The sequence below is a fragment of the Juglans regia genome, chromosome 2 (assembly GCF_001411555.2).
Source record: "Juglans regia cultivar Chandler chromosome 2, Walnut 2.0, whole genome shotgun sequence".
In the NCBI taxonomy this organism is placed as follows: domain Eukaryota; kingdom Viridiplantae; phylum Streptophyta; class Magnoliopsida; order Fagales; family Juglandaceae; genus Juglans; species Juglans regia.
Window position 1 is genome coordinate 32,540,148 of NC_049902.1, and position 72,089 is coordinate 32,612,236.

Here is a 72,089-nt window from a genome sequence, read left to right on the forward strand (position 1 = left end):
TTTTCATATGCAATGCAATAACATAATAGTATACTGAACAAATAATATAATATAATAAGATAAAAGAGAAATAGGCACTAGGGCAGAAGAAGGTGTCCAAGGGGCAGGAGAAGGAAAACATAAAATGTTTTTAGGATTTTATCATTATGAAGTCGTTTTCATCCCTTTTGTTTTTCTTCACAAGCTTGGCTTTGATTTTAGAAAAGAATATTGGGCAAGGGCCCTATTGGCCAGGTCATTACATTCCTCACATCTTATAAAAATTTCATCCTTAGAAATTGCTTAGCTAACCATGGATACTCCCAAAGGGCTCATAAAGTCAATAATCTCTACATCAGTTACCCTTGCGCACTCTGATAACTTCCCCAAAATGTCTAAAACTAGGTTCCATAAATACATCATCGTTGAGTCTAATCCATTTCAGCACCTATCAAAATTACTCTTACCACACTTTGATAAAAATGGACTTCTAGTCTACAAAATCCATACACACTCACTTATACTCCTAAATAGTTATTTTCATCCTTAGCCCCAATCAATACCCTCGTATTTGATCAAAATCATGTACCAAAGTCTCTAGTATCTAAAACCTCGTATTTCATAAAAAAAATTTCCTTAAAGTCTACAAGTCCATAAAAGTCTTAGACTTCATGTTTACTCCTATGGTAAGGTTGTGCATTTGACATAAGCCATTATTTTACACCCGTGGCAAGGTCGTAGCAAAGGCACAACCATTTTAAATCCATGGCAAGGTCATAACTGAGGCCACCATTTTATATTCTTGGCAAGGTCAAAATAGAAGTCACATTATATATTCGTGGCAAGATTAGAACAGAGGCTATTATTATAACCCGTGGCAGGGACTGTAAGCAAAGAATTTAAGCCTGGTCTTTAGAGCCAAGGCCCAAGATCCTTTTATAAAACCAATACCCAAGCTTGGTATTTGGATGAACCCTAAAATATTTTTTTCTCTTCCCTCTCCCCCTTTCCTCTTTGCAAAACATCTGTAGCATCCAACGCCCCCTATCTGTTGTAGTTTCCGTCATCACCTCACCACACCGCTCCTCTTCGTCCAGCACCGATAGAGGTAAAATTTCGTTCATCTCTCTTTGTCTCTCCATTTGTGCCTCTCTCTCTCTCTCTCTCTCTCTCTCTCGTATCTCCCAGGTTTGTGTTTCAACCCATCGCCCTCGTAGCCCAAACTTTCAACCTCCACGCGCATGCCACCATCTGTAAGTCGCTCTCCATCAATATTTATTTTGCTCGGTTCCTCTCTTTCAGTTTTGCTCTTCTCTCTCACTGTCCACTCTCCCTTTGTATCTCAGTTGTTCACTACTCCACTACGCCACACTATAGCCACCGTAACCCTTCCATCGTTGGTAAGCTCCTCAACCTCCATCTCGTTCTCGTGCCCTCCTTTTGTCCCCATCAATGTCTTTCTCTCTCAATTCTCTATATTCTTGTTTTCGTCACCACCCACGTCACATTCCACACCATGTTGCCACCCGTCCCTACGTTTACCAACTCTTGACTATATTGTGCCACTGCACACCACCAAGCATGTACGTCTCCCCTCCCATCTATTTTCCTTCTTCCCTTTCTATCTTCATCCGTGTCTCTCTCACTCTCTATTGGCTCTCTCTCTCTCTCTCTCTCTCTCTCTCTCTCTCTCTCTCTCTCTCTCATCTCACTGTTTGTTTTGTAGCCACCATGTGTCGCTGTCACCCAAGCCCAACACCCCGTGACCAACTAGAACGTTGCGCAATGAGCCTCACCACACCATATGGAATGAATATACTATTTCCATTGCTATGCTCCATGTTGCCACCACCATCATCCTCCATACGCACAGGGCAAGTGTCGAGCACCACTCTGCCTACTTGGTCCATGTCTTTGATCCTCTCACTCTCTGTTTACGCTCTATGTCTGTCTTTATTTCTCTCATCTCTCTCACCTCCCCATGATAGTTCACAGACCTTGTGTGTCAAAGATCTATCTCGATAATTATCTATCTCGATAATTAGAATATTAAAAAAAATATTACAATTTATTATCATGTTTTTAATAGAAGTCATAATATTTTAGTTTTGACTGGCGGGGAGAGATCTATAAATGAAGATGAAAACCACATTTTCAAAAGGTCAAAAAAGGGTTAAGATAGAAGAACATCATGCTTATGTTATAATATTGTGAAAGCTTTTTTCTTTGTCATTGTTGCATATATAAATTCTTTGTTCGTCATGATTTGATTGTTATATTTTTTTCAATGTGCTGATGTGCTGAGACGAGACTCATGCAACGCCGCCGTGTGATAATTTTTCCATATTCCTCGCGGAATAGTTTGTCTGCCATGCATCGAAAATTCTGTCTTATACAGAAAGCTTGTTTTAATTTATAATATATATAGCAGACTAGTCTTACCAAAAAATTACACTCATGCATGCTTTTGTCACCTAGTTCCATCGTTCTTTTGTACGTTTATGATCTTTATATTATAAACATTTCTCCTCCCTGACCGTTAATACTTCTTGGTCAAGATCTTCTTAATAAATAATCCAAAAGTACATGACCTAATTTCGAGAGTCCTTGCAGAGATCCTTGTTAACTCCCCACCACTATCACAACTCAAGAAAAGTTATTTATCTTCTACATATTTAGAGAAGTTAATTAACTTCCATATGTAAACTCTTTTAAGATAAGAGGACGTACATCATTTGTGTGAGTGTAAAAAAGAGTCTTACAAGAAGACAAAAAACTATCCTCTCTCTCTCTTCATTTTTTTTCTAGAGAAACCATCTAAATCTCTTGATCTTAAAGCGTGGAACTTTTTAGGAGACTCTAATAGCCTCCTAAACGACGTAGAAGCACAAAAACAAAGTAATGTGGGTTGTAAGACGAGCAAATATCCGACCTTGTGGGAATTCCGCTTCTTGAGGTAATTCGATTTAACCCTATTTAACATTGGTATCAAAACCTATGCTGCTTGTTTTTGCTCATGTGAATAAGATTACATGATGTTTGATGCTTTGGAATGAGTTTAAAAGCATGTTATTAATGATATGCCATGGTCTATTGTGTTTCAGATTTTTCATTAAAGGCTTAGGTATGACATGTTTAAGATTGAATTATTTACATAAAAATGATCCTTATAATGTCAGAAAAATGTCTATTAAATTTGGTGAAATTTCGTTGCATATAGAAGAAGAAATCCGAAACCCTAGTTTTAAAACTTCTTGTTTGGACCGTGATTTCGAACCAAGTTTTAGCCAAAAAAATCTATCTTTTTGGTAATAATTTTTATATGGTTGGAAATATAAGTTCATTAGCTTTAATTTGATACATCATATGCTTAATTTGGACTCTGTATGAGTAAGTTATGATTGATTGAGTATAGCTTCTCGAAATCCAAAAAAACCAGTTTTTTGGCTTGAGGAAGAAGACGATGAACAGTGTTTTGTTTTCTTGTCCCACTCTCGGTAAGAAAGATTGTAGTCCACCCATCCACTTGGCTCCATTTTTTAATCACTTTATCGACACATATACACATTAAGATGACTGAATTTTGAGTTTAGAAATCTCAAAACACAGTGAGCGGAGGAGGTGATGTCCACTCTCCGTCACAACAAGTGAAATAGAGGCAAAACAGCCTCTAGAGCAAAAATGAATCCCACACGCGTTGGCGGCGCATGTGGGCTCGTGTAGAGGATTCCGATGTTATTTTTTGACACTTCCGGCACGTGTAATCATGTGTTGGTGTCTAAAGTTGATTGCTAATTTTTTTTATTGAAACAGGGAGCCGATTTTTTTTTTTAAAATGATTTGGGACCTTTTATTTTCGTCATACTTCCTCAAGTCCATTTTTTTCCTGTGTTATGTGATATTTATATACATTAGTTGTGAATTCTCTATCCATTGAACCATCATGCATACCAGTATGATTTTTTTTTTTTATAAGAAATGGATGGAGTTGACATTGGCAATTTATTGGGATCATGTATAATGTATGTTTTTTTTACATGAATGGATAAGGTGTAACTTATAAGTATATCGATGATGTGACATTTCTATTTATTTATTATTTTTCCTAGAAAATTTGTAGTAGGATTTTCTTTGGAAATGTAATATTGGGAATGTAATTTTATTATTGAGGCCATGTGAAGGGATGTATTTCACGTCCATCAATATACTTTAAGGTGATCTTAACATGATGTACCAAATTACCAATATGGCTTCGGGTAGAGCCTATACGCTATGTGTTTAGTGTAATAATTGTTGTTTTTTCTCATGAATGGACTATATGCGCATGAGTTTTGAGGACTTAAAAAAAGTCCTCCATAAATTTTATTCAAAATTGATTAGATATGACATTTGGACTTATATAGTGGGAGATGATTATTACTTTTTTGCAAAAATTTTCAATCTCACTATATAGGAAGGAATTCCATGATCTAGTTAGATTTTGGAATAAAATTAAATGTGTGCAAATGTCAATCTCGCACAATGAATGTAGTGATGACCATTAAGAATGTAGTAGCTGACCTTACTAAAGGAGAGAAATTGGATGAAACCAACTATGACATGTGGCATAGAAAAATTCAAAATCTGTTTAATGAACAAGAGGTCTTTGAAAATCTATCTCACTTGATGATACAACCTGATGAAGGGAACACTTCCCAACATCGTCGTGATATGGAAGCCTATCAGGCTTGGGCAAAGAAAGATCGGTGTGCGTGCTTTACCATGCTTAGCAGCATGCATAATGATCTTATTGGGGAGTTTGAGAACTACCCAACTGCCCAATATATGTGGAACCATCTGAAAATCACCTATGAGGGAACATCAACTACCAGGCTCCGTGCTCTCGCTTTGAGGTTTGAGCAATATGTTATGGACCCTAAACATACCATGACCAAGCATTTGAGGTCGATATCTGCCTTGATTCGTAATCTAAAGGCTCCTGGCAATAATCTCACTGATAAACAACAAGTTACCCCTGTGATACAATCTTTGCCCGAGTCAACTTGGGGGCAAATGAAGCTTGCTTTGACACACAGTGAGAATATTATGACTTTTGCTGATATATCTCGCCATTTGGAGCTAGAGGCAGAGCATATAGATGTGCACCGTAATATTCTACTTGTTGCCCAAGCTGGGAAGCGCAAGGCATTCAGGCCTAAGCGTAAGCAACATGGGAGATTTGCTAGACTGGCAACTAGTCTTAGGCCAAGGGATGGAAAAGTAGCAAAGTGCCACAGAGGCAAGCGTGCTGGCAAGGACATGTCCAAAATGAACTGTTATAACTTTGGAAAAATAGGACACTTTACTCGTGAGTGCACTAAGGCCAAGAAGGTATCCCCTAAATACAACTCTCTCATTACTTATGTTTGTTCACATATTTATGTTGCTCATTTAATCCTTGAATGGATTGTAGACATAGGAGCAACCAAACATGTAGCTCGAGATCGAGTTGGGTTCATAGATTATAGAATAATACCAATCAGTAGACAGTACATTATATTGGATAACGGAACCCGGGAGGAAGTGCTTGGAGTTGGCACTTACCAACTCATGATGTGTTTGGGGCGCTTATTACTTCTTCATGACGGACTTTTATTTGGATAGAGTTTTGTATGGACATAGATTTCTTTCAAATGGTTTTTTTATGTTGGATTTAGATAATTTTCCATTTTCTTTTATGGCTTCAAATGATGATGATATTGTTTCTAATTCATTGAAATGACATGCTAGACTAGGCCATATAGAAAAAGATAGAATGTCCAGATTAGCTAGAGAAAATCTATTGGGGTCTCTCGCTAATGTCAGCCTACCTGTATTTGAGCCTTGTTTAGCTGGTAAGGCTTGTAGGAAGCCATTTGGAAAGGCTCTTAGAGCATCTTATCATTTAGAGCTAGTCCAATCTAATATTTGTTGACCTATGAATGTGAAGGCACGCCGCCTCTTATTTTCTCACCTTTATAGACGACTACTCACGTTTTAGTCATGTCTATCTGATCTCTCATCGTTTTGAAACATTAGACTGTTTCAAGCGCTTTGTGGCTATGGTTGGGAATCAGAAAGAAAGAAATTTAAAAATTCTACGAACTAATTGTGATCGAGAGTACTTGTCTAAAGAGTTTCAGAGACTATGCGAGCAAAAAGGGATACGCAGGCAATTAACAATTCCTGACACACCACAACAAAATGGTGTTACGGAAAGGAAAAATCGTATCTTATTAGAAATGGTTCGATCAATGATGGCGCAAGCTAACCTGCCAATATCTTTTTGGGGCGATGCTCTTCTAGCTGCTGCCTACATTTTGAACTGTGTGCCTTCTAAGTCCGTTCCTTCAACCCCATATGAATTATGAAGTGGTGCAAAACCAAATTTGGAACATTTGCGGCCTTGGGATTCTGCGGGTTATGTTCACACCACTTCCCATAAATATAGAAAACTTGGCCCTAGAGCAAATAAGCATATCTTCATAAGATATTGAGAGACCTCAAAGGGCTATGTGATGTTTGGTGAACATCCTAACAGAGGGATGACAGAAATAGAGTCACATGATGTCACATTTATCGAGAATATTTTTTCCAATATTGGTGAAACATAGAATGATCTTGAACTTTTTGAGTTGCAAGAACTTGAAGGAGTTACACAATCTTTAGGCGAGGGTGGAGAATTATCACATCGTAGAATCCCAAAAGATAGTGGGAGTGACTTGCCTCCAAGTGGGAGTATACCACTAGAATGCAACTTGCAAGAGTCTCAGTTACATAGAAGTGAACGTGAAACCATTCCTCGTCGTCGTTTTGAGATTGAAGGAGAATCTTTCATGTGTGCTCTGTGTGACTTTGATGAACCTTCTTCTTACGAGGAAGCACTAAGTTCACCTGCTTCAAATAAATGGCTGGCTGCTATGAGAGATGAAATGAGTTCTATGTTGGGAGTTAGTTGATCTTCCACCTGGACGCAAATATATTGGAAACAAATGGGTTTTAAAAATTAAGCATAAAGCAGATGGATCAATTGACAAGTATAAGGCCCGACTCATGGCGAAAGGCTATACTCAAAGAGAGGGTATAGATTATGAAGAATCATTCTCCTCTGTGGTGAGATTTGCTTCTATTCACCTTATTCTAGCTATCGTTGCACATCTAGATTTGGAAAATGGATGTGAAAACTGCATTTCTCAATGGAGAACTAGACGAGGAGATTTATATGGATCAACCTGTTGGTTTTGAGGTTGAGGGACAAGAGCGTAAAGTATGCCAGCTGAAACGTTCCATTTATGGCCTTAAACAATCGTCTAAACAATGGTACTTCAAATTTCATGAGGCCATTACTTCAATTGGCTTTGAAATGCTAGAAGAAGATCATTGTGTGTATGTCAGCCGTACAGGGAAAAATGTTTTAATTTTGTCTTTGTACATCCCCAATTGGCTTAGAGTTATGCTAGGTTGCCGCCCAGCAATGTCCATTGGGCATGCCGCCTAGCACAAATTTGGTTTTTTAATTTTTTCTTTTCATATTTTTTTAATAAATTTAAATATTTTTAAAAAATAAAAAATACATCAATACACTAAAAGTCAATTCCTTAATCATTAAGTAAAAAAAATTAAAAAGAATTTAAATATATGAGCGGTCAAAATGAAGGGGCAAACTGAAGCGACATACTAGAATTTTCCTAAATCTTAGTTAATTTATATTCTAATAGTTCATGATTGAGTTTTTTTTTACTTAGTTTTTTTCCTCAAACTTCAGAATTTTGATATGCACACAACCCAACTATTAAGATATTATTATCTTTTAAATTCAAACTCATAAAAATAAAATAAAACTCAAATAACTTTAAAATAAATTAATATTTAATAACAAATTGTGTAAAAATAGTATATGCATTTTTCATTATTAAACTCTATCGCGATAACTTGATGAAAAAATAATAGGGTTAAAAAACATAGTGGAGAAATTCAATCCATCCTTCCTAGTTGAAGGGGGCCTCACAATCTGCTTGGGATGCTAAGGGGATGTGCCTCTGACTTTGGTCTTCATAAATCGTTGAGGGTTGCATGGATGTGGCTTACACGACGAGCTTGAGACAATTGGGGAGATTCTCCCTTGCTCTAATCTTCATAACTCCCTATAGGTCACGGGGACATGGCATTCGCAAACTGGGAATTTCACTTGAAGATCGATGTGAGAGCCGGCGTGATTGTTACTTAGGCCAAGGTCTGCTGATGATCTCATGGAACATCATCAAACATATGATGATCTTATAATGGTTGGTGTTTATGTCGCATCTCATTCCAATGGGTCTCAAGGTGGTCGTAATGGTTGTTCATTTGGTTATAGGTCTATTGGTCGTGGTTCTGGTCTGCCTCAAACTAGTCAAATCGCAGGAGAAGTCATGATCGAGGCCCCAATGGCTTGTCTGGTGCTCGACTTATCTATCAAGTTAAGGCAGGGCATACTGCTCTACATTACCACCATTATGATGAGTCGTACCAAAGTGACTTCTCCTCTATGCAATCCTATTGCATCAGTCCCTATTGATCAACATATTGTAATTGGTATCTTGACACTGGCGTGACACATTATTTGACTTCATATCTATCCAATCTCAATGTCAACGGTGAAGAGTATAGTGGTTCCAATCATATTCATATTGGTAACGACACTGGTTTAACCATCACTCACCATGACACATCTAAACTTTCTAGCCTTGAATATTCTTTTCTATTATATAATATTCTTCATGTCCATCAAATCACCAAAAAATTACTTTTTGTTAAAGAATTTACCATAGCTACTAATACTTCTTGTTTTTATTTTTTAACTTCATCTCTCTTGTTTTTTTTTTTTTTTTTTGTGAAGGATTGAGCAACGGGGGCCATTCTACTACACTGGCCAAGTAAGAATGGGGGGTACTCCTTTCTTGCTTCCAATAAGGATTCTCATTCCTTTGCGCTTGTTGAAGAACAAACCTTGCTTCCCTAATCACATTCCATGATTGGTCATCTAGCTTTAAAAATTGTTCGTTGAGTCTTATCTTAGTTTTCTCTCCTTGTAGTCCCTTCTAAGTCCAGGTTTTCATGTCCTATGTGTCTTAGTTCTAAAAATCATCAATTACCATTTTTCGAGTCACAGAATCATGCCTCGGCACCACTTGAATTAATTTATAGTGATGTTTGGGGGGCCCTCCATATTCTTTCACATAATGGTTTTCGCTATTACATTCCAATCGATGTACCTGGTTCTACCCTATTTCTTGCAAAAGTGATGTTCACATCACTATTTATCGCAAACTCCATCCCTATGTCAAACGATTCTTTAATTGCAAAATTAAAGTTGTTCAATCCCACTAGGGTGTTGAATGTCACCCTTTATAATCATCCTTCATGTCCTCTCTTGGGATTTCTCATAGTTGTTCCTGCCCTCACACTTATCAACAGAATGGCGCTATTGAGCGGAAACACCGCCACTTTGTTGGAACTAGTTTGACTCTTTTAAATCATAGTCACACTTCACTTTTGGGATGATTTGTTTCACATTGTCTGCTATATAGTTAATCACATGCCATCACCCATCTCTCACAATCCATCTCCATTTCAACGTCACTTTCATAGTGACCCTAATTATTCCTTCCTTCGTGTATTTGGTTGCACCTGTTTACCCAACCTACGACCATATACTTGTCACAAATTGCAGCCTCGGTCCAATCATTATAGCTTCCTTGGCTACAACCTAAACCATAAAGGGTATAAATGTCTCAAGCCTCAAATGAGCAAATAATCATTTCATGGGATGTCATTCTTGAAGGAATAGTTTTTCCATTCCAGCCCGGGCCATCCTATTCTTAGTTGACCCAAAACCAGTCCTCATTGGTCCAAGGTGAACCCCCTTCATAGTTTTTCCTTCCTAAACTCGGGTCCCTTCCTTATTGCTCAACCCATATAACTAGAAGATGAGCCCTTGTCAACCCAATCAGAATAGTCAAGCAATGGCCTGCACATCCAACAAACCGAATCATCCGCTTCCTCACTTTCAACTTCACCGGAACCCTCACCCTCAATTCAGACGTCTCCTCCTTCAATCTCGAATCCTCTTGAAACCTTTTCGTCGTCACCTGAGCCTTCCACTCAACCACCTGTAGATCCTCCGCTCTCCCTACACCCTATGGTCACTTGGTCAAAAACAATATCTCTAAACCCAAACACCACACTGATGGTACCATTCAACATCCCTTTCCCAAAGCCCTCCTTGCTAAAATTGATTCAATCATGGTTGAACTAACGTGCTATTCTACTGCAGTCAAGCACCTTGAATGGAGAGCTATAATGAATTAAAAGTTTGATGCCCTACTAAAAAATGGAACCTGGAGTCTAGTTTCACCCACTACAACTTGAAATGTCATTGGTTGATCAAAACGGGTATATAGGATAAAAATGAAAGCTAACAGTGAGGTCGAGTTCTATAAGGCACGTTTGGTTTCCAAAGGATATCTCCATCAATTTGGTATTGATTTCTCCTACACCTACAGTTCGATTATCAAACCAATAATGTAGATAAAAATTATCTCCATTGTTGTGTCTTCAGGTTGGTCGATTAGACAAATTGATGTGCGTAATTCCTTTTTACATGGTACACTATTAAAGGAGGTTTTCATGACTGAACCTCCTAGGAGGTTATTTTCATCCACACTTTCCAAATCACATTTGCAAGCTGCACAAAGCATTGTATGGACTAAAACAGGCTCTAAGCCTGGTTTTCCAATCTAAGCATTCATTTATTGGAGTTGGGCTGTCATGGCTTACGTCCAAATACTTCCCTATTCATTCAAAACTCTACTAAGTTCACTATGTATATAATAATCTATGTCGAAGACATACTGATTACCTGCTCATACAAGCATACAGTTGATGACTTATTAATACTCTACATTGTGATTTTGAAATCAACGACTTGAGCAATTTGAATTTTTTTTTCTTGGGTATTGAGGCACTCAACTCCAACGGCCAAATCCTATTATCTCAACAACACTAGTATACCATGGATATTCTAAAAAATAAAAAAATGCATGAGGCCAAGCTAATTGGCACTCCAATGGCTAGTTCCACCGATCTTAGTGCCTTTGATGGTGAGGGTTTTAGTGACATTACTCTATTTCGTATTACAATTGGCGCCTTATAATATTTATTAGTAACTCGCCCAAAGATTGATTTCACATTCAAAAAATTATCTCAATTCATGCACAAACCAAAATTGTCAAATTGGCTGGCAACAAAGCATCTTCTTCGCTGTTTAAAATAGACAATTAGCTATGGTCTCTATATATATTTGAAATCTATAAATACTATTCTACAAGCATTTTAGAATGTCGACTGGGCGGACTCCCATGATGATAGATGATCAACTAGAGGATTTTGTATTTGAAAAAAGCTATAGGCAGTCGCCTGGGGCAAGCATTGGGCAAATGCATCTGACGTGGAAAAATTAAAAATGCACCGTTTCAGTGTTTGATCCCCATTTCCCCAGATCTTCGACTTTTCCTCCTTCCATTTCTCTCCCTCTCTGTGTTTCTCTCCCTCGAAGATGAAGACCTTCCATTTCCCTTTCTATGTTTGTGATGATGTATTGAATGAATAAAGTTGATGCATATCAAGCAGATCTTCATGTGGGTCTTCAAGCAGATCTTCTTGTGGGTCGTCAAGCGGGATTAGAGGGACAAGTAATGATCTTATCTAGATATCTTGCCCATTGTATGGGTTTCTAAGGCCCTAACCAGTTGATATCACATTTGTGGGTTTATTATTTGTTTTTACCCAAGCTGGGTAGCTAGAACTTCTATGCCAATATCTTAATTTAATAATCCATCATTTCAATATTTCACCAAATTAAATAGGAACACTTTAGATCTTCTTGGCCAAGCTAGGATGTTTGATGAAGTAGAGGCCATAAGAATATGGAAATGGGACAATCTGAGGTTCTTTTCTTGAAGATTGTTCTGTTCATGGCGTGTTGAACTGGGTGAATATGTTGTAAAGCATCTCTTTGACTTGGAAAATGAAAGCTCAGGGGTTTATGTGTAGTGTTGTTACCAAAATATATATGAAGAAAGTTCCTGGATGTACTTCATATTGAGGTGGATGTTGTTGTTTATTATTATTTATAATCAATTATCAAAAAAGGAAAAGGAAAAAGCAATTACTCTCATTCGTTAATGTTTTGAATGGATCAATTTGAAATTAAATTCTTATTATGTAATGTATAATAAGAATTATGACAATTTTTTTGCCGGAAGAAAAAAAAAGCATGAATACATGATATAAAGTTTCAGTTCTATATTTCATAATCTGTTTGATGTTTATTAATATAATTCCATTCTTGCTGACTGGCATCTTGTGCTTAAAAGCATAAACTTGGCAAGCCAGTATTGAGTACAAGTGTAGAAGATTAAACCTTCACTTGATTCTGAAGACATTTATAGCAGGAGCTCACATAGATGTTTGTTTGCAGCTGATGTGCAATGTATTATCTAACTTATCCCAGTTATACATTTGCAGTGTAATTCCTGCAACACTCATTTCCAAGATTATATAGCAGCTAACATGTAATGAATGTAATTGGACACTCAAACTATTGAGGCAATGTTTGCATTTTTAATAGTTTTCTATATTTGCAAGTTATATTTAAACTTCTGTTTGTTTGAGGAAATGCAAGTGCCTATGTGTGTTTTTGGGTTTTGTTCAAGCTACAACTTTTATGATTATGGAGGTGTACTGGGAGTGCATATCAATAAAAGTACATTGGTATTGGACCTGTAATGGTGGCTGTTGGTTTGAAATGTTGGTGTTTGGAGTGGGAGAAAAAGAACAATCGAAAAGACAACTGCAGATTGAAATGGGATCAAGAATTTTTCTTTATATAAACACACTTGCAGATTGAAATGGGACCCGAGACCCGTGTCCTGCAATTATCCCTATTGCAATAACTAAGCATTCAACTAAAATACCAAAACTCAAAAAATGACATTTTCATTAATTAAAACCTGTATTCCAACTGAATGATAAGAGTACCACTTGGAGTTCTCATTCAAGAAAAAAAAAACAATGGAAACAAAACCTGGGGACTAACTCCAGCATAAATAAATGTACCTATTTGTTTTGACCATACAAAACCACAAGACTCTAACATTTTATCTTAGTGCCAAACGACACAAACTATAATAAGAGAGACTAATTGACAGTACATGGGAATAACTGCATGTCCCACTTCTATTCTTGCCAGTTCGGGAATGAAGCTAAATTATATTATACAATTAAACATAAATCCATTTGCCCAAAGTGTGGCTACTCTCCATTGCAGCTTCAACATGTCCTAAGCAGCACAGCCTCCACAAACAATACTCCTGCAGTTAAAATAAGAATATTTAATGAGAAGTCATATATAATAGATAATTTTTATGCACATACTTAAAATTCAACCATATCATTGCACTGAGTGTGATCCATCAAACCCATAAAAATAATAACGATAATTAGCAAGTACGAACTAGATAATTAGCAATTGCTTAAAAAGCTTCTACGTCATAATTTTCGCCTCAATGAAAATGCCTTCTTATCGATTATGCATGAGTTATTGGAGGTTTTGAGATAAAGAAAGAATGGCAAGTGAACATTGATGCAACTTGTATACACTCTTACCCATATCTATTCAAGGACCCCATCCAATTCAATCCTTCTAGATTTGATCTAATTACCTCTGTACCCAGTTCCTGATCATTCCTAAACTTCTTTACGATATAAACATTAGATTAATGACTTTTAGGTATAAGATTTTAATTAAGCAACCGACCCTTTTTATCCATGCAGGAAATACAAAAACCATACAATTTTGTACCTTTTGGATAAAAGATCATACGCAAAAACCCTTATTTATTAAAAGTTGCAATTAAAATGTCTTGAGAACAAAACACCTTCCATGTCTAATCATAAAGCTAAAGGGATAACCCTACAGAAATTTCTAAATCACAGCAATTTCTAGTAAAATTGGACTGCATAACATCACTGTGCATGAAAAAATCAACACAAACAATGAGAACTTTGCTCTTAGTCTGGCAGTAAATGAGGTGTTACTCACTGGGTGGTTTGCATTAGTTTGAATCATCTTCCACTCCAAGTTGTTACTCACTGGGTTGTTTGCATTAGTTTTAAAACATACTCGGCTTTAGCTTCCATGTTATGTTGTCCAGTTTTGCTAGAAATATATGGTATGTCTTGTTCTACAACATTTAGAATACATTAAATGTAACCTTAGCATAACCAACAATGAAGCATTTGAGGACTTTGGCTTTCATGTCAACATTGTATTTTACGTAAAAGTCCAAGAGGGGGGAATAATCCCCACAAGCTTCCTCCATCCTACAATAGCACTATGTATCACGTGTGTAGTAGCACTAATGGCTAAATCAAGTTGAATATGCACACTTTAGAACTAGAGCATATGTAGCTTGTTTCAGGTAATTTCTATTTCTTCTTAATGTAAACTATTGTTACCTATACCATGGAAAAATAAATAGATCTTACCAATGCCTGATGAAGCTGCCAACGGAGAAGACCAACAGGAAAAACCCACGAAAATGACGATCCACGGTTCCAGACAAACACGACGAACCAGATCAATGTGAGTATCAATGAACCAGATCAGAAGCAGGAAGACGAAGAATGAGCACCAACATGCAAGATCCAGACGAACACGATCAATAGAAAATCCACGTGAAAGCTAGATGAAACCCACTCTAAAAGCTAGACAACGAGCTTTGTTTCACTGTTTTGCAATTTTTCTATTTCGAACGCAAGGCAAGTGTTTTCTTTCCTTTGTTATTTATTTATTTGTTTTAGCTGAATTGGCGTCAGCGACTCCCCACCGTTTGTGCCAAGCGACTATACGTAGAAGTATTATTTGTATTTTATTAGGATAGATTCTGATTTTAGGTAACTTTAAAAGGCAGGCTACAGTGGCTTGGCTTAGCGCCAAGGTTGAGTAAAAGGTATTGGCCAATATAATAGCTGAAATTCATTGGCTTCAATCCTTACTCCAGGAACTTGGAATTAAACTCTCACAATCCCCTATCTTATGGTGTGACCATGCAACGTATTTGTCAACAAATCTAGTTTTCCATGCTCGTACGAAGCATGTATAAATTGATTTTCACTTTGTCAGGGACATGGTTGCCATGAAACTCATTGAGACCAAGTTTCTGTCTCCTAGCAGATATCTTTACCAAGCCCACATCTTCATCAAACTTTACAACAATCGATTCCAAGCTCAATGTAGTTTCCACTTCATTGGACTTGCGGGGGAATGTTAAGGATAAAGAATCCGATTGTGATAAGTCATCCAAGTTTAGAAGATATGTTCAAGTAGACTTTGTTATGTTTTCCACTACTAGTGCTTCCATTGTAACAGACTCTCAATAGAACTTTGTACAATTCTTATATTAATAACACTTGCCACACGTTATTCTGTGTGGATGATATTTTCTCAACAATCTCCAACATTGATTAGCTGAATATTTGGAATGTTGTAAAAGAAGTTGTTGGCAGCTAATGAAAGAAACAAATCCCTTTTTGCCAATTGCAAAATAAAATATAATTAATGAATGAAAAGAGAGCGCAGCCTGCTGACTTTGAACAGAGGTTCTGATCATAGTGAAGGTTTCCCAGCTAGTAGCCATGATAGTACTCTCTACTCTTATTGCTCTCCCTTTATACCACTAACCAAAGTTTTGGCTGTTTTGCTTTATGGTAAAAACAATTTCATTGCTAATGGTGTATATCGTAACACATGATTGGTGGTCTACACTGCACATTTTGGCATACTCATGGAAAAAAAAATCATGGAGACGCTTTATCTGTGTCAATGTTTTAGAATCGACGGAGATGATCATGCATGCAGACTTCATTTACATGATCATTATAATACAAAACGCCCAAAAAAACTTTGTTTACTATAAAACCACATCAGACTGGCAATAGAAGAAGAAAAGGAAACACCAAAGTAAGATTTTATTCATAGGCCAATAATTGCGCAAATCTAGATACAGGTGAGTGTACGTATAATAAGCCTCTTTGCAGACAAGCCAAATGGCATTATTTGGAAACCATCATTACATTGTCTATAGCACTACAGGAAGTGAAAAGCATCAAAACCTCCTAGTTATTGTGCATATAAATGCTTTATACAATAGAGTAAATTTCTCACACTGTACTATTCTATGTAGAGCTCAGACTTGGATAACCTTGGAGTTGGAATTGCAACGGTTGGATTCTTCTTCTTGGTAACAACACCGAAAGTGTCAGAAAATTCTATCTCTGAACCTTGTGGCAATTTCCACTCATAAGAATGCAAAAGTGAAGCCAGTATGTATTTGAGTGTCCTCTCCCCTAGTGCAAGCCCTGCACATATTCTTCTCCCTGACCCAAATGGAAGATACTTAAAATTGTTGCCCGAATAATCAAACCTACCATAAGCATTATTTAGAAACCTCTCAGGTTTAAATTCCAATGGATTGTCCCAATACTTTGGATCCCTTTGTATAGCCCAAATATGCAGGAAAATACTAGAACCTTTGGGTACATGGTACCCTCCAATGATGCTAGATTCACTTGGAGTATGAAGTAATAGGAAAGGACCAGGTGGGTGCAAACGTAAGGCCTTTTTAATAACCGCTTCTAAATAATGTAATTTGGGCAAATGAGATTCTTCAACTAAGTTGTCCAAACCCATGATTTCTGTTAATTCTTCAGTGACCTTTCTCATTATCTCTAGATGCTTCAACAACCTTGCCATCACCCATTCCGACATGGTCGTTGTGGTATCGGATGCTCCTATCACTATATCCTATTTAAACAAGAGTAAGATGATCAGCTCAACTGAAAATTGAAAAACAAACGAAACAAACCAAAATAAAGTTTGGATGTCTATGAATTAGTTAGAAGTTATTAATGGCAAAATCAACCCCTCATGTTCGGCTCTAAAGTACCAATCAAACACAAAAGTAAAAAAGCAGACGCGCACGAGCGCGCGCGCACACACACACACACACACATATATATATATACATATATTTATACTTACAAACACCAATGCCTTGATTTGGGTCATGATCATTGATGGTGCACCGTCGTCCTGCTCACTTAGTTCCAAGAGAACTTGCAAAAAGTCCTTTTGTTCTGTCTTTGTCGTTCCCTCTTCTTTGGCTTTGGCCAAACTCTTGATCTGTTTGTCAATGGCATAATCAAGTACTCGATCAATGGTTTCAGAAATTCTCTTTGCTTTCCTTCTGATCCCTTGTAAATCAAACCTTGCTAAAGCCGGGAAAAGGTCCGAAACATTTGGTTTTCCGAGAATCATCACTAATTCCGCAAAGATATGCTTAAACTCTGCTCCAAACTTAGCCCCTTCCTCTCCACGTAACGTGCCACCCCACAGCATGTTCATAATGGCATTCATCACCGTTATAAACGCCAGGTCCCCTAAATCTATATGGGTGCCTTTTTTGTCGTACACATTTCTAATAGTCTTCCTTACCTCTTCTCTCCGTAAAGCCAAGGTAATATCAAGATTTGTTGGACTTAACATCTCTCTCACAAATATCTTCCGCAACATCTTCCAGTTAGGACAATTCAAGGAAAGAGCAATATCGGCTCCCCCATATGTGATAGTACGTCCAACTATGTTAGTATCACGGTTGGAAAATATTGCGTCTTGGTCACGAACAACTTCTTTAACTAGCGAGGGTGAGCTAATCACAATGGACAATTTATTTCCAAGCCAAACCTTATAGATGGGGCCATAGATCCCACACAGTTGATGAAATTTCGTATGAAGTTCTGTACCAACAAATGGAAGGTACCCGACTATTGGCAAGCCACGGGGACCTGGTGGCAATGGATGTACTGCAGCCTTTCTTTGTTTCTTGATGGCCCATAGCAACCATAACACCGCAAATGTACCGATCAAAACAGTGAGAGTTGAGCTATCTCTCGTTGCCAGCATAGGACCTCCACCATCCCATCGCAGAACCTGCATTCAAGTATAGGGCGATGTGAAAAAAAAAAGGTCAAAAATCAAAATTAGGAAGAATAGGCCGTGTTGATCCTTTTGAGTATAGACCATGTGGTTTGGACCTTCCATTGTGACGTTACATGTAATTATGGTATATATCCTAACACATGATTGGTGGACTGCACTGCGCATTTTGGCATAATCATGGAAAAAAAATCATGGAGAACGCTTTATCTGTGTCAATATATGTTTCAGAATCGGCGAAGATGATCATGCAGACTTCATTTACATGAACATCACAATACAAAACGCCCAACAAAACTTTGTTTACTATTAAACCACGCCAGACAGGGTTTTATTCATAGGCCAATAATTGCGCAAATTAGATACAGGTGAGTGTACGTATAATAAGCCTCTTTGCAGACAAGCAAAATGGCATTATTTGGAAACCATCATTACATAATTGTCTATAGCACTGCAGGAAGTGAAAAGCATCAAAACCTCCTAGTTATTGTGCATACAAATGCTGATCCAGAGTATATTTCTCACATTGTACTATTCTGTGTAGAGCTCAGACTTGGACAACCTTGGAGTTGGAATTGCAACGGTTGGATTCTTCTTCTTGGTAGTAGCACCGAACACGTCAGAAAATTCTATCTTTGAACCTTGTGGCAATTTCCACTCATAGGAATGTAAAAATGAAGCCAAGATGTATTTGAGTGTCCTCTCTCCGAGTGTAAGCCCTGCGCATATTCTTCTCCCAGACCCAAATGGAAAATACTTAAGATTGTTGCCCGAATAATCAAGCCTACCAGAGGCATTATTCAGAAACCTCTCAGGTTTAAATTCCAATGGATTGTCCCAATACTTTGGATCCCTTTGAATAGACCAAGCATTCAGGAAAATACTAGAACCTTTGGGTACATGGTACCCTCCAATGATGCTAGATTCACTTGGAGTACGAAGTAATAGGAAAGGACCAGGTGGGTGCAAACGGAACGCCTCTTTAATAACCGCTTCTAAATAATGTAATTTGGGCAAATGAGATTCTTCAACTAAGTTTTCCAACCCCACGATTTCTGTTAATTCTTCAGTGACCTTTCTCATTATCTCTGGATGATTCAACAATCTTGCCATCACCCATTCTGACATGGCTGTTGTGGTTTCGGATCCAGCCACCACTATGTCCTATTTAAACAACAGTTAAGGCGATCATCAGTTGAACTGAAAATTGAAAAACAAAAACAAGCAAACCAAAATAAATTTTGGATGTCTATGAATCAGTTAAAGTTATAAATGGCAAACTCAACCCCTCATGTTCGACTATATATAAAGCAATGAAACGCAAAAGTAGAAAAGCGGACACATATATATACATACAAAAACCATGGCCTTGAGTTGGGTCATGCTCATTGATGGTGCACCGTCATCTTGCTCCCTTAGTTCCAAGAGAACTTGCAAAAAGTCCTTTTGTCCTGTCTTTGTCGTTCCATCTTCTTTGGAATTGGCCAAACTCTTGATCAGTTTGTTAATGGCATAATCAAGTACTCTATCAATGGTTTGGGAAATCCTCTTTGCTTTCCTTCCGATCCCTTGTAAATCCAAACTTGCTAAAGCCGGGAAAAGGTCCGAAATATTTGGTTTTCCGAGAATGACCACTAATTCCCCAAAGATATGCTTAAACTCTGCTCCAAACTTAGCCCCTTCCTCTCCACGTAGCGTGCCACCCCACAGCATGTTCATGAGGGCATTCATCACCGTTACAAACGCCAGTTCCCCTACATCTATAGGGGTGCCTTTTTTGTCATACATATTTCTAATGGTGTTCCTTACCTCTTCTCTTCGTAAAGGGAAGGTACGATCAAGATTTGCTGGACTTAGCATATCTCTCACAAACATCTTCCGCAACATCTTCCAGTCAGCACCATGGGGGGAAAAAGCAATATCGACTGCCCCGTATGTGATGGTACGTGCAACTGTGTTAGCGTCACGGTTGGAAAATATTACGTCTTGGTCACGAACAACTTCTTTAACTAGCGAGGGTGAGCTAATCACAATGCACAATTTATTTGCAAGCCAAATCTTGTAGATGGGGCCATAGATCCCATACAGTTGCTCAAATTTTGTATGAAGTTCTGTACCTACAAACGGAAGGTACCCGACTATTGGCAAGCCACGAGGACCTGGTGGCAATGGAGGTACTGCAGCCTTTCTTTGTTTCTTGATGGCCCATAGCAACCATAACACTGCAAATGCACCGATCAAAACAGTGAGAGTTGAGCTAGAAAATCTCTCGTCGCCAGGATAGGACCTCCACCATCCCATTGCAGAAGCTGCATTCAAGTGTAGGGCGATGTGAAAAAAACAATGGTAGAAAATAATCTAAATTAGGAATATGTACATATGTGATGTGTGTTGGGTTGAAGCATGGCCTGGAAAGCAAGGAAGGAGGAGGAACGAGATCTATCGGTAGAACTTGTGTATGTATAGATATTTCGTTACGGAGAATCGAAGTATTAGATTTATAAAAACTTCTCATAAAATAATGCTCACATATTACTGTGGTTACACTCTTAATTTACCATTGATTAGTGGGATGGAAATCACATGGGCACTTATGTACAGTACTCTGAGTCATATGGGCTACCTCTTTTTCTCCCAATTTTTTTTTTTTAATTTTCTTGCAGCTTTTTACAATTATATTCTCGTAACCTGCACTACCTTTACAATTTAATATTCAAATTGACTTTGAAATATTTTGTTTGGGTCTAATATTGGGTTGGATTCTTGTTTACTAGAGTTTAATTTCTACGTGTGTGCGCGTATATATTTGTATATATATATATACACACACACGTGACTCAACCTGTTTTAGCTATTATATATATATATATATATTGCTCAATCTTAATTTTACTATTTTTTCTAGAAAAAAACGAGTCAAATATATCGGTCTTGATCGGACTCATTATAGTAAATTAATAGATGGTACGGTGTGTTGTAATTATCTGTGAAATTTGTTTAATAAAATATGCATGTGCCTAAAAAAGAAAAGATTACGTTGAGTTAATGCAAACAAACTTATATATATATATATATATATCAACCCTTTTTTATTTCTTTAATTAAATGGTTTGAATTGATCAACTTATTAACATAACTTTATTTCTTAAAAACATAACTTAATTGTAGCAAAATATATGTACGTAATCAAAACTAGATGATGATCAGCAACAAAATCAATTTGAAGATTGATGCCCATAACCAAAATTAGTACACATTTCCAACTTCTCAACATGACTTATCGAAATATCCAAGCAAAATGGAATTGTGATCCCATAAAATGCAAATTTAAGCCAAATTTTGTTACAATAAGTATTAAGTCTTTGCTCTTGTATCGGTTTGCAAATCATGTTAAAAAATTGCCAACCTTATATATATATAGCTAATATGGGTCAGAAGCAAGTGATGCTGGTCTCGCTTGGGTAGTGAGAGCTAGTGTTTACAATTGATGCCAGCTAGAGTATTTTTCGGTATATCTTGATAGCTTGTTGGAAAGATCAAGCTCTAGTGTGAAATGGGTTTTGGAGGCAATATATATACAGCGAAAGAGCAGTAATAATAGAGCCTTGTGGTATTTTTCGTGGGATTAATATGTACTGATAAGTAAATTTTTTTACTCGTGTTCATCTCACCGCGGTTCACATATCTTTAATTATGATTAATTAGTGATTTCAAAAAGAAATTGAATACGATGATAATGGAGTACTATTATCACGGAGGATATACAAAATGTAAACCATACCATAACATGCATATATAAGAACTAGTGAATCATGAAGCTGAGATCTTACACGGAGGAAATATATATATAGTTTTAGAACTGATGAATCATGAAGCTGAGATCTTACAAGTTGGAACTTTGGACGAAAGTCACAGCTTGATCTTTGAGAACGTCAAGATTCTTACAAATATAGAGAAGTTTTTAGAATTGATCTGCACATGAAGTACTCATGTTTGAGCACTCCTTTATATATATAGAGCCTGAAGTCTTGAACTATTTGCTCAATTCGGATCTGTCTACTTCCTATAGGCCGCCAGAACTAGTTAGGTGATGCTTGCTTGGGGTACCCTTGAGTTTGCCCCCTCAAAATTACCATTTGGATACTTTATTTTATTTTTTATTTTTTACTTTTTTGAATGATTAATGAAGTAATTATTAATAAAATAATATATTTTTATTTTTAAAAAATATTTAAAGATATTTAATAAAAAATATAATTACACTGATAATAAATTTGAAGGGACAAAGTAAAGTACCCTTATAAAATTCAAACTCAAAGTTTCAGTCCCTAAAATTTGGCCTCCAAGGTAAAAAACCTGACTTCGTTCTTCCCCACGTCGACTGATTTTCGTGGAATTCGAATGTTAGAAAATATCATGTAATTTTATCTATTTTTTATTTATTAAGATTTGATCCATGATTATTAAAATTGTATCGTCATCTTTTAATTTGATTTATTTTTATATATATATCTATCCCTATAAATATTAGAATATAATAAAAATATTATTATGAAATTTCAGTTTTGATTGTCGGCTCAAGAAATTAAGATGAACTCTCGAAACCTCTAGAACTCGTCTCTCTCTCGAACCCTCGTTACAGTTCTGTCACGAGGGGGTGGGAGCTTCGGCTCCTTCCCCTCCCTCCCTCCCTCTCTCCCCTCTGTGTAATGCTCCGTTTTTATGTTTGTTGTGTTTTACAGGCTAAATAAGGGAGAATCGCGAATCTGGAATGTCCGGCGACTATAGAGAAGCACGCGCCTCTCAATGGCATTGCTCAGTCACCGATCTTCAAGCTTACCAAAGGCAGCGCCAAACAGAGCGTCGAGTTGCCCGCACGCGCGGCCCAAAGGTTGTGGTTGCGTTCGGTGAGTGGCTTTCTTGCGCTGCCAGGAGGCCTCTGCCGTTGCCACACGCGGCTCCTCTGGGGCTTGTGAGTCCAGAACGGCCTCCAAAATCGATTTTCTTCCAGCGCCATCGAAGCCGCCGGAGCATTGTCCTTTTCTGTTGTTTTACTGGTTTTTCTTTGTAAACCTTGGTCCGAACGGTGTGATGTCCCTTCTCTGCTTTGGTAGTGTATGAGATTGGTGTACCCTACTCTGCTTAGTCGGGGTATGAGTTTTGTCACCTGGTTACTTTTTCTCTGTCGGGGACAGAGATGTGTACGATGGATCCCTTAGACTTAGGTCTTTAGCAATCTGTCGTCTGGACTAGACCATGTCAGCCACGGTAGTGTACTGAGGAGCTATTAACATTTGTATTTTATTTTTTTAAGTCATATTTATATGTCATTTTTTATGAATGATATGTAATCTTTTTATAAAAAACAAAAAAAAAAAAAAATTAAGATGAAAAGTACGTAACCACATTTTCGGAAGGAAAAAAATGTTAGGAGAACGTCATGCATGCATGCTAACTTTCAATGCATGTGATCAGAGTTTTTGTCCTGAACTAAGGTGATGGTTGGCAATTAGTTAAAATCCCTCCAAAGTCAAATGATTTTTTGAGTCAAAGATGCTTTCATTAATGCATGTGAGAGTTTTTGTCTGTGCTGGGAGTTGTTGGATAAATTCTCTGTACGTTCGTGGTTGAATGTTCATCATGTGTTTTTTCAATGTGCTGATGTGCTGAGGTGAGACTATTCTTTTATATTCGATTTCTTTGATAAATTATCAATTTCTCTGTTTGAGTGTAACGTATTAAAAAAGTGATTTATCCTCCATTTTATAAAGAGGAAAAACACATTTCACCATGTTTACATTTTGCACACTAAGCTATTGATCATGTTGACATGCATTTTATATCTTTGAGCTATAAGAAATTTGTGATGCACATATAAAACTTATGTTGGTTTGATGATTTAGATTGTATCATATCAACTGTTTTTACTTGCTTTTTTTATATATCTTATAAATGATTTGGTCAAATGATCGAGTATTATTTATTTTTTTCCCCAGCTTATAAGGTATATTATTTTAGTTTCGATAAATTAGAGATTGAGGATGCAAACCTAATTTCGAAAAGGGAAAAAATGTTAGAGAAATATCATTTAATTTTATCTATTTTTCATTTATTAAGATTTGATCTATTGATCAAAATTGTGTCAAGTCATATATTTTTATTTATTTTTATTATTGTTGTGAAAGTTTATCACATCAAGTTATAAAAAAAAAAAAAAAGCTGAACATTTTAACATTTTTTATGATCAATATAATAGATCTCATACTAAGCGGTGTGCTATGTAAAAAACTCTTATATAGCATATATAACTCCCAAAAATATACATTTATTTCTTCTTAATAAATCATCCAATATGTGAAGTTTTTAATGAAATAGAATAAATTGGGAAGTTAGGATTTTTCTTCTCTGATACTATATTAAATTATAACTTCTTCTAAAAGTTTGAATTAATAAGATGAGATAAAGTACTTTAGTATTTAATTTATATTCTAATAGTTCATGACGGAGGGTTTATTTCGACATGAGATTTTTTCCCTCGAAATTTTATAATAACTCTATTCTAAAATAATCGATGATAATGCTAAAAAAAATTTGGCTAATTTAAGGTTTTTCTATAAATTTATAAATTCTTGTTTTACCTAATAAACAGTCAGTATGAAAGTTAACACTTATATTAATTACTATCATTATAACTTTATCGACTACTTTATGTGAATTACTCATTTGAATTATGCTACTTGCATGGGTGTGTAAATACAGTTGAAATATGCTAAAAGAAATTTTGTAATGCCCATATAAAACTTATTTCGGTTTGATGATTAAAATTGTGCCACATCATGATCTATTTTTACTTGTTTTTTATATATCCTACATATCAGGAGGTCAATTGAGTATTATTTATTATTTTTTCCTGATAAGTATTTTAGTTTCGAATAGAGAAAAAAAAAATTTAGAGTACATAATTTAATTTGATCTATTTTTCATTTATTAAGATTTGATCAATGATTACCAAAATTATGTCAAGTCATCAATTTTTATTTATTTTTGTATGATCTATATATATATATATATATATATCTCTATAATTAGAATATAATAAAATATTATTATCTGTCAAGATATATACTTAATTTAGACTAGATGACATAAAGCCTGATCTTCAAATGAAAAAATCAAGTTCGAACTTCCAATCCCTGTATCAAATAAAAAATATTATTATCATTTTTTAATAGAAGTCATATATATATATATATATATATATATATGTTTCAGTTTTGATTGTCGGTTCATGAAGAAATTAAGATGAAAACTACATTTTCCAAAGGAAAAAAAATGTTAAGAGAACGTCATTATATATGTTTCAGTTTTGATTGTCTGCTGAAGAAATTAAGATGAAAACTAAATTTTCCAAAGGAAAAAAAATATGTTAGGAGAACGTCATTCTTTCAATGTAATAGTTTTTGTCTTGCTGGGAGTTGTTCGCTAATAAATTCTTTGTTCGTGGTTTGAATGTTCATGTGTTTTGTCCAGGTACGGCTGATGTGCTGAGCTGAGACTGCATGCACAACCGCCACGTGATAATTTCTCTAACATCTTAATTCCTCATGAAATAATTTAGAAAAATGATAGAATAATTTTTTTTTTATAATCTTTTATACAATTATATTTAAAATAATAGACATTTTTATAAAATAACTTATAAAAATAACACCACTTTACATAAATATTCTAATATTTTTAAAACATCACAATAATTTAATTCTCTGCCATCATTCTCTTTGAAATAACTTTAAAATAAAGTAATATTTTAATAATAAATTGTGTAGAAATTGTATATGGACGTATAGCAGTTTTCAATATTATTATATACTATATATCAGTCTATCACGGCAACTGGATGAAACAAAAAAGTAGGGATTATGAGAGTGGAGAAATCAATCCACGTGAATGGAAAAAAGTAAAGATTCGTATATATAGCATGATTATGAGAGTGGAGAAATCAATCCACGTGAATGGAAAAAAGTAAAGATTCGTATATATAGCATGATTATGAAATCAATCCACGTGAATGGAAAAAAAGTAAAGATTCGTATATATAGCATGATTATGAAATCAATCCACGTGAATGGAAAAAAAGTAAAGATTCGTATATATAGCATGTGCGCTGGTGACTACGGCGGTGAGGCTAGCTAGCTGGAGTGGGACTGCTTGCGAGCCAACTGTTGTGAAAAAACAACGATAGAAAAATAAAGTAAAACAAGAATTCAATCACAGGACATGGACATTTATGCGATTTGACAACGTGTTTATATCTACGAAACTATAAAATATTTTATTATTTTAATAAATGACAAAATACACTATTCTACACAGGTCATATTATTCTTTTTGACCCAAATATGTGTTGAAGAAATGAAAAATGATTTGATGATTGAGAAGAGGGCATGAAACCAGAGATCAATGGTAAAGGAAAAGAATTATTTCTCTCTTATTCCTCATAAGCAGAACACAGCTTCTTATATAGGACATGTACATAAAGCATAAATGCCAAAAATGAAAAAACAACAAAAGATACCAACTCTGCTCACTATACAAAAATGCAGACTTTTGTCCACTACATTCCTAGCTTATTCCATCAAGGAGGCTGTTATGTCATGCGCCCACCATTGCCTTTTGTTCTTTTTGTCCTGATCACAGCAGCTGCACTTCCACAAGGTGCACTACCTAATGCACCAGTACTCGACTCTTGGACAATCTTTGCAAGTTCTGGTTGCTTCAGTGAAGTTTGTGACTCCTCCTCAAGATGGATATAGATGTTTAAGGTGCCCGTCTTGGATAATAGACAATGGAAGGTGGCAATAGGGAGAGCCTTGGTGAAGATGTCTGCTAGTTGAAATTTAGAGGCTATGTGCACAGGTGTGAGGACCTTAGCTAATACATTTTCCCTAACAAAGTGGCAATCCAATTCAATATGCTTAGTCTTCTAGTGGAATACTGGATTTTTGGTCAAATAAATTGCTAATTGACTATCACAATACAAGAGTGCTGGCTTAGGATGTTCTATGTTGAAGTAGTCTACAAGAAATCAGGCATTTTCCAGCGTTCAAAATCGTCGCAAATACATATAATAATTGCTGCATTTGATCATTTTTGGCGATTTATAAATTGCTGCAGGTTTGCCGAAATCCTAAAGCCATTTTTTATCAATTTCAGCGATTTTAAAAAATCGTCAGAAAAACCTACTATTTCCGACGATTTTAGTCTGTCGCAAATGTTAAAAAAAATCTACAAAAATGGTCTTTTCGTTAACCATTAAAATCGCTGAAAAAAGTTATTTGCGGCAATATTAACCGTCACAAAAAGTTAATAAATTGCCGCAAATAATCATTATTTTTCCCAATGATTTTAAATTATCGTCGTCATTAAGTATTTCCAGTGGGTAGGTTTCGCCACAAAATATTATTTCCGGTGATTTAATGTCACCGGGAATAAATTTATGCTATGAAAAAAATATTTCCAGCGAATTTTACTCGCCCGAAAAAGTGTTTCAGAAAATAAAAAAAAAATTCACAAAACATGCCTTAAAAAGGAAACAGATGCCTCAAATGAGATGAACTGGAGAACAATGATAGGGAGAAACCTTTTTAAGTTATAAGATGAAACATCCAACAAATTGAACTTCTTAAAGGACCAACACTCAAAAGTTAACCAAATCAAACAAGCTGACATTCCTAAAAGTACTAGTCAAAGATGAATTAGATAGATAATGAGCAACACTGACCCCAATGCTCGACAGAGACGAAGGTGAAGTTCAGAGCAATGGGTGATATTGATACCTAAATAAAGTGGTTATTACCAAGAACTGAATTTTTGATGACGAAGACCAAAAACCGAACTTAAAAGCAAACCAATATGTAATTCAGACAGTCCATATTTAATGAAAGACAACAGCAGATCTGCACTATAACGTCAGGTAGAAAAGTCATATATGGCATTTATACTGAACATCGTGTGTATAGCATGTATTACTACCTCCATGGGTCTATAACCGCTAAATAAATACATTGAAGGTTATTCCACTTTTCTGAGTACGAGGGTTCATCAGGTACCTAAATCTCTTAAATTTTTAGCTGCTGAAAATGTATATTACAAACAAATGATTAAGATCAGATGTTAAAGGATTTATAACTTGAGAACAAAACACAGTAAAACTTCACAAAATGTATCTTGCTACCCCTCAATTCTGTGAAAGTACAGTAAAATTCAAAGAAAAGAAAATATAAACATAAATGCTTAGCACATAGGATCTTAAGCTTTGGTGAATTTAATGTTTTGAACAAAATAATTAGCAGAACTTGCATCTTGCATTCTAGGATAATGTCTCTACTGCAGTGCATGATATTGTAAAACATGAATTTATGAACTAATGGTTACACTACAGTGAATAGAATAAACACCTCATAGGAAACATTGCTGATGCTCATAAAGCATGACCTCAAAAATCCCCTGCTTTGAAGTTGGCTTAAGAAATATCTTTCATGATCAATACAAACCAATGCATCCAGAACATAGAGTGCGATTGTCTTTCCAGGTTCACTGCCTTGAGTTGCATCCTCAAAAATCCCCTGCTTTGAAGTTGGCTTAAGAAACAGATGACAGTGCAAATTATAGATTGATATAAGATGGTAAATAGACGGTACCACAATATCATAACAAAAACTTCAGTCAATACCAGAAAGTTAAATAATGACATTTCACTGATGCAAAATGAGTTGGTGGGATATAAATTACTTATTGAAAATTATACCTCAGTGTTTTGAAATGATAATCTCCAGTCATATGCAGCGATATACATTGTTTTCTCCTCATATCCAATGAGAGCCAAATTGGCAATTAAGACAGCCCAGACAAAATAACCAGGTGCAAAGTAATCAGCTGCGACAAGTCCAGATACAGATCTGAGCCTTATACCAGACGGGTCCAGTCCAGTTTCATTATCCAGTGATATGTGCTCAACCCAGCATAATGGTCTGCATTGAATAAACAATAACAAAGTATAGAGTCAATGTCACCGAGACAATTGCAATACATCATAACAAATAGGGAGCAAACTTTGACAAACAGTAAGAACATAGACAAATTTGGCGTGATAAAATCTCACCTGCTGAATGCCATAGACATAGACAAACAGAATGCCATCGGTCTCTATGGTTCAGATGAAGAATAAGTAAAAATAAAAGCAAAAACTACTCAGTTTACAAAAAATAGCTAAGAATGATTCTCTTAGAAAAAGATACTAATTAGAAAAAGTAAAAAAATAGAGATCTAGGATGCCTATGCTTGGTTTTGTATGTAGAATTTCTTAATTCCCATGTGGTTTTCATATTTTTTTGTCATGTCTTCAGAGGTACAACCATCGTGAAAGCCCATTAATGTCGTCGTTTTCCCTTGGGGAGATATCAGGGGCTTGCCTTGACAACGTTTCCAAATTGCCTTTTGCTCAAGAGGTTTTCAGAAAGGAGAGAAATTGATAGAGAGCGATGAATACGAAGAGGTTGGTGCTGGAAGTGTTACTTTCTATTCTCATAAATATTCTTTTACAGCAACTAATGAAATAAGTGAAGTTAGACGACCCAGACGGATTTAAAGGAAAGTTAACAGAAAATTACTTCTCTCCGTTAAAACAAGAAATTTTCATTTGATAGGATCTTTCTATATATAGATAGATAGATAGATATATATATATATATATATATATATGCATATCAATGAAATGTGAGAGTTTGCTGGAAACTGATAAAAGCTCACTACCTATTTATAAGCAAAAGCCAAGTTTTAAGGTAGGAATTATTAAAGTCGAAACAAAAAGTCCAAGTAGCATATATAAGAGAAAAGCTGTAAATGTTACCTTAAGAGAAAAGCACTAACATCAAGCAACAACAACTTTGACTCAAAATCCAGGTGCTCAAACCTTGGCTAGCATTTGCTGGTTAAGTTAAAAAAGAATTTGACTTGGAATTTTTAGTTATTATCATCCTTTCTATTATAATTGCAATTTTCTAACTAAGTTCATGAAACTAAAACTTGCTCTGTTCTACCCCTTAGTAAACCAAGCACCTTAGGAGATAATAAGTTTAGAGATGAGAGTTCTTATATTGAGATCTGTACAACTCTTATTTCGATATATATATATATATATATACATATATATATGTAAGGATATAAGTGTATGATGACTTTGTGATGAGAATGTCAGGTTATAAACTGAGTGATAAGAATATAGTTCTACTAAAAGTGGACCAATGATCATTATTAATTAACTACAAGATTTGCGAGAATTATGCAAGTAATAAAATAGTACGACTTCATCCACCCACCTGCACAAAGGAACAAGAAAACCTCACTGCCAAGATATACACAATTCCCTCATCCATAAAACAAAACCATTTGATGATACACTACACACCATATATCAAACTAAAGCATACTATCTGCATACTTGGAATTTTATAGAAGGAAAATTCCAAGTAGCCATACATCTTTCTTCCAAAGTTTCCAGAGTACTCAAATATAAACAATGGAGATGAGTACTCATCCTCACAACCAATTTTCAAAGTGTATTTTTTTCCTTAAGTAATCACTATATATAGTGTGATTCCAATGAGTATGAAGCTCATGTGTATGCAGTTAGTGTTGCATATCAAAGTGATCACAAGTGCCCTATGATACACTTATTAAAAATGGTGAATTTGAAAAAGGTTCACCAGTTAATCATCTCTCAGAATTCTGTGGACAACAATTTCCTCTGTACCGATGGCCATCGGGGTTTACTACTTGTGGAACTCATAAACATGAAACTGGTACACTAGACTTATCAATGTCATAAAAACTATCCAAGTTCCACAGCAAACAATCCCATTAACCGAACAGAAAAAAAATATTGAAGCCAATCAAATATGGAATGCTCACAAATGAGTTTTAAGATTCAAAGAAAATCTTAAAACACAAAGGACAAGCTTAAGAGACCATCTGAATCAGAGCAACCTAAGAACTAATAAGAATTTCTTCTTGGATACACAGGCCATAGCTAAAACAATAAATCAAGAAATAAACAAAGAAGAACCCATGCTAGAAATCGTACATACAGTGAAACAAATGCTCCGCAAGAGTATCATTAGGCATGTACTCAGCAACCAGCAGCTTCTCATCTCCATCACAGCAATACCCAATTAAATTGGCCAGCCTCAGATGCCTCATCTGCCCTACTCCCCGCGCCTCCTCCTCATTTGGTGGCAGTGGGTTGCAAACAGAGCAAGGGAGAGAGGGAGGGCCTCGGGCCTCGGGCTAGGCGTAGAGGAGTAGGGGCTCCGACGGAGGACTGGCGACGGCATCGATGTGTGGGTGGTGGCGAACGGTGCCCCCAGCGATGGCGACATAGAGAAATCAGAGAGAGAGAGAGAGAGGTGAGGCCAGAAAGAGATTGGCGTGGGGGCTGGGGGAGAAGGAGGGGGTGGCCGTTGAGGTGAGGTCGCGGTGGCCTGCTGGGGCCGTTGGCGACGGGCTGTGTGCGGCGGAGGCTTGAGGGAGAAGAGGGACTGCGGAGAGAAAGGGGGAAGGGGGAGAAATGGCTGGAGGGAACGAAATGAGAGGAAAACCTAACACGGGGAATTTAATTTAATGAGCTTTTTCGGCACTTTTGACTCACCGCTAATAAGTTAAAATGGGCGCATGTGTTTTTACAGCGATAATTTTCGCCGCAAATAGTAAATATTGCGGCGATTTTCTTTAATCGACGGAAAATTAATGCCGCTACAATTAATAATATTATTGCGACGACAAAAATCTCCGCAAAAGGTATAAATGTCGCCGCAAAAGTGAATTATACATTTTTCCTCAGTGATTTCCCAACTTCGCAACAAAAATTAAGCGGCGACTTGAAAATCGCCGGAAATAACCTCTATTTGCAGCGAATTTTTTGTGACAATTTTAAAATCGCTGGAAAAGGCCTGATTTCTTGTAGTGAGTCATTGAGTAAAGAAAATATCCACACAATCTCACAACTAGTATGGGCCAAGGCCCTATGCTCTGCCTTTGCAGAAAATCGAGAGATGGTGGCCTACTTCTTGGACTTCCAACTAACAAGGAATCTCCAATGAAAGTGCAAAAACCAATTATGGATCTTCTGGTTTCTGGGCAAGTTGCCCAGTCAGAATCACTAAAGGCGTGTACAGCTGACTGTAAGGGAGGAAAATGCCTTGTCCTATAGAGCCCTTCAGATACTTTAGAACCCTATGAGCTGCAACCATGTGCATCTGAGATGGCTTGTCCGTGAACTGACTAATAGTGCTAATAGCATATGTAATGTCTGGTCGAGTTATGGTTAAGTAAATTAACCTTCCAATCAATCTCCTATAACCTATGATATCAATTAAAAAATCTGAAGATGAATGTTAAAGCTTGTGATTCATTTCAATTGGAGTGTTGGCTGGTTTGCATCCAAGCAGACCAGCATTTTCAAGAATTTCTAAACTATACTTCCTTTGGCATAAATGAATACCAGAAGCTGATCTGGCAATCTCCAAGCCTAGAAAATACTTCAAGGTGCCAAGATCCTTAACCTTAAACTGAGAATGAAGGTATGCCTTTATACTATCAACAGTAACCATGTTAGAGCTCCCTATAATTATGTCATCCACAAAAACTAATAGAGCTACAACTCCTGATCTATCATTCCTTGTAAACAAGGAGTAATCTAACTTAGATTGTTGGAAACCAATTGAAATCAGAGAAGAGGAAAATTTTGAATACCATTGGCAAGAGGCTTACCTAAGCCCATAAAGAGACTTGTGCAGCTTACAAACTAGTCTCTTATCCTTAGAATGTGATGAATCCCCCTGACTCTGATAACCTGGAGGCAGATCCATGTAGGTTTCTTCATCCAAATCTCCATGAAGAAAGGCGTTATGCACATCCAATTGATACAAGTGCCAATTGTAAGTTGCTGCCAATGCCAGAAAAATTTGAACTGTTGTGAGTTTGGCCAAAGGACTAAGGCCTTGTTTGAATTTGGAAAGTGTTACATCCTATCTCATCATTACAACTTTTCCAAATTATTACACAAAATATAATAAACAATTCAAGTTTTTCAAATATCAATTCAACTTTTTTAAATCCCAAAACAATAATAATATTCTAACAATATTTTTTTCAATTTTCATATTTCATCTAAAACCATCTCATCTTATCTCTGAATCCAAACCAACCCTAAAAGTTTCATGGTAATTAAATCCTTCCTTTTGTGTGTAACCTTTAGCCACCAATCTTGCTTTATTTCTTTCTATGCTCCCATCAAATCTTAACTTGACCTTGTACACATATTTGCATCCAACAGTTGATTTTTCAAGGGGAGAGTGGAAGTGTCATTATTTTCTAAAGCTTTTAGTTCAGAATTCATTGCCTCTTTCCAATGTGGAGATTTCACAACTTCTTGGTAACTCTTTGGTTCATGAAGGAGAGAGAGAGAGAGAGAGAGAGAGAGAGAGAGAGAGAAGGCATATGATTTGTGAGATGGTAATAATTTAGCGTAGGTTAAGTGTTGATAGAGAGGGTGAGCAGTTGAGGTAAGAAGAGATTGTGAAGTGTTAGTGGCAGTGTCAAGTTGACAGTGATAATCTTGTAAGTAGGTGGGTTGTTTTCTATTTCGATCTGATCTCCTAAGAGGGATGACATGGGTAGGATTAGTAGCAGTGGGTGGTGAGTGATGGGTTTGAGATGAAGGTGCAAGATGGAGACTATTCAGGTTATGGGGAATACGTATTGTTGTCAAGCAAAACTAGTGATGAGGGATCATAATTAATGGAGGAATGCAGAACAGTTTTAGGATAAGAGAATGTGGAGTCTGATAAAGGAGAAAGAAGGACCAAACTAGGTGGAGGTGCAACATGGATGGTGTTGGAGCCAGAATTTTGAAAATGGAAGCTGGATTCATAGCAAATGACATCTATGGAAATGAAGCAGGACTGATTCTTTAAATCATAGAGCTTATAACCCTTGACACCAACTGGATAGCTAAGAAAGATTCACTTCTTGGCCCTAGGACTTACCTTGGTTCTGTTGTGTCTGAGGGTTGATGCGAAACAAAGGAATCCAAATACCATTAGATGTGTGTATGATGGGATTGTTGAGAAAATGACTTCATAAGGGGATTTATTGTTCAAGGTAGGGGTTGGAATTCTATTAATGAGATGAGTTGTTGTCATGACACCATCCCCCCAAAATTGAAGAGGAAAAAAAGCTTGGACGATGAGGGCTCTAGTAACATAGAGAAGGTGTTGGTTCTTTCTTTCAACCATCCCATTCTGTTGAGGGGTATAAACATAGGTTTTTTTTATGTAAGACTCTACTAGAATTATGGAAGTTAGGCTTGTCAAATTCCAATCCATTATCAAATCTTATTTGCTTTATCTTGGTATTGAACTGGGTGTGAACCATGTGAACAAAGTTTTGTAAAAGGGATATGGTTTCTGATTTTAGTTTCATTAAATAAACCCAAGTGACTCGAGAGTGGTCATCAACTATAGTAAAAAAATGATGGTGACCCTAAAGTGAGGCTTGTGAGTAAGGGCCCCAAATGTCACAATGGACCAATTCAAAAGGAGCTGAAGTGCAAGAAGGTACTCAAATTGAAAGATTTTCTTTTATGTTTTACTAAATGGCAAACAATGCATTGTATATCTTTGTCACTTTTTATATTAGGAACATAAGATTGGATTACATTCATTCTCTATTGAGAAGTGTGTCCTAATCTAAACTGCCAAAGATCAAATCCCTATTGATTAAGTGCTTTGGAAGACATGACTAGAAATTGGCTGTGTTGATTGGTTGACAATGAACCATTGACTGCATTACAGCAAGGATAGTTGGAAATGAGGAAGTAAAGGCCATTGTATACCGTAGCAAGTTCAATCGTCATCCATGAAGAGAGGGCCTATATGAAGCAAAGTTTCCTTAGAAAAATAAGGCAAAGAGAGGTGCTATGAATGAGCTTGCTAACAGAGATCAAATTGAAGGTGAAGGATGGTATAAAGAGTACATCAGTGTCAATCGAAAAATCTGATAACTTCACAATACCAATGTGAGTTACTTTGACTTGAGTTTTGTTAGGTAATTGAACAAAAGATTGAGTCTCACGAGTGATAGAAGTAAGAAGTGAAGTAGAACAGACCATGTGGTCTGTGGCTCTAAGCATTTGTGTGTTGTATGCATTTTACAAAATGAATATTGGATTTTTCTTTTTTGTTTTACATGCATTTAGTTAAAAAGGTAATTAGCAATTTCAAACATTAGTTATTTTTTACATAAAATCTAGTTTTCCATTTTAATATATTTTTATTATTATGAGCAATGTTTAATGCATTAGTATTATGCTTTTCAACATTATTTTTTTCTTGAAAAATAAAATAAAATATAAGCTTTTATTTAAAAAAAACAAAGGGAACAACTCAATACCAGACTTCCGAGTCTCAAAACCCCGATTTCACCCGGATAACTCAAGTTAACCCGGGCCGGAACCCAAGTGAACAGTACCATATATATAATCAACACCCTAAATTACTTATGTTTTTAATTACATCATTAATTCAAAATTAACCATTAAAATTATATCTTGCAATCATTTTTTCATTCGTGTTATTAATTAAAATCTTATCTACTTCTTAGTTTCTTAGTTTCTTGCAATAATGCTCCCAGCCTTGAGGAAGACTCCGTTGAAATTGAAGATCCCTCACCATCAACAAACAATCACTCTCAATCACCACCTTTTTAAGATTGCAGGATTACTTAATTAGCTTCTTGCGTACAAATTAATTTGAGCAACTTCAAAGACTCGAAGCGGGCCAAATGGAGCAAAAAACTGAGACATAAAAAACATCGATCATTATTACAATCTCACGGCCCCGTGAACTTAGGTATAGAGAGATGGATCAGGTAACCTTGGGGTAGGAATTGCAACAAGAGGGTTCTTCTTTTTTAGAACGATCCCAAACTTTTCCGAAAGGTCCAGCTTCTGATTTCCAGGTGGCAATTTCCAATCAAAAGAATGCAAAAGAGTAGCAAGTGAATACATCACCATCCTCTCAGCCATTGCTATGCCAGCACATATTCTTCGGCCAGACCCAAATGGAAAATAGTTTAAGTCACTTCCAGTGTAATCCCATTTACTATTATTGAAGAACCTCTGGGGATCAAATTCTAATGGATTTTCCCAGATGGAAGGGTCCCTCTGAATTGCCCACACATTCACAAACACCCGAGAGCCTTTTGGAATGGTGTAGCCTCCCACGGCGCACGTCTCGCTGGGGCAATGAGGGACTAAGAGCGGCAGCACAGGGTGCAACCTCAGCGTTTCTTTCATCACAGCATGCAAGTAGGGTAATTTCTGAATGTGAGACTCTTCGACAATGTTGTCTTTGCCAACTACATCGTCTAATTCTTGCTGGGCTTTCTTCATCACTTCTGGTTTGTTCATAATTTCAGCCATGGCAAACTCGATTGTGTTGGAGGATGTATCTGTCCCACCCACCACCATATCCTGCGTGTGCACAGCACAGTACTCTAGGTTATGCATGTGGATGCGTTCCCTTTCAAATAATATTACCAATTAATTAACATAATAAATTAACAAAATATTGTAACAGTAATATCACCTCACGTGCTGACGCATCTATTAACAAATCCAATATTTATATCATGTGAAGATCTTAGCTTATTAAATCATCTTAACCCTTTAAATATTATTATATATTATATTTGATAAAAGGGCCGGTGTCATGCATTGTCTCTCACCTAATCAAAACATCATAGAAAAATACGAATGAGATAGAGAATAACGATAGAGTTGGGGCACATTGTGAACAACGAGTTATTATATTAATATCTTTCATCTTTGACGTCGATGTCTATATATGCAGCTTGTAAAATCACGCACCCCACTTACAATAATGTGGCAAACAAGCAGCCAAGGAATGAAAGTGCCGAAGAGCAATAATAATTGTTTTTGGCGCTAGTGGCCGATCGAATAATAGAAAGAGTAATTCCATGTACAATTGTCAAGTGTATAATTGCTGCGTAATCGTTTTGAAAAATAGTGAGATCTACTATTAAAAAAATAAATTTTTTTATATAGGTCCCATATTTTATTTATTTTTTTCAAAACGATTACGCGGCGATTGCACAATTCACGATTGCAAATATTTTTTCTCTAATAGAAATACAGAACAGTATTCTAGACAGTTTTTACTTTTTATAATAATAATATAACTACAATAATAAAAAAAGTTCTAAAAATAAATTTACAATTAATCGATGCAACTTTATATAATTAATAAATAATTTTATAATGTAATTCTGTATCATATTAAGTCACATGAATTTATGAGTTTAATTTTATGAAATATCTTTTTAAATTATTTTTCTTTTATAATTTACTGTTGGGTTCAATTCGAGTATCATGAATAAACGTGAAACAGTAATATTACAGTTTCTATAAACAGTGTAATCATCACTGTTCACAGGTGTATTCCCAGGCCTGAGCATTTTTCCTAGTCTATATATCAATTTACGAGTTACCATTTCGTTAGGAGAGAAATACTTATTCTTGAGGGATTGGAGATTAAAAAATAAAATTGAGAGAATATTATTATTAAAAACTTAAGGCCTGGTTTATTGAGTGAAATAATTTCATTTCATCTTATTTAATTATTATAATTTTTTCAAACATTTAAATAAAATATAACAAATAATTCAACTTTCTTAAATTTTAAAATAAAAATAATATTAAAAAATTATATTATAAGATATTTTATTCAAATTTTATTTTTTATATTATCTCATAATCATTTCAACCCAACTCACTGTTCAAACCAAATCTATCATAGAAAGTGCTGCAACTTACTTCTACGCCGAACAAAAAATTAGTACAGTCATGAAGAACGATGTGTGTATATAAAGTGTGGAAGCTTTCAACCTTTTTTTTTTTTTTAATCTTTTAGGGATCACAATGACCTAAACACGTTCGTATTATGCTTAGTTTCAATGTTTGGCTTTTAAAAAAACCCGATCTTTTAATACATAGTATTTAAGGCCTGAGTTCTTATGCTTTTGAAAGTACTTAAGGTTTTTATCAGTTTTTCTATCCTTTTCTTCTTAACCAAAGGTCCAAAATTATTCAAAATAAAGTTTATCTTCCTTTAATAAGGACAAGAAAAATATGATTCTCATGACAAAAGACTAGGGGTAAGGCTGGAAGAGGACCAAACCGGATCGAAAAAATTGACCGGATCGAATGATTTGATCTGGACTAAACTGGATCAATATTAGTTTTATTGGTCAGTCTCAAAGTGTATTTTTTTGGACCGAAGCAAATCGAGACCGACTGAATGTGTATATTTATTTATTTTTAAATATCTTTTATATATATAATATATTATTTTATATAATAGTTCTATAAGTTAATTGTGTAATTTTTATTCAATAGATCATCATTGATCATATATATAATAAAATTATTTAATATTCATTAACTATATATATACAATAGAAAAAATATTCATTGACCGAATAGACCGATCAGATCAATAGCTAGCTTTGGTCTGACAAAAAATAACGGATCGAAATTTTCAATCCGTGACTCTCCTAAACTAAATGAGACCGAACCAAACCGATTACACTTCCGATTAGGGGGAGGAGGCTAGCCGCATGGATAGGCCGAAAAGGGGTGGAAACAAATAACCCTTTATGGTTTATACGAGGATCGCGGCTGAATGAGATAGATCCCATCCCATGTGCCTTGGACTGTGAATAGGTCGGCGTTATATTCCTATCGGTACTGAGGTTAAAAATTAAAAAAATAGAACCAACTATGTTTAACGTTATTTATCTTAAAATTGTATCTAATATTATATTTAAAATATATATATTTAAAATCTACCTTCAATTTACTGTTTAATATAATAAAATCTCTATTTTATTTTTAATAATTATAATAAATCCACTTTAAATAATAGAAATAAACTAAAAATGTCGCCCAACGTCCCTTCTTCTGTAGGCCTCCCTTGGGTGGTACGTCGCTAGACATGAGCAATTAATGGGTAATCATTGTATTTTTTTAAGCTGTATTAATAATTAATGTGGTTTGCTTTTGTTATAAGAGTTTTGCTCCACAACCTCCACCACACTCCACACTCCATACTTTTTTAAATTTTTAATATTTTTTTAAAATTTTTTTTTGAGTTTATTCTTTTTAAATTATTTTAAATTATTTATTCATTATTTATATAATAAATATTTAATAAAAGAAAAAAATAATAAAAATTAAAAATAATATGGAGTGTGGAAGTTGTATGAATAGTAGGAGGTTGAGTAGATTTTTTGTAAAAGAAAATATGTCTACGGAACATGTCTACCGATTTTTTTTTATTTAATAATTAAGTAAATATTTTTAAATAAATATGTGATTTTTTATTTTTAAAAAATATTTAAATAGTTTAAAATAATAGTTAAAGAAAAGATTAAAAAAATAAAAAAAAAAAAAAAGATTTATAGTATTCGATAAAAGATTTTTATAAAAATTTTCTGTAGATGTAGCAAAGTCTTTTATTAAAAAAAAAAAAAAAAAAAAGTGGATTGGAATCTCGGTACCGATAAATCAAATTAAAGATATCCAAATTCCAAAGCATTGTTTTTTTAATCTTTCCTTTTATCTAAAATTAATATATTATGTTCTAAAATAATATATTCTTATTTTTGTAAATAAATATGTAATTTTAGAATATCTTAGGAAGGACATATCCGTAATCCGCTTATTTAAATCGAGTGTTTGAGAAAAATAAATATTACGAAGGAGGATTCCAAGACACTTCTCACCACGTTTCATGCACCCATGGTCATAATTAAAAATAATAATTAATAAACAAAAGAAAAGAAAAGAAAGAAGACATACCATGAGCAATGCCTTAAGGTGGAACATGGTGAGAGGTGTCTTGGAATCTCCTTCATCCTTCAATTTCAATAAAAACTGTAGGAAATCTTCTTTGCCGGAAACAATATTCTCAGCTGCTGATCTGCTCCCGTCTTCTTTATTGATGTTCAGTCTTTGATCTATCATGACATCAAAGATCCGATCAAACCGTCGGGCCAACCCTGCCATCTTACCCACTATGCCTTGCAAATCGAACCGAGCCAAACTAGGATAAAAATCCGAGATGTTAGGCTTCCCCAAATGCTCCGTCATCTCGTTCACCACCTCCCTGAACTCCGACCCTAGGCTCGCACTCTTTTCACCTTCCACCGTCCCACCCCACAGCATGTTGGTGATTACTTTGAGCACCGTCAAGAACATCTGCTCCCCGATGTTCACGGGAGAACCGACCCTACTGTAGAAGTACGCGACGGTTTCTCGGACCTGTTTGCGGCGGAGCGTGTAGACGGAGTCCAAGGTTGCGTTGCTGAGCATCTTGAGCACACAGACCTTTCTGAGCATCCGCCACTCCGGCCCGTACGGGGTCCACACTATATCGGACCCACCATAGGCTAAGGCCCGGGCCGAGGCTGGCACGTCACGGTTTGCGAAGTTGACGTCGTGGTCCTTGAGCACTTCGCGAGCAAGGGATGGGGAGGTCACCAGGATGCCGAGCTTGTTGCCGAGCCGGAGCTTGAGTATGGGTCCGTGTTTCTGGGCAAGGCCGGCGAAGTATGAGTGTAGTTCCGGGTCGAGGGAGAGAAGGTTTCCGACCAAGGGGAGGCCACGGGGTCCCGGCGGCAAAGGTGGGGTACTGACCTTATTACTTTTGGAGTAAATCCATACATACCAAGAGAGCGTAAAGATAACAAAGAGGGTGAAGAGCAAGCGTGAGAGGGGATCGTTTCCATTGATAATACTTTGGAGGAAAGCTGAGATGACTGTCATCATGGTGGTGTGGGGGAGATGTGTCCTCAGAGAGAGAGGATTAACTTGATGAATTGGCAGCTAACCGCCACATATATAGGGGAAAAATACGAAAAAGGCTACAACAGGATAACGTCGAGACAAGGATCTATATGATTCATCGAACCAGCTACAACGGGCCGGCAAGGGAATCTTAGGATATAAGAGTATTATAATTTGTTAAGTTTCTTATGTAATTTTTTTTTGCTTTAAAATACTCTAATCACAAAGTATTTCATAAAAGTAATCTTATATATTGATTTCGTTTGATATAGTTTATCTGATTGTAAAATTACTTTTATTATAAAAAAAAATATGATAGATTTCATAAAGTCATGTTAAGATTACTTTTATATAATTCATTTATGACAATAATTTTATTTTTTTTATTTTTTATTTTTTTTTTATAGACAACGGGTGTCTGAGAACGACGACCCTACTAATCCCGGGATGCAAAGCATGCATGTAAATTAAAGTCAATAAAACCATTCACAAGAAGCTCTTGACTCTTATCAGGATTTGAAAAGTTATTGTTCCATTAATGCAGAAGATCAGACTCATATATATTACAAATTTGTCATTTGAAAAAGAAAAAAACAGTTTAGATGTGAGAGAACTGGGTTGAATTTTCTTTTCATTGTACGTTATGTAAATGAAAGAGGGAGCATTACAGTTATCAACTAATAACTAATCATATTGCAGTACGTACTCATATAACTATCAAGCACGACTTTTATATACACTTAATTTACTGGTCATTCAATAGATGTTCTCTATTTTATCTTTATAAACAAGCTCAGGGGCTACCCCTGCATTCAAGGGGTATTTCCAGCCATGAATCATCCAAAAATGGAGCTGAAGGTTCCGACTCAGTGGGCCACTCAGAACTAACATCTATTTCATCAAAGATAATGGGTTTACATTTTCCATCTCTACTTCGACAAATGGCTTGCAACCAAAGATTGCAGTGCACAAAAACCATATCATTGAATTTTTCCAGCTCCACTCTGCTCCGTTTCTTGGTATGTATGCTCTCAAAAGTGCTCCAGTTCCATCTACACCAATGGGAACTGCAAGGTTGGCTCAGTATCCGTATTGCAGCTTTCTGGAGTGTGGGGATCTCATAACCATATCCTGCCCACCAATCACCTAAGAATCCAGGATGGCGAGTTAGATACACGTGTAATTTTGTTAAAACACGCACACAGTGACAGGGGAAAACCCAGATGGAAGTGGGAGAGCAATTAATTTCTCAGACGATGAGATTTGTAACAGTAACTGCGGCTTACACGTACCTGGGGAGTTCAGTATCCTTCCCATGATTGCAAAATCAGTCCCAAGAGCACCTTGCGCATTGATGTATATGGGATGTTCTTTAGTGATTTCCATTTTATCTTTATCCGTTGTAGCCATCTTTAACATAGCTTCTTGAAACCCATTCCTCATCCGCAGATCAATCTTAAAGTTTGGATTGTAGAAAATAGAAGGATTAAGGAACGCTGCTGCAGCATGTAAGGAAGAGTGAAGCTGCATGTTCCATCTTCGATCAATTATATCCCAAATTGGCATGTAATTCTCTTCACAACCCTTATAATATGTCTTGATTGCAACCTTCACCCTCTCTAACCCTTCGTATATATACCCCATAGCCGGCATGTCCCCTTCAACAATCCGTAAGATTTTAACTAGTGGTTCAGAAACACTTACAGCTTCATGTGCATACTTCCAAAATCTATCTAAATTCAACAAGGACTTCATGGCTTGTGCATCGAGACCTTTACTATATATGGAGGACAACCAATCAGTATGAGAAAACATGTGCTTCAAATTGTCCTCCTGGATCACAATGGACCTCAAGGAGAGAAAATTAGTCACAAATCTGGTCATTCTTGGCCTGATCAACTCCCTTCCGCAGGTGAATTTTTTCATCATATTCAAAGTCCATGCATTACTATAAATATACCTTGTGATGCTCTTTGCCTCCTCCAATACTGTAGCCACCCACTCTTGTTTACCAATATCTTCTAGCATCTTATCTACACAATAGGAAGCACAAGGAGACCAAAACAATGAATTGTACTTGGACATAAGAAGTCTTCCTGCATAAACATAACTGGCTGTGGCATCGGTTATAACTTGAACTACATTTTCTACACCAATTTCAAAAACCACGGACTCAAGCAGCTCGAACAAGTAAGCAGCATCATCTTCACGACCTGATACATCAACAGACTTCAAAAATAGAGCCCCCTTTGGGCATGTAATTGAAAACACTGCAAGTGATTTTGTCCTTCCATCAGACCAGCTATCACACAAGATTGTGCAGCCTGTTTCTTTCCATTCATCTCTATATTTCTTGTAACATTCATGTATATCACCTTTCACTTTCTCCAAAAGAGTAGATCTCAGTTTTTCAGAACTTGGGGCTTTGTAGCCAACCCCACACTCCCCTATAGCATTTACCATTTCCTGATAATACATGGATTTAGCAGCACTGAAAGGAATAGAATTGTGGAAGAAAAAAACAGCAACCTTTTTATCGGCGTCATCCTGTTTTTGCTTCTGAGCATCATCTACTGCTGGCTGTCCACTGGGTGAAGGGTGTGGGAATAACAAAGACGGACAGGAGCTTCCATTCTGCTCGCTAGATTCATGGTTAGGATGGAAGCCACCACTAGCAGAAGAGCTATTTTGTTGACCATTGGCTGCTGCTGCACGATCCACCTTTGTTTTTTTGGGAGTTTTCTGTTTCTTGGGAGTGCTTAGTATACTTTGGATATGGTCTCGCACATCAGCTGGGACTTCAGAACAGGGCACTATATCTTTGTTTTTTATTTGAGCTAAGTGAAATTTCATCCTGTATACCCCTCCACTGAATTCCCGTTGACAATAATTACACCTAACCTTCTGTCTAGTTGCATCAACAAGGACACAGTGCTCCCAACAGGCATCTCTTCCTCGAACCATTATCTTTAAAAAGTAAGAAATTCAGTAAGATTTTTTCTATTATTGCAATTGAACAAAAGAGAGATACAAACACAAACATGGGCTGCATGCTAATACAATCTGTAAACTCACTGTTGCTTACTATGTTGTTTCAAGCTAGGCCACATTGCTCATAAGACCAATGTTGTTTGCAATAACAAATAAGATTTGCGGCAAATGACATGCATAAGATGAATATGCAATACGAGATCAAGAGGTTGCATTAGCTTCCTACAACAACAATTGTTTTGTGAGAAATGCTTCATCCACAAAGGGATTTCACCAAAGTAAACTCACAAACTAGCGTGGTTTGATATGATACGTCAGATTTATTTTACAGGAAAAAGAACTTCATAATCTACCGTACTACATTAAGCTATATCAGTTTGTGAGTTTACTTTTATGAGATCTCTTTGTAGATGTAACACTTAGTTTTTATATAAGTTTATTAAAAGTCTTTTTTTAAAGAAGTACAACAACTATAAAAAAGCATGATTTTTTTTTTATTGGCACCGGGTGTGCGGGAACAGTGTTCCGACTAATCCCGGGGGTGCACAAGCCCTTGGCAAGGAGTTTCCCGCAAGTGCACCTTGGGTAATTCAAGGAGAAAATCCCCCAATCCGATTAAGGCATATAAAGAGCTTGATTAAGGCATATTAAAAGTATTCCAAGGGTGAATGATGCTGTAACTTGCAAGTAAGTCAGCAAACTTGTTTTCAAATACGACGATCACTATATTTAGTTGCAGATTCATGCAGGACTGATCCATGAGAAAGAAATTAACTCTTCTGATCATACAAGCATATATTAAGCCAAGTGAGCATTTCTTTCTGTTTTTCTTTTTTGTAATCATCATAAGCCTTCCATTAGCAGAAAACAAGTTCAAGGTCGAACCATTGCATCATCAGCTAATGAAACACGGGGGTAATTCAACTAACGGAATGTTCCCAACCCATCAGGTGGAAGCATTTCTTATCTTAAGATTTCTTTAGCTCAGCCAACCCTGTTCTCTTTCAATTATCATAATTCCTGGGACATGTGTTGCTTTTGCTTCATCTGAATCATATAATAATAATCAAAAGTGAAAACTAAGGGCTCGTTTGGATTGAGTGTTTCATCTCATCTCATCTCATTATTACTACTTCTCCAAATTCCTATACAAAATATAATAAACAATTCAACTTTTTCAAATCCAAATTCAACCCAAATTCAACTTTTTCAAATCCAAAAACAATAATAATATTAACAAATAATATTCTAACAATATTTTATTTAACTTTTATCTTTCATCTAAAACCATCTCATCTCACTATCCAAACCAACCCTAAATGTGTTTGCCCTTTGTCAAGCAACATGAGAAGACATTTCCATGAAGTGCCCAAAACTTTGATATCATTTTTCATGGAAAAAGTCTAAATTTTCAACTGGAATTAAGAAGATAGCATACAGCACATTGAAACAGCCCACATACAGCATTAAGAAATGCTTTGATACAGATCAAGTTATATTCCAGTATCTGACTAAATACATCTTGACTGGGCATACTTAACTCCAATGCTTCACCACAACAATTAAGTCAGGACAAAATGCTTAAACTCAGAAGCCTGCATGCTAATACAATCTGTAAACTCTTTACACCAAGAAGTTTCCTTTAATAAGATGTGAATGCATCCCTTAAATATATAAACAACATCGTTCTTTCTCAATTTTATTTTTCCTTCTAATCATATGGACTAAGTTTAAGTGGCATAACAAACGTCCAGAAATGTAACTTCTCCCTACTTCTGTAACTCCATAGGTTTTAGCAGCTGCTGGAGTATCCCATCATGCATTGGTCCAACAATCCAGGACTCATGTATTTTTTGCTCTGTACATCTTACCATACTAAATGGTCTATGCTAGTAAGTGATCCAATCCTTAAATTGGATTTCTTGTTATGTTTCTCTTGGTTTGGTTTTCTTCTCTTTCTCTATTTTCTCATTCTATGTTCCTTCGTATATGATCTTACCCATATGCAGAATCCCAACTCTGAGCTCCAAGTTACCACTATGTTGGTTAATAAAAAAGATATATATTTTTTTTAAAATACGCATTATGGGATTGGGGACTTGAATGACATGTTAGCAAGCATTTCAAGTATAATCCCACCACTTACATAGCTTCCAGAACTAAAACTCACCACCCATTAACAGCATAACAAGCCACTCATTAACAGGAAATAAGTCAGCAATTGGATATTATCATAATTCTAGAAAAATTTGAAATATAATCTTATCTAAAATACCAGTATATCTTTGCTTGAAACAATGATAGAGAAAGAGAGAGAGAGAGTACCTGGTTGAGCGGGACCTGAGGCAGAATTTTTTCTTGTCGGGAGCCGAGGGTGGAGAGAGGAAAGAGTGGGGATTGTCGGAATCTGGGGACAATTGGTATCACCGTATCGGCGATTTGGAGGGAAGGGAGGGAACCGAGGAAATGGAAAACCACGGCGATAAATTAGCGGTCCTCGCCACTTCCGAGGAGAAGGCGTGGAAATCGTTTACTCCTTCACGTGATCCGATCCGCGCGTGGGTTTATGTTCTGACTACTAAGAACTATAGCAATGGTGGTCCTGGCGGTGTTTTTTTTTTCTCTTGTTTATTCCTTCCCACATATAGCCTTCATGCTTTTTCTCTCATTTCTACCGTTACTAGAGAACTATCAATAAATTTTTTATCTTATCATTTAAAATATTTCATTAAAATTTATTTTTTTTATTTTACATACTTATTTTTACAATATATTATTCATTAATTTATTTATTTTTTTCTATATCATTTAAATATTCTTTTTAAATATTTCATTTCTATCAATAAATTTACAATATCTATATTTTTTTATATTTATAATTAATTTTTATATATAATGTAAAATAATTCAGTCCTATACACGTAAAACAAACATATGTAAGCCAATAAAAATTAAAAATAAAATCAAATATGAAAAATTTGATTTAAAAATAATTCCAAGATATATTTTAGAAGAAAATAAAATATATGTCTTTTAAATGATGAACAATAAAAAGAATTTACTTACATGATAAAAATCAAAGTAAATAAAAATGAGGGAATAAATGAAATATCAACAATAAAATTTCTTTTATAGGATGAACAGTACCCACTACATGTAGCGGGGTATTATAGCTAATTGTATTTTACAATTCATTTTACATAATCGGATGAAGTTTCTTTTTAGAACAATTCTTCAAATTATTTACATTTTTTCTATAATAAAAAAGCCATTGGGAGTGCTCTAAGTTTCATTTAAAAGAGGAAAAATTTATGCAACATATTATCATCTTTTTTTATTTTTATATTTTTATATCTTCTCATTTTTATTTTATTAAATAAGATGTGATACAATTATCATCACTGAATGATCATTTATTGAATGCTTCTTTATCATTCAATAGTAATAAATGTATCACATCTTTTTTTTTTTTTTTACAAATCACATCTTACTTAATAGGATGAAAGTAGAATGAGAGTGTGGTGTATAACATTACTTTAAAAAAAAAAAGAAACTACCCATATTATGATTCAAAACTCATGTGTCACCGCATTAGGAGGAGTTTGTTGCTATCATGTGTAACACCATTCGGATTAGTGGTTTCGGATTTCTTAGATTCAACTATTATCTTATTTGAGTGAACCACACACGCCTCCATAGCTAGTAATAGTCATATGTCGGCATATCGACTAGGGGTGTAAGTTGAAACTGGAAAACCGGTCTGGACCGAACTAGACCGGACCGGTTCAAAATCGGGACCGGGTTTTACCGGTTTTGAACCGGTCCGGTCCGGGACTGGTTCTTAAAATGTGAAAACCGGCCAGTTCCAGTTTTAAGATTTTTCGGACCGGTTGATAAAAAAAAATATATAAAAATAATATTTATATTATTGTATATATAAGTTTTATACAAAATATTATATATATATATTAATACATATAAGTTTTATATATTATGTATAATTATAATTTTTTGTGTGAAAGTTTTATATATAATTATATATATTTATATATGAAATAATTTCTTATTATAATTTATAAATTATTACATAAAATGTTAATACTAAATCACTAAAAGTTTATAACTAATACTAATATTAAATATATAGTTTATAACTAATACTAATATATAACTTATAATAAAAGTATAAAACAATATTTTTAAAATTTTTTTTTTATAAACAAATTTATAATGACAAATTGTGAAACTTACATTTTAAAAAAATCGAAAAACCGGACCGGATCGGACCGAACTGGAAACCGGTAAAACCGGAAGTGCCGGTTTAGGAGGGTAACCTATGCGTAATCGGTTTTGAAAAATACAAAACCGGTACATACCGGTTCGGTCCTAGATTTTGTCCAAAACCGGACCAGACAGGACCGGTTACACCCCTAATATTGACTCATCTTTCGGTTGCTACTTTCTTATATTCCCACTTTCTCTAATCAATGATCAAGATAAAATGGTTGTGAAAGTTTCAATCAGCCAATCAAGACCAACAAAATGGATCACACAACATTCCACTGGGACTTTTAGTCGTAGTTTGATAGTCTGTTTATCAGACTATACAGTCACTCCAAGTGGCTTCCCCTTAGTAGAAAATGGGTGGGAGCCAAATTGTTGGCTCCAGATTCCTATTTCCTATTTATCTTGTGTTGCATTTGTTTATTTTGAGATGATTGTTGGAAACTCTCACCTAATTGAATCTAATATTTTGTAACCACTTAGTTTATCTATAAAATATTTGTTTAAAAAAAAAACCTTATAAAGAAATAATATTAGATTGTAATTTGTTTTACATCTAACGAGACTAGGCATAGTTCCAAGATGTATATAGGAGTTTACACTTAGTTAAGAAGAAAAAATAAAAACTAGAAAATCTAGACCTTGCAATCTACAACATTCGTCATAGGAATAAAGTTTTAACAAAGAACAATATGATCTCCTCCAATATTCGTTCCAGATCTTTAAAAGTCCGATTTTTAGCATTAAAATTTCGAGAGACGGTTTTTTTTTTTTTTGTCGGAGAGGGTTGGAATCACAAGAAAACCAATCACAATAAAAAGAGACATATTAACTACAATAGCACTGCAACATAGACTTCTCATTCATAGATGATGAACATAAAAAGTTAGAAATTAATTAATTTGCATGAAATGTTAGACGAGCAGTCTATAACTAGATACATGATCTTCAAACAATAGCTCCAGAAATGTTTCAATGAAAATAATGGCATACGCAAATAACTGCATATATCTTTAAAAAGAGAAATGCGATTCCTATTAATACAAAAACACGTATGCCCCGTTACATGCTGGCGTGGCATAGATCTGTGCATTGTCTCGTCAGCCTCTAACTATTTTATAAAAAAAAAAAAAACAAACGAAAAGCAACGAAAATCATAAAGCAAAAGCATAGTGCGTTTTCCTCCTTATTTTTTTATAAAAATAATATTTACAATTATGAAATAATAAAACATCACATAATTCTTTTAAAAAAGTGAGTAAACACATAACCTACATAAAAATAAAAATAAAAATAAAAACTAATTTTTAATAATGTACCACTTTTTTTAAAAAAAATTACACGACATTTAAACATTCTATAACTAAATCTAACATTACTCATTTCTTTAACTAAGAAGCAACAGCAAAAAAGCCAAGGCTTTTTGCCTTCTTTTCCCTTCCTTTCTGCACCTACCGTTCATTTCTCTTCTCTCGTCTTCCCGACATTCCAGCTAGAGCAAACGAAGCATGTTAAACAAAATGCAACAGATTGGTTTTTCCATGTGCACCCTTGACATCAACCTTGAGAAGCGTATCAAGCTTGAAGGCAAGGGCATCACCACGGTTTGTCCCAACATTCATGCGGTTCCTAGTCTTTCATAGTACATTTCTAGAAGCTTTAAAAACATCATGCTACTTCTCAGTTCTTTGCAACAAAACAAGCCTCCTCGATGGTCAAGTCCCCAACAAAAGCTCCTAAATCAATTACATTTTTCTGAACATAGCTCCTAGCTACAAGCATGGGAAAGATAAAGAGAAAGATATAGAGAAAGCTTAAAATAGTTGAGTACCGAATGACTTGTTTAGCAAAATGTTTATTGTTAATGATTCTCTACCGAATGGTTTGTTGGGGTGTATATGGAGAGTGATTTTGAAGCTGAAAAATGTGTTTGCTGAAAATGCGCTCGAGCGAAGTTCGCTCAACATGCGCTCGACACTAGGCTCAAGTGAAGCTCAAGTCTGAGAGTTCGTTCGAGTCCCGCTCGACACTAGGCTCAATCGAAAATCAAGTCCGAGAGTTCATTAGAGCCAATGTTGATTTGGTCATTCGCTCGAAGCGCAATCAACACGTCCCTCAAGCGAAGTATGCAAATTTTGCCAGATTAGGGTTTCCAACGTTGTTTGCAATAAATATATCATATTAGACTTGTTTTGTATGGCCTCAAACATATTTTGAGAGAATAATTGTCTAGTGAGTGCATATTGTATAAGAGAGCAAAAAGTTAAAGAGAGTGTGAATTAAAATTAAGTGATTGTAATCTCTTCTAGTTAATAAGATTTTTACAGCTTTGTAGATGTAGACAATTAGCCAACGACGTATATTGTGCGTCGTGTTCTTGATTGTGTTGCTTTTACTTTATTTGTCATCATTGGTGTGTGTTTTGCACAATATTTCACAACATGGATGGTGTACAGAAATGTGTACTCTAGCTATTGGTGTACCGAAATGTTGAAGGTAAGAGAAGTGGGTGTAGAGAAATGGGAGAAATGGATGTACCGAAATGTTGAAGGTGAAGAGACTGCTAAGGTTTCTATTCTTTTGTCCAGATTTTGTTTTCAACACATAACCCGCAGCGCGTTTTTCACGTGTGTGGATAGCAAGACTCCATTAAAAACTTGAAGTATAACCGATCAAAAAATTAAAGCATATGATAAAATAAAACAATTGCTGATTAGAATTGATAGCGCAGTGATATGGAGGGCTTGGGTTAAAATTGATAGCCTAGAGCAGAGGAAATGGTGTTCATAAGGTGAAACTCCAATGAACATGTCACATTACATTTATTAACACTTATGGTGTTTTTTATTGTTAAAACCATCTCAATTTTTCTCAAACCAATTATTGATAGGACGCATTATTTTTTCAACTTCCTATAAAAAGGTTAAACTCATCTCAACTTCGTACATTTCAATCTAAAAAGTTAAACTCATCTCAATCTAAAAAAGTTCTATCCATCTCAATAGGATCAATAAAATATTATTATTCACAACTCAACTCAACTTACCTCAACATCAAAACACAAAAGAGTTAACAAAAGTAACACATTTTGAGCCGCGAAGAGCAATATTCAACAAAATAAATGTGAATGACACTTAAAAAAGACAGCAAGCATGCCAACAAATGAGACATCAAGGAGTGTTTCATTTATTTCTTCCGAAAAAATCTAGGTGTCACTCGTACTGGATATTAGCTTGCACTCATGTATGTCACCAGAAACATTTTCTCTGGGAAACTTTACTCTGCTGGACTCACTTGCTGCCTAGCTCTGCGAATACAGCTTTCAAAGTTTCTAACCAGAGGGGCACATTTCAGTAAGTCCTTGGGATGCTCCTTGTAGCATGCCAACCAAGCATCGTTCTCAGCCAAACAGGGCATCGGCTTCTGATATGGAAGCTTGAACTCCTTATCTCGAAGATCCTTAGCTCTTTGTGTTACTTCCTGTGCCATACTATCCTCCTGCTTCTGCAACCTCCCAATAACCCTCTCACTATCCTGAAGGATGGATCGAATTGCATCCAACTCTGTGTAGGCTGATTGTGCAGGAGGGTTTACTGGTAGGAATAATGGAGGCTGCAGTGGCCATCTTGTAGCAGCAGCCCCTTTCAATGTTTCGGAATCATCAGTAATCTCCTTCTGATTTACATTAGTTTGGGGCTTAGGCCCTCGTACATTAGCTTTAATTTTTTTTGTTTTCTTTGGCTTTTCGGTGTCATCAGCAAGCTGATTAAGGAGGTTGCCGCTAATCTGAATTGAAAAATCACCCATGGCAAAGGAACTCCCACACAAAATGCCTGAAAACATCAACGGAAGTGATTGTGTTGGATTAGAAACATATAATGCCAACTTTCTTTTTATCTTTGGGTGTCAGCAATGAATTCTGTCATTAGGTATCCAGCTCATATCAGTGAATAGATTACAATGTCTTTATTTTTTTTTTTATAAGTACCAAGAAATTTTATTGACTAATAAATAGGCATACCCCAAGTATACAAGAAATATAAAGAGAAAACACCTAAATACAAGCTAGGAACTAGAATAGGCTAAAAGCAAATCATGAAAAGTGTCTCCATTCAATACAAGAGCCTTCACCCAAATACACAAAGCAATAAATAAAAACTCTCTAAGTTCTCCCCTCGAACATTCTCTATCTTCAAAGCACCGCCCATTTTTTTCCAACCATAAACACCACATCAAACATAAAGGGATCATCCTCTAAATAGCAACATTGTGATTATTCCCCTTAAAACCTTGCCAACAAGCTAAAAGATCCACCACTCGCTTAGGCACAAGGCTGACAAATCGTATTAACGGATCGTGTTTGTATTGTGCCAGGTCGTGTATATTACACGATATGGGTCAACCCAAACACGACCCATTAAACTTAATGGGCCAGATTTCCAAACTCTAACACGACCCATTAAAATAACGGATTGACACAACACAACCCGTTATGAATTAATTAAAAATATATCGACCTAACCCGACCCGTTTATATACATAGGTTGAATAGACCCAAATAATCCATTTGATCTAATTAACGTAATTTCACATAAAAGTTAAAATCACAATATCTCCTAAAAATATAAAACTAACTACATAAGTCCAAAATTACAACCCAACAATAAAAATACCAAAATTACAATCCAGAGGAAGTGTGGGAGGCGGTCGTGACTCGTGAAAACTGACTCAACTGAGAACTAAGAGAGTGAGGGTCTGAGAGAGAGTTAGAAAATACGAAATAGGATTAGAGTATTTTTGTTTTTAGGTTAAAAATAATATAATTGTAATTTTGAGTAAAAAATTTAACGGATCACTACGGGTTAAGCGGGTTGACTCGTTAGTGACTTGTTAATTAATCGTGTCTTAATGGGTCAACCCATTTTGATCTGAACCTGTTAACATCAAACTCAAAACCCGATAATTTCGTATCGTGTTCGTATTGAGTTAACAGGTCGTATCACATATTGTTACCCCTACTTAGGCATATCCAAAGCAATACCCATTCTACCAAATAGATAACAAATGATTGCTTAAAAAGCATGGTCTAGCACCCAAAATGCATTCACAATGAGTGGATTTTTTTGTTAGGCAATCTTGAGGGGCATTGGAACCCTGGTAGGGAGGGGATTCGAACCCTCCAGCTTAGAGTCCCATTATGCCTCAGGACCAGGGTAGATGCCAGTCGGGCCACAGGTCCTTGGCTTCACAATGAGTGGGTTACTTTTTAAAAAAGGCTCTTAATACTAGGGAAAGAAAAAGTCTTGACCATGAGAGAATGAAAATCAGCAAAGGAAGGACTGGATTGCTGACTTCCGATGCTCAATTTACATTTTGATCAATATCGTCATTGGTCAAATAATACGGGTTTCTTTGTAAGAGCCAATGACAGTAAATTGCCAATAGTTAGGTAAATACTGAGAGATGAGAGCTCCAGCTACCATCAAACCTGAAGTTGTAAAAAAGGGGAAAAGAAGACCAGCACCCCCCATGGTTTGAGTCAGTTGGATTTTAAGACTCCAAAAGTTTTTTAGCATTAGGATCGAAGTATATGGTCCATTCCAATCCAAGGCTCCCAATTAGATATTATGTACACTTTTAAATGGAAAAGAAATTACTTCCCATTTATTCCCCCAATCTCTCCACTCTTCCTCCATGAAAATGTACAGGGATGTTGTTGTGGTGGCTCAATCTCCATGGCATGGCAACCTCCACCGCCATGGCCATGGAGGTTGCCATAGCTCAACCTCCATGAACGTGGAACGAGAAGGGAGAAGGGAGAGGCGAGAGAAATATAGAGAGGGGACAAGAAGAGGAATTGGAGAACACAAAAGGACAAAGAAAACTTTCTGTTTACAAAGACACATGCTACCACTCCAAGACCAATGAACTGGGAAATTCCCACTTGGATAAAACTTTTTTTTTTTAATAAGTCCCACTTGGATAAAACATATGAGCTACAGATGGACTGAATGGCCTATACTTGTAATTAACAGTAAGAATTACCACAATTGAACTTAAACCGTCATTATGCCCAAATGATGCAATGGTGAACTGCCAATAGATAGACAGGGGAGGCTAAGCTGAGAAGTTTAGTCTGCAAAATAATATATATATATATATATATATAATAAATCCCGTTCTAACATTGTGAGACATGGACTAGGCATCTCCCGTTTAACAAACCATATGGACTCTTGATGTATAGCTTGTAGCATCCTATGAAAATCAAAGGAAGCGCATTATGGTCCTAAGTCTAGCCGAAGCTTAAGTGGTTACCTCACCAAAAACTAACAATATGAGCTTAATAGCAAAATTAGCCAATTATGCATGTTGAATCCACCACCCATGATTTCTTCGAAGATCACACAACATGCTCTATTCTGTAGTTTAAACAATTGGTATTCCCCCCACAGAATCCAACATAATATGTATCAGATGTACAAACCGATACTTAAAAAAAAAAAAAAAAAAAGATGTACAAACCGATAACTTTTCTTTTTTATAAGTAAGAGATCAATATTATAAATATGAATGAAATAGGCATAGCCTATGTACACGGGAAGTATATAGAAGAACACCTAAATACATTCTAAGAGCGATAAATTAAAGACAAAAAATCATGAATATTGTCCCCATGCAATACAATAGCAGAAAACTAGCGCATTAAAGTGTAACAAAAAATTCTTCATCTCAGCCATTGTGCGTTCCTTGTCTTCAAAGCAGCGCGCATTCCTTTCCGTTCAAATGCACCACATGATGCACAACGAAATCATCTTCCATAGCGCTGCCACTTGATGACAGCCTTGCAACTTTCTCCAACAACTCCACCACCCTCATAGGCATAACCCAAGCAATATCAACCTTTTGAAAGATCTTATCCCACAACACCCTTGTTTTCTCACAGTGTAGTAAGAGATGGTCCACAGATTCTTCATTCTTTTTACACATGTAACACCAATCCATCACTACACATCCTCTCTTCCTCAAGTTGTCCATAGTCAATATCTTCCCAAGAGCGGCATTACAAACAAAAAAAACTACTTTAGAAAGCACACGGGACCTCCAAATCTTCTTCCAAGAGAATGGAGTATGCTCTTGTGTTGTCAAGATGTTATAATACACATTAATTGTACATATCTTGTGATTATTAGACCTCCACTTCAATCGATCTCGCTGTGCTATAGGAGTCCCCATGGAATATAGTAGGCTGAAAAAGTCTGAAACAATAGATAATTCTCAATCATGGAAATCCCCTAATAAAAAAAATATTCCATTGGTGCGAGCCATGAGAAAGTAGCCGCACATCTGCCACTGAAGCCTCCCTATTAACTGTAATACGATATAGGCCCGAAAAAGACATTTCCAATGCTTGATCTCCACACCACACGTCTTGCCAAAAACTGATTCGATTGCCCTCACCAACTACAAAGCGAATGTGGTTTGCAAAGCATGGCCACCCTTTCCTTATAAACTTCCATAAACCCACACCATAGCCCCCTCTCACTTCGTTGGAACACCAACACCCCTAGCGACACCATATCTAGCGTCAATAATTTCCTTCCACAATAATTCCCCCTTTAAGTGATATCTCCAAAGTCATTTCCCCAAAAGAGCTCTATTAAAAGTTCTCAAGTTACACACCCCCAACCCCCCATTCACAACTAAGGCACAAATTGTCCTCCATCTAACCAGATGAAATTCTTCTCCTCTCCCAAGCCTCCTCATAAGAACGCCCTAAAGAATTTCTCCATTCTGTTCATAACCCCTGCATGCATAAGAAACAAAGATAAAAAATATGTGGGGAGGTTAGTGAGAGTACTCTTAATAAGAGTGAGACGGCTCTCTTTTGATAAATACACTCGTTTCCAACCAGCCAACCTTTTCTCTACATTCTCTACCACTCCATCCCATATAGCTCTATTCTTAAAAGTTGCACCTAAAGGAAGACCCAAATATTTTATTGGAAAAGAGGACACCTTACAATCCAGAAGGCTTGCTAAACTAAGGATGTTAGAGACAGCACCCACAGGAATCATCTCAGACTTGCCAAGGTTCACCTTAAGCTCTGACACTGCTTCAAAGCAAAGTAACAGTGCTCGCAGAGTTTGGATTTGGCTATTATCTGCTTCGCAAAACACTAAGGAGACGTTTGGATTCGAAAATGACTTGAGATGAGTTGAGATGGATTATAAATAGTAATGAGATGAGTTATGAATAGTATTGAGATTTGTGAGTTAAAGTTGTTGAATAGTAATGAATAGTAGTGAGATGAGTTGAGATGAGCTGAGATGTCCTGCGAATCCAAACGTCTCCTAAAGTGTTATCTGCGAAAAGAAGATGTGAGACAATAATAGGGCCACTAGAGCCATTACCCACCTGAAAACCAGATAAGTACCCTCCCCTAACAGCAGCCTGCACCATCCTGCTTAAAGCCTCCATAACTATAACAAATAAAATGGGAGAAAGAGGATCTCCCTGCCGCAATCCCCACGAACTATAAAAAAAAACCATTCCATGATAAAATCTTATGGTTCAAGAGAACAAGTATTGTCCCTCCCTTTTGATCTATCCATTCCGGCACTTCTTTCCTTTGCATCATAATTAATGGAGCAAATTAGTCTTCTAAGTTCCCTATCCTGTTTTGTGGCTAATTTCGAATGGCTAGCTTCAAGAGCTACGAGGAGAGCCTTAAATTGTTCTTCATACCTTCCAAAAGAAATCCCAATAACAACTTTGGTCTCCTCTACCTTCTTAAAAATCCAATTTGACGGACAATTCCCAAATTTAGAGCTGAGAGGCAGTGTACATAGTGGAGTCAGAACAGCCCCCTCCTCCCCAGAACTAACAGGAGCTAATAAGGCCAGTTCCGATCCACATACTAAATTAGGTTCACCACTGGAAACCACCACATTTTCAGAAATTTTCAAAACTTCGAACCCATCTCCAGGTTTATGCACATCAACCAAACCCATCTCCAGTGGTAGAATGGCTAACGGAGACCCCTGAAATGAAAAGCCACGCTCCAGCAAGTCTGAATGCACAGGGAGCACCTCTGGGCCTCCGACCACCACGCACGACTGGGTCTGTGCAACTCCAGCGACAACCCGCACGACTGGCCCCCGAACAAACCGCTAACTACATCCTTCTTCAATGAAATCTAATAAAATAAATCACTTCCATATAACCTGTTAACTTTATTTTATCCCTCCTCCCCGGGGTATAAATGAGTCATTTACCTCTACCCCTCATTACCATTCCCATTCTTTAAAAGAATATATAAAGCAATTAAAGAAAAAGTTTATGCAGATTCACAGATATTAGGTTTTCCCAAATTAAAGGTGCACACAAGAAGAAAGTACAGCTCCTGAACCAACCAAGGCCCAAGCTTTCTGAGAACTATAAGAAATTCAGAATTGTAGAGACATGATAAACATTATAATATAAAATCTCAGAATCCGATTAATAATGCTTAAAGTTTTGGTCGAAGAGTGCCTCAGTTCTCGAACACAAAAAACAAAACAGAGAGAAATGAATCTAACCAGGAGTTGCAGGAGTATTCGGCCGTGGTCGGAACCGTCTCTGGCTACAGATAAATCGAAAAAGTTGGGGGGGAAGGGGGGGTTGAGTTTTCGGTCGCTGGACAAGAAGCTTCGCTTGGACTATGCAAGTGCAAAAGCTTTTTACTCGATATGGAATAAAGCCCAATTCGATATGGCTTTCGACTCTTTATTCGGAGTCGGAGATTCAAGCAGCGGGTTTGTTGGATCCATCTAATCTTAATAACAAGGCCCAGTATAGTCGATGATCCCAAGCATACTAAGCACATAGAAGTTTAGAACTCCATTGAAGGTCCCTAATCCGAGAAATGAGATCGATGCCGTACGGTTTTCAGCATTCACACTCAGTAGATTTTCATCGCTTTTTCTGAAAAAATAAATAAATATATATACACGAATTATTTTATTCACAAATCAATATAAGAAATATATCATTTATATTATTGATGTGACATGATTTAATATATAAGATTTAAATTTATAATTTTTTTTGGTAAATCAAATCATACCACGTATAAAATGTGTCTCATGCACACCAATTTATAAATAAAATTATATATATATATAATACAAAACATAATAAAATCATGAAGTATCATATGTTAGAGACTATTATGCATCAATTTCCAAGTAAATTGTAACAAAAAGCTTTCAAGGACAAGAGATCCCATTTTTGGGCTTAACTTTTAGGTTGCGTTTAGATGTTGAGTTGAATTGAGTTCTTTATAAATTAAAATGAGTTGAGATAGTAGAATGAATTTTGTGGGATCCACCTAAGATGAGTTTAAATGTGTTTAGATGTTAAAATGAGTTTAGATGTATTTATGAGAAGTTGAAAAAGATTATGGGTCCTACGTATAAAGAAGTATTGAATTAAAAAAATTGTGAATCTTATGTGTAAAGAGTTTTTGTGTTAAGATGAGTTTAATAATTCGAGAGTTAAGTATTTAAATATTAGACTTAGCTTAAAATTAAACTGAACTAAATTGAATTCAGATAAATTTAACAACAAACGGGACGCAGGGCATTTGATCATTAATGGAACTCACCCAAAATATTTTATGTGAAGTACTAGACGGCCGTTGAAATTTCTTTCAAATTTGTGGTCTCAAAGTCTTCGATCGTAATGAGTCATTCATTCCTAAACTTGTTGAAAATCATTTATAGACGGCATTGATTTTCCAAATGAAATAATGCTTATTTATTGCTTAAAGAAAACGAGACCTAATTGTTTTCTACAAAATTTTGTTAAATTTATTTTTTGAAAAAAAGAAAAGAATAAATCCTATGAAACTCGCGATCGGACTCATAGCAGGTTGAAATCTGATTCCGCCACCTTTACAGGGAATTAGAGAAGTACTCAGTACTCTGAATCACAAGACATGCAACCGATTATAGTAAAAATCGTCTAGCTCCGTTTGGAAATATTTCCGTAGACATGTGAATAGTATTAATTAAAATGATTTGAATTAAGATATTTTATTGATTTTTGAGAAATGAGAGAAAAAAATTGAATAAAAATATTATAAAATTTAAAAATTATTTGAATATAATTTTTGTTTTAAAAATTTAAAAAAATGTATATTATTTAATATTATATTTCGTTTAGGAGTTTGGAAAAGCTTTGTAAGTACTCTCATCAAATCATTAAATATTATTTTATTAAAATTACTTATATATATAAGCATTAAGTTTTTGACATTCAAACCATAAATAAGAAGAGAAATTTTATTTATAGTCCTTAAGTGGAGACTGCATGTACAGTCACATTATTAAATGAGAGAAAACATTATTTTAAGAATTTGCAACCCTCAAATAAGGACTGTAACTAGCATTTTTCAAATAAGAATATCACGTATTTATCCTTTGAAACAAACGAATAATTACTATATATGCAGCATGTGATTTTGTCCACATCCATTGACTCAACGTAAGATCACCAGACTATACACACACACACACCAGCATTTTCCCCTTAATAATTTGTATGATGTATACACATCAAGGGTCCTGGGAGATGGCCATGCATGACCTTTATTGATCATTCACCACCGTGGTTTGGGGAGGGGAGAAGAAGAACATTGTCTCTAGCTTGTGTTTTTCCTCAACACACTTGAATGCTGCACCCATTGCATCAACTTGAAAGTTGAACATATAATAATTAATGCTCACAGAAGACGACCCGTTTGAATTAAAGACCACAATAATCATATGATGCAACGTCATTCCACTACTCGATCGGCAAATATCCTTTTCTGAGGTCACACCCATGCAACTTGGGAGCTGAGCATGCATCTTTGGTGCAGTGTCTCCCTCATCCCATTGATCCATATATTTAACGAAACAAAGTGTGTTTTCATTCCAAATTCTTCTATTCATTTCTTGGAATACATGCAAAATATTATTATAAGACTCTCTCCTAGTATGGTTTACATTGAGTACTTACTTAATTTGGTTTTAATTTAACATAGAAGTTAAGAAGATGTTTGGACACAAAGATATTGAGATACAAAATTCTGAAAATTCTAAAAACTTCTCCTAATTTTATTCCTAAATATCACTCAAATACAAAGTACTTTGCAAATTCAAATCTTTGGTTTTTTTCATCTATTCATTACCTAATCATTATCCAAACACAAAAACTAATACAACTTTTACAAACTTTAACACAAAAATGCAAAAATTAATACAACTTTTACAAACTTCAAAACAAAAATCATATTAGAAAATTACATTCAAACAATTATTTAACTTTATAATAGTTTTATTCAACTTTATTTTTTTCATTTCTCAAAATCTAATAAAACATTTTAACTCAAACAAATTCATTAATATTATTCACATAATTATGAGATATTCCAAATGTCCAAACAAGCCCTAATTGTAATACCATCGCAACTTTTATGTGACTTTATTTTAAATATTTATACATTGAATGGTCACATGATCAGCCTTAAGGCCAGCCAATTAAGAATGAAAAATATTTTAGCCACAAAAAGATTACACAAAAATAAATTCATAAACTGATGTGACTTGATGTAGTACGTTATATTGTAAAATTACTTTTATTATAAAGTAGATATAACAAATTTCATAAAGTCACGTTTGTGGTTTTATTTTATATAATCTCTTTATATCTGTAACAGTTTTTTTAAAGAATTTGGTCCCATTAATATTCCTTCATTGCAAGGCCAACCAATTAAGGTACGTACGCACTGAGGGTAGTCTTATTAGTACAAAGGATGGAGCACCTCAAAATTTTTAGTTATTGGCGGTTTGAGAATATTCTTACCTTGAAACAAAATAGAAAGCTTTTTTAAATGTATACACTTTTAAAATTAATCATAGTTATCATAACCCACAAAATTAATGGAACACAAAAACGGAGGGGGAAAATTGAAAAAAATAATAAGTTTCATAAGCTAATTCCAACCTGCATGCACCTCTTTTTCTCTTTTTGGTAAGTTCAATTTCAATTAATTCATATTGGAACCGGACTCCAAGTCAAGTCCCTCATTTTCTCCCAGATCAGTCTGATCAGCCATACCCCACCTTTCCCCGTCCAACTTTAATAATAGCAAAACTATCTATTGTTAGTGGGGTTAGGTTAAGAAAACTCGCGAGAAATGTTCATTCAAGAAAAAATAATATATATAGGTTGTAAAAAGTACAAATTATTAAATAGGAATTAGAATACGAGTTGGGCTATGGTGCTTTTGAATCTTATATCCATTATGCACCACTTAATTAAAGAACTCGAGCTAGCTAATGGGCACTTCGTGTTGGAGAGATTCCACGATCGATCGTGATTATTGTTTAAAGTGCAATTAGTTTAGTGCCGATAGCATGCATCTTGAGTTTTGTTTTGTTTTTTTTCTCTTCCCTTTTATAACTATTCGTGATCACGAATGTCCCTTGAAAGTTTTTTTTTTTTTTTTTTTTGGGGGGGAATGTCCCTTGAAAGTTGAATGATGACACAGGTGACAAAAGTTCAGCAAAGAAGCCCCAACATTATGGAATATATTCTGATCACTTTAGTCTTGTTACCCACTTATATATATTACCTTATCCAAAGATAAGTCTGTAGGATCCGAGTAAGTGCATATATGGGATCCTAGGCCAACATGTTCGTATTATTTAAAAGTACTGCTAGATGCAATCATGAATTATACAAGCATCGTGCACTTTTTTTTGAAAAAAAAGTGAGGTTCACTATTAAAAAATTAATTTTTTTATGTGGATTTAATATGGAAAAGTCTTTTTGCAAGTAAGTTCGCACACCAAACCGCGCACCGATGCTAACATATAAGGCATCCGTTTAATGAAACGGTGCGAATTAAAGACAGAATTAAAAATAATTTTCGTGAGACAGAGGACTTGGCCTTCTTCTTCTCTCAAGATTTTTCTTTTTTTGTTTTTCTTTTCAATAAAAAAAAAAACCATGTCATTGTTGGTACATGATTTGGTATGCCAAACGGCTTGTCCCTAACAAGGCTCATCTTATATTTAGTACTCATTTTTTTCAAAATGAGTATAGGCATGCTAGCTAAGAACAAACCATTACTGCCAATAGATGGTACGTACAGCTTACCAGATCATATATATCATGAAAGGGCGAACGTCATGGGTACGTAATTAATTAAGTTCTAACTACTAGTAATCACAGAAATAGGTGCTTGATAACAAATATATTGGACCCAATATATATATATATATATATATATATATGTGTGTGTGTGTGTGACTGCAAGTAGTATATGTATTATATAGTTCGCGAGATATTTTATTCTTCATGGTATAAATATATATATATATATATATATTTGGATGATTTCATTGGTTGGTTGGGTAATCATGAAGAAATATTGTTTTTATAATTATACGTACCTTGAAATGAAAAACATGTAAAACATAGAGTTGGTGGGATATATGACCTACTCTTATCATCGAGTTTGACAGGCATAAACATGAAAGTGATGTTGATAGATCACTTCTTTCCATTGATATGGTGGAATATTAATTGTTTCCAACAAGTCAAATTTTACTATTGTTTTTAACATAGTTTGATTCTTCTCACAAACTAGATGCGAGCCAAGGATTACTATTACATGCACATGACAACAAATAGGACTTTTTACGGTGATTAATTTTTATAATAAAAAAAATTAAATTATTGCCATAAAATGCTTGTTTTTTTTATCAAAATTTGTTGATATAATATCATAAAAATAACTTGTCATAAAAATTCGTTGGGAGCGAAATGTTAAAAAACAAATAGAACAAGGGAAAATGTAGGAAAATAGAGTGAAAGTTGAGGAGAGTAGAAAAATATTCTTCTTGATGTATTCGAGATAGTTACTCCATTTTATCTTTACATTGTATTTATACTATCATAATTATCTAACTAACTAATTAAAATACAAATGATGTGATGTGCCAACTGTACAAATTGCTCTCAGACTATGTACACTTCCAGATTACACATAACCACTCATATTTCTAACACTCCCCCTTAAGATGGAGAGTGTATGTTATGCACTCCCATCTTGGAAAGGAGATAAGTAAATTGATCAATTCCAAGAGTTTTAGTTAAGATATCTGCCACTTGATGTTTGGATGAGACATGCAATATTCAAAGGATGCCCAGCTGAATTTTTTCTCTCACCAAATGATAATCTATTTCTATGTATTTAATTTGTTCTCTCATGGAATTATGGATTGGCTACCATATGTAGGGCAGCCTACCTATCACAAAATAATAAGGCTGGTTGCTTATGATTAACACCAAAATCTCTCTACAAAGATATCAACCAACAAGTTCACAACTTGTAGATGCAAGTGCCCTATACCATGCCTCGGTTGATGATCTTGATACGGTGGTTTACTTCTTTGACTTCCATGAAACCAAGGTGTCACCGGTAAAAACACAATATCCAGTGATTGAACGTCATGTGTCAAGGCAAGATGCCCAATCTGAATCACTATATGCTTTTAAATGCAATGATGAAGAAGTAGGGAAGAAAATCCCTTAACATGGTGTTCCTTTGATGTCGTACTTCAACACTTGATAAGCTACATCCATATGGCTTTGTGTAGGTTTATCTATAAACTGACTTAAAACTTTGATTGAGTAAGACAAATCTAGTATAGTCATGGTAAGGTACAACAATCTTCCTATTAATCTTCTGTAGCTTGTTGGATCATCAAGAAAAATTGCATCCGATTATCTAAACTTCAAGTTAGAAATCATTGGAAGCTTGACTGGTTTTGCACCAAGATATCCAGTATCATTTAGAATATCTAAGGTATAATTCCTTTGACAAACAGAGATCCCTTTGGCTGATCTAGCCACTTCAAGTCCAAGAAAATACTTGAGTAAGCCTAGGTCTTTAATTCTAAATTTGGTGTGCAATAACTCCTTTATTATTTCTATCACTTGTTGCGGGTTATTGGTGGCCACTATAACATCATCAACATACACCAATAGTGCAAAGAATACACTGCCAGTTTGTCTAATGAAGAGAGAATAATCATTCTTGGACTGAGTAAAACCAATTTCAAGGAGAAAATTGGACAACTTATTAAACCATTACCTTGAAGCTTACTTCAAAACATAAAGTGACTTTTGCAACTTTCAAACACGTGTCTCCCCCTTGCTGCCATAACCAAGAGGCAGCACAATGTAAACCTCCTCAAAAAGATCTCATTGCAAGAATGCATTATTTACATCAAGTTGATGTAAATGCTAATGATGAATAGATGCAAGAGCAAGAAGACAACGAATGGTAGTGAGTTTAGCATTAGGAGAGAAAGTATCTAAGTAGTCCAATCCTTCAATTTGAGTTTATCCTTCAGCCACAAGTATGGTTTTGTACCTTTCAATTGTGCCATATGCCTTATATTTAATTTTAAACACCCATTTGCATCCAATGAGATGTTTATTAGGAGGTAAATTAGTAAAAACCCAAGTGTTATTTGCCTCAAGAGCAGATAACTCAGCATACATGGCTTCCTTCCAATGAGGGTATTGGACAACTTGATGGTAGAATTTAGGTTCAAAAGAAGATGAAACAGAAATAGTAAATGCACGATGGGTTAGAGACAAGTTATCATAGGAAAGAACATGAGAGAGAGGAAAAGAAATACCTGATTTTGTAGAGGTTGTAGACAAGGAAGAGACTGAATGGGTTTGAGAATTATTTGGTAAGTCGCAGTGATATTGTTGAAGATAAGTTGGAGGATGTCTAACTCTAGTTGATCTTCGAAGAGGAGGAGAAGTAGATGCAACAGGAACTTGGGAGAAAGTAACATGAATTATATGAGATGAAGAAAAAGGATGTGGAAAAGAGTTTGGAGTAGTTTCAGAAAATGAAATAGGGATAACAGGACAATTATCATTGGTGTGATGAGAAGAAAATGAAGGAAATGGAGATTTGAATGGAAAAAGTGATTCATAAAAGATGACATCACGAGAAATGAAAGTGGTATGAGATTGAAGGTCAAGAAGCTTATAGCCTTTTACTCCATATGGATAACCAAGAAAAAGACACTTACAAGCTCTTGATCAAATTTATGTTTTGGGGAAGTAATGGTTGCATAACAAAGACAACTAAAGCCACACAAATGATTGTAAGATGGCATTATGAAAAAAAAATATATAGACTTTTGTTGGAAAGAAGTGGAGTTGGGATCCTATTAATTAAATGGGTAGTTGTAAGAACATAATCACCCCAAAAGGTTAAGGTAAATGTGCTTGGAAACGAAGAGCTCTAGCAACTTGTAACAAATGCTTGTGTTTATGATCAACAATACCATTTTATTGTGGTGTATAAGCACAACTATGTTGATGAATAACACCATGAGAACTATAAAAATCAGGCATGTTAAATTCTAGGCCATTGTCTGATCTTAAGATTTTGATATTGGCATTGAATTGAGTATGAACAAGAGCAAAAAAATTTTAAAAAACAAACAAATGTCAACAATAGAATGAGAAGTGCTGCCTTCGAGTTTGTCTTTAGAAGACTAGGAATTGAGTAAGGAAATCAATTGTTGGTACTACTCTTGTGTAATAGGAATTTTAGGAACTTCACTGATCTCCTCCTATGATGAAATTGCAGAGGCTTCATTGGCTGATGCAAAGTCTAACTTTGGCTTTGTGAATTTAATACCATGTGGAAATCTATGAAGAAGATATCATTTGTCTTTTGTATGACCAATATTTTTACAATAACTACATATTGGTTTCTCTCTCATTTTACCAAATTGTTTAACATCAGTAGAACGACTAACTAAAGCAGCAACATTAGGTATGAAAACAGAAGTGGTAAAGCCTCATTGATGTTCTTCTTGAAGGATCAAGAAAAAAAAACCATGTTAATGGGGGTAGAGGATTCATTAACAAGATTTGACCATGAATATGGGAATACGACTCTTTCAAGCCCATTAAAAACTTCATCACATATTCTTGCTGCTGATAATCGACTAATGTTCTTAGGGCACCACAAGAACAGCTTGGTAAAGGTTGGTAATTAGTCAATTCATTCCATAAACCTTTGAGGTGAGTAAAATAGTTGCTCACTGACATTTGATCTTGAGCCAACAAAGCTATGGCCTTCTTTAATTGAAAAATTCAAGGTTCATTCCTTTGAAAAAAAGGTTCCTTAAGATCATTCCAAACTTATTAGGTAGTATCAAGGAAAATGATACTAGTAGTTATATCTTTGAAGACCAAATTAAGCAACCAAGAGAGAACTAGGTTACTACATCAAATCCATGAATAATACAATGGATCTGATGAATTTTTTGGCATTGCAAGAATTCCACCAACAAATCCAATTTTATTTTTCATACTAAGGGCCATCAACATGGAACGGCTCCAAGTATTATAGTTGTCTCCATAGAGAATTTGAGAAACAAGAATCGTACTAGGATTGTCACCGTGATGCAAGAAGTAGGGGCTGGTAGGATCCTCAGATGGGTTGACTAGAGAAGAGAATGTTAAAGACACCATCAGAAAGAGATGCAGCAGTAGAAAAAAAAAATCAAAAACTCTCTAATACTATGTAAAGAAACATAGTGAAAAATGAAAAATGCAAGAAAATAGAGAGAAAGTTGAGTAGAAAAATATTCTTCTTTATGTATTCGAGAGAGTTTCTCTGTTTTATCTTTACATTGTATTTATACTATCATAATTATCTAACTAACTAATTAAAATACAAGTGATGTGATGTGCCAGCTGTACAAAATGCTCTCAGACTATGTACACTTCCACATTACACATAATCATATTTCTAACACGAAAGATGAAAGATTGTCGGAAAAGTTTACTCGAGAAATTGAAAGTTCCAATATTGATCATTAATTAGAGGATTATTTTGTCTAATAACAAATTCACAAGGTAAATGTCACTAAAAGCCCGATGAATGTGTGGCTGCAAATTGATTTCTCTAGTACATCATTTACAACTTTATTTCATTATGGTTAGTATCACAAATAATGGAAGACGAAAGAGAAGAAATTTTGAGTAAATCAATCTATCAGAAATTTCTATACAACTAATTAATCAAGATTTTGGCTATATTTGATCATACTATACTTTTTATTTGGAATGAAATCATAATTTTAGGACAATTACCACCACTAGATCAATAATTCAATAGTATATTTGTCTTTTATATATATATATATATATATATATATATATAGTCATGTAGAAGTAGGACTATTATATTATATATTCTCTATTGATTTAAAGAAGTTTCAGGATTTTCTTTAATGATTAATATATAAAACTTGCATAAAGTTCGCTGATCTTTATCTTCTGTTTTAAAGAATTGGTATTGGGTACTGGAAGATTTTTATTTAGAGATGGTGATTTTTTTTTCAATGGCCATGATAGTATAGTGATATATTTATATATATATATATATATATATATATATATAACAGTGCTACAGGGAAGCCCCCTGAGGCACATGAAATGCATACGTGGATAAGTGGGATTAAACAAAAATTAAAACTGTAAAACAAAAGAGCTCTATGCATTCCCTCTACCCTCCTCCCCAGTGAATCTCTTGCTTTTCTTAAGAAATCCATTGCCCAAATTGGAAGTCCCCCATCACCCATTCGTGCTGCCCTCCTCTCTCTCTCTCTCTCTCTCTCTCTCTCTCTCTCTCTCTCTCTCTCTCTTCATTTTATATTTTATCTTGATTTATATTCAGAATTATAGCAAAATACTCGATCCCATTAAATATGATGTCTAAAATGTTTGGTAGAACATAAACTGTAGTATGGAATCACTCATCAGATTAACAAAACCATTTCAAAACCAAAAATGCTAGATGGACACGGTTCAACAAACTACAAGAAACACTTCACAAAAAAAGATAACTTTTGAAAACTTGGAAAAAGAATAAGAATTCTAAAACCATCCGCATGCTCATGAAATCAAAGAACTGCCTAAAGACTAAAAACAATTAAAACATAAAGGGAACAGACCCTGAACAAACAATTAAATTGGTTTCCATCCAACGCTCAAAGATGGGGGTGAAGAATCGGAGAACAGTTTCCATCGAGCTACTCTCTTTCTAGAATAGTTTCCGTTGAGCTGGTTTCAACTCCCTCATGCAGCTAGTATTACTCTTCGTTCTACCATAAAGAACTGAAAGGAAAGAAGACAATAGGGTGTAAACGGGTTTTCTTGATTAAACACAAGGTAGATGGATCCATCAAACAATACAAGGTGAGGCTTGTGGCAAAGGGATATACACAGATGTATGGCATAGATTACCAAGAAACTTTATCACTAGTGGCAAAACTAAAGTAGGTGAAAGGAAACTTTTAGGGCCAGAGATTATTGGTCGAGTTTGCTTATAATAATAGTTTCCAGGTTAGCATTGAGATGGCACCCTACGAGCTTTTGTATGGCAGAAGGTGCAAATTTCTATTGTATTGGGATGAAGTAGGTGAAAGGAAACTTTTGGGGCCAGAGATTATTCAGCAGACCATAGAGAAGATAGATATTATTCGAGCTAGAATGAAAGCAACTCAGAGCTGACAAAAGAGTCATGCAGATAAACGTTCCACCAGTTAGAGTTTGAAGTTAGAGATAAAGTATTTTTAAGAATAGGATCGATGAAAGGAGTTATGAGATTTGGAAAGAATGGCAAGTTGAGCCCAAGATATATTAGGCCATTTGAGATTCTTGACCGGGTTGGACCGGTGGCTTCTATAGTAGCACTTCCACCGGCACTTGCGAGAGTGCATAATGTATTTCATATTTCCATGTTAAGATAGTATATACTCGACCCGACGCACATTATTGACTATGAACCACTTCAGATTCAGGAAGATATGACTTATGCGAAAGAACTAGTTTGGATCTTAGAAAAGAAAGAACAAGTGTTATGAACTCGAACTATTCCTTTGGTTAAAGTGTTGTGGAAAATCATGCTACTAATGAAGCTTATTGGGAATTGGAGGAGAAATGCAAGATAAGTACCCACGACTTTTCGATGGGAGTTTTGACAATTTATAACAAATTCCAATGACGGAATTTTTATAAAGGGGAGGATGTAAGACCCAGCCCGCTGTCAGGCCCATGCCCATGGAAAGCATTTCCAGAATCCACGTCGCACGGACTCACGCCATTTTTCCATTTTCATGCACGTCCCTTCTTCCCTTTTCTTTAGATTTGATATGTTTACTACTTATGGCTTATATATATATTAAGCATTTTTCAACCCTAGATTCATTGCCGCTACCCTCTTTTCACACCCTCAGAAATCCAAACTCTTCTAAGCATTCACCCTCTACTATGAACCTCAGTCTAGACCTCACCATCGTGCCCAAACACACGAAGCTGCAGCCCAACGCCCCCTTAGTCTCTTTTGCAAGCCACGAAACTCCTATATTTTAGACACCCGAAACAGAGCCACACTTGTAGCCACCCCAACTCCTCGATGCCACCTGCCACGGCTCACCCATGTCCAACGTTTGCGTCGTAACACCTCTGCTTAGCTGCTGCTCAGCCACACGAAACCAAGAGTCACCCCCCACCTCACGGAAAGCCCCTGTTTCCCACACCAAGAAACAGAGGAGCGTTTCCACCACCATGAGCAATCAACATGCCAACCCACACTGCCAACCATTGTCCCTTCACCCCTAGTCCGCCGCACGCCACCTCAGTCTCTTGGTAAGCCACTAACACCCCCTCGCCATATCTCCTTCATTTGGCTTGCTCTCCCTACATCTCTTCTCTCACATTATCTCCATCTCCCTCATTTTCAGCACCCTCTCTTTCTCTCTCCATGTGCAACGCCGTCGGGAAAGTCACCATCAACTCAGCCCATCATCCGTCGCGCTCCCACGGTGCCACTATCTTGGTTTTCCGTGGTTAAGTCCCTATTGTCGCTCACATTTTGGCCTCTGCTGGTTTTGTTTTTGTTGTTGTTGGTAGTTACTTAAAAAGAAAAATGTTATGTCTCGGGTAACTTAGTAGATGAAGGGTGTTATTACCCTTTTGCCCTCTTTTTGTTTGAATACCTCAACTGATTGTGTATTTTGTGTTTGAAATGTGGGCTGCATGTGATTTTTATTTATTTGGATTTAGGCGCATGTGGGTTTATTTTGTTAAGTTGGTATTTTTTTTAAGAGACTGATATTTTTATCGGAATATTTATTAAGTAAATATTGATAAATTTTTGGAATGATCAATAAGTGCAAAATCTTATTTTGAATCCTTTTAAAAGAATATTTTCTTTTTATTTAAACAAAAGTATGATTTTCTACTTATAATGATTTCGATATAGTTATGTTATTTTAGTTTTTATAAATTATAGTAAGATCTTAATCGTAAATAAGTTAGAATTTAATGTTTTAGTCAGAGTTAGTAAGTTGGATATTGATGAGTTTAGAAAGTGATGTTGGTATTTTAGGAATAATGAAAATTTTGAATTTTGAGGAATTAAAAATAGATTATTTTAGAAGTTTAGACTTGAATATCGACATATGAGATTGATTGGAAATTTATGGAAATTTATGTGATTATCTTATAGGTGACGATTAATTTTGTTCGGCATTGTTGAGGAAATTTTTGAAAAGCTAAGAAGTCCAGGTAAGCGGGATTCCTATGCTAGATTTGCATAAAAAAAAATGAACTGGGGTTGGTTTGTAAAAATGTGCATGTTGTTTTAAAAAAAAATGTGAAAAACAACCTCAGTATATGTTTTACATTCATTCATGAGATATGTATGAAAGAGAAAAAAAAATACTTTTTACATGAATAGTATAGACGAGCAATATTGTACATGTTTCTGAAATATGCAAAAAAACGAATATGATATCTGTGAATTTTTGTACATATGATATGAAAATGATTTAAATCTATTTTTAATCAAATGGAAATGATGTGAATATATTCAGCACGTAGTTTGATATGATATGGATATGAAAAACCTTTTGCATACTTATCTGTTTTGATTCTAATTCTGAATATGGTTATGATATGATACTAGTTCACATGATATGGTTGGTACCAACATGATATGATATGATATGATATGAGTGCACCTACTTTGAAAATAAAGTAGTCTTTTATGTATGTTTTTCTATGTGCACACTCGGGGCTCCGAAATTGAAAAATGAGAATTTTCACAATATGATACTGTCTGGTTTGGTCACTAGGGATAGCACAACCCCACCATGGGGTTAAACATGATTTTTGATATGACATGATACGATACGATATGATATTATAAGATGAAAATATTCAGTTATGTTATGCCAAAGCGTTTTTGAACATGAAAATGATTTTTGAATATGAAAAGATTGAAAAGTCGCTCTGATTTTTATGATAATACTTTTTGAGATGTGCATATGAAAATGAAATATTTTGTTTCTGCATACCAAATTTTCTAATAAGGGCTCATGTTTACATACAAGTATATATTTTCTGCTTACTGAGTTATTGATAACTCACCCATTATCTTCAATATTTTTTCAGATGATATTGATGACCCAGCTGGGGGTCAGGAATAGAAAATTTGAGTTCGACTAGATATGGATAGATGGTCGAGTACTTAAGAGTATCATTGTCAGTATAAGGGTTTAACTTGAGTATTTGAAGTTCTCTATG

At 35.5% G+C, this 72,089-nt stretch overlaps 7 protein-coding genes across 10 annotated transcripts; all 7 read right to left on the reverse strand.

Moving 5' to 3' along the window:
* Positions 1–16,270: 16,270 nt before the first annotated feature.
* On the reverse strand, positions 16,271–16,867 carry LOC118347705 (flavonoid 3',5'-hydroxylase-like). Its single transcript, XM_035687742.1, has one exon. The coding sequence runs from the start codon at positions 16,865–16,867 to the stop codon at positions 16,271–16,273; it is 597 nt and encodes a 198-aa protein (XP_035543635.1).
* Positions 16,868–16,926: 59 nt separating this feature from the next.
* Positions 16,927–18,094, reverse strand: LOC109010372 (cytochrome P450 93A3-like). The gene is made up of 2 exons (XM_035687743.1): positions 17,141–18,094; positions 16,927–16,935 (listed from the first exon to the last, which is right to left on the reverse strand). Exons 1-2 carry the CDS (start codon positions 18,092–18,094, stop codon positions 16,927–16,929), a joined length of 963 nt encoding a protein of 320 aa, XP_035543636.1.
* A 299-nt stretch (positions 18,095–18,393) lies between these two features.
* LOC109011214 (flavonoid 3'-monooxygenase CYP75B137-like) lies at positions 18,394–22,066 on the reverse strand. 2 transcript variants are annotated; one of them, XM_018992325.2, is made up of 3 exons: positions 21,982–22,066; positions 19,451–20,403; positions 18,394–19,258 (listed from the first exon to the last, which is right to left on the reverse strand). In XM_018992325.2, exons 2-3 carry the CDS (start codon positions 20,393–20,395, stop codon positions 18,626–18,628), a joined length of 1,578 nt encoding a protein of 525 aa, XP_018847870.1. In that variant the 5' UTR covers positions 20,396–20,403; positions 21,982–22,066; the 3' UTR covers positions 18,394–18,625. The 2 variants fall into 2 exon arrangements, with proteins under 2 accessions (XP_018847870.1, XP_018847878.1); XM_018992333.2 differs by having other exon boundaries at positions 21,925–22,058.
* A 4,493-nt stretch (positions 22,067–26,559) lies between these two features.
* LOC109011230 (phospholipid:diacylglycerol acyltransferase 1-like) lies at positions 26,560–29,751 on the reverse strand. 3 transcript variants are annotated; one of them, XM_018992353.2, is made up of 4 exons: positions 29,256–29,748; positions 28,902–29,124; positions 28,552–28,734; positions 26,560–27,039 (listed from the first exon to the last, which is right to left on the reverse strand). In XM_018992353.2, exons 1-4 carry the CDS (start codon positions 29,291–29,293, stop codon positions 27,022–27,024), a joined length of 462 nt encoding a protein of 153 aa, XP_018847898.1. In that variant the 5' UTR covers positions 29,294–29,748; the 3' UTR covers positions 26,560–27,021. The 3 variants fall into 3 exon arrangements, with proteins under 3 accessions (XP_018847898.1, XP_018847902.1, XP_018847890.1); XM_018992357.2 differs by having other exon boundaries at positions 26,560–28,719; positions 29,256–29,751; XM_018992345.2 differs by having other exon boundaries at positions 26,560–28,734; positions 29,256–29,749.
* A 6,108-nt stretch (positions 29,752–35,859) lies between these two features.
* On the reverse strand, positions 35,860–41,401 carry LOC109011249 (flavonoid 3'-monooxygenase CYP75B137-like). Its single transcript, XM_018992368.2, has 2 exons — positions 40,092–41,401; positions 35,860–36,683 (listed from the first exon to the last, which is right to left on the reverse strand). Exons 1-2 carry the CDS (start codon positions 41,058–41,060, stop codon positions 36,057–36,059), a joined length of 1,596 nt encoding a protein of 531 aa, XP_018847913.1. The 5' UTR covers positions 41,061–41,401; the 3' UTR covers positions 35,860–36,056.
* A 355-nt stretch (positions 41,402–41,756) lies between these two features.
* On the reverse strand, positions 41,757–46,659 carry LOC109011258. Its single transcript, XM_018992379.2, has 3 exons — positions 46,395–46,659; positions 42,371–44,045; positions 41,757–42,224 (listed from the first exon to the last, which is right to left on the reverse strand). Exons 2-3 carry the CDS (start codon positions 44,040–44,042, stop codon positions 41,872–41,874), a joined length of 2,025 nt encoding a protein of 674 aa, XP_018847924.1. The 5' UTR covers positions 44,043–44,045; positions 46,395–46,659; the 3' UTR covers positions 41,757–41,871.
* Positions 46,660–51,355: 4,696 nt separating this feature from the next.
* On the reverse strand, positions 51,356–58,249 carry LOC109011278. The gene is made up of 2 exons (XM_018992405.2): positions 57,935–58,249; positions 51,356–52,186 (listed from the first exon to the last, which is right to left on the reverse strand). The coding sequence occupies exon 2, from the start codon at positions 52,158–52,160 to the stop codon at positions 51,630–51,632; it is 531 nt and encodes a 176-aa protein (XP_018847950.1). The 5' UTR covers positions 52,161–52,186; positions 57,935–58,249; the 3' UTR covers positions 51,356–51,629.
* Positions 58,250–72,089: the final 13,840 nt, after the last annotated feature.

Coding starts and splice junctions, on each gene's coding strand:
- LOC109010372 (XM_035687743.1), bottom strand. CDS start 18,094: ATGCAGGTTCTGCGATGGGATGGTGGAGGTCCTATGCTGGCAACGAGA.
- LOC109011258 (XM_018992379.2), bottom strand. CDS start 44,042: ATGGTTCGAGGAAGAGATGCCTGTTGGGAGCACTGTGTCCTTGTTGAT. Junction 42,225..42,370: donor AAGGATACTGAACTCCCCAG/GTACGTGTAAGC, acceptor CTGGATTCTTAG/GTGATTGGTGGGCAGGATAT.
- LOC109011214 (XM_018992325.2), bottom strand. CDS start 20,395: ATGGGATGGTGGAGGTCCTATCCTGGCGACGAGAGATTTTCTAGCTCA. Junction 19,259..19,450: donor AACTCAAGGCCATGGTTTTT/GTATGTATATAT, acceptor TTGTTTAAATAG/GACATAGTGGTGGCTGGATC.
- LOC109011249 (XM_018992368.2), bottom strand. CDS start 41,060: ATGATGACAGTCATCTCAGCTTTCCTCCAAAGTATTATCAATGGAAAC. Junction 36,684..40,091: donor ACCTTAAGGCATTGCTCATG/GTATGTCTTCTT, acceptor GTGCACACGCAG/GATATGGTGGTGGGTGGGAC.
- LOC109011278 (XM_018992405.2), bottom strand. CDS start 52,160: ATGGGTGATTTTTCAATTCAGATTAGCGGCAACCTCCTTAATCAGCTT.
- LOC109011230 (XM_018992345.2), bottom strand. CDS start 29,293: ATGGCATTCTGTTTGTCTATGTCTATGGCATTCAGCAG. Junction 29,125..29,255: donor ATGTCTATGGCATTCAGCAG/GTGAGATTTTAT, acceptor TATTCAATGCAG/ACCATTATGCTGGGTTGAGC. Junction 28,735..28,901: donor TATCATTTCAAAACACTGAG/GTATAATTTTCA, acceptor CTGTTTCTTAAG/CCAACTTCAAAGCAGGGGAT.
- LOC118347705 (XM_035687742.1), bottom strand. CDS start 16,867: ATGTCGGAATGGGTGATGGCAAGGTTGTTGAAGCATCTAGAGATAATG.